Below are 60,948 nucleotides of genomic sequence, written 5' to 3' on the forward strand. Positions count from 1 at the left end.
GCCGATTGAAGGATTTGGGCAAGCACGCCTCGGTTTCCGCGATGGCAGTCCCCATCCCGCAGCCCTTCCCCGCTCTAGCCATCCCCTCCCTGTCCACCGGGTGGCTCCCACACGGAAAGGCTGCCAGGTCAAAACATCCCTGGAAATACCCCACACGGCTCCAGCCCGGGATCGTAGCGAAAGGGAGAAGGTCACAGGCACAAGACAGGCTCAGAAAGAGCTTATTGGCTTGACTGAGCTAATCTCCCAGGGATCCCGGCTCAGCGGGGCTCTTGACGCCTGGGGCACGGATCTAGAGGGCTGATCCCTGACCCACTTGTATTATGGGACCCCCTGCATGGCGCCATCGCGTTCCAATGGTTATTTCGATTGCGGCCCTAAGGGGGCCCCACCAGGCTGGGTGCTGCACGGATGGTTAGCGAGCGACAGCCCTTGCCCGGAGGCGCTTAGTGTGTAAACTGAGGCACAGAGCTGGGAAGCGACGGGCACCCGGCCGAGCAGCAGAGGTGGGACTGGAACCCAGCTCTGCTGACCCCCAGCCTCGCTTTCCACCCACGGTGCCGCTCCTCATCCAAGGTAGCCAAGGGTCTGATCCTGAGGCCCTCGCTCAGACACCGTCAGCAGACATTTGGCGTCAGTAAACATGAACGGCCGGATCCTCCCCTGGAGTCAATTGCCAGCGCTCTACTAAGCTGGGAAGAGTGGGATCTGGCAGAATCCACTGCCCTAGCAACCCTCCCCTCCTCGCACAGTTGGGCCCAGGGGGCTGGGGACAGACGGAGACATGGGCTCATGCTGTGCGAGCAGGGACAGACCCCTCCTTCCCCCACCACACAGCTGGGAAGGGTGGGGCACTGGCCGGGCCCTGGACTGGTGTGGCTGGTGCTGGAAATCAACATGCCCCCAGCCCAGGATGAGCACGAGAGACGTGGTGTGATGGACGCAGGGAGAAGGCAAGCCCAGGAGCGGCCATCCCCTGGCTCGGTGGTGACCCCAAGGGAGCCGCAGCAGACGGAGTGGGCTTGGTTGCTAGCAGGGAGGTGTCTGCTCCGAAGACAATCCCTGCCCCACCAATAACCCACAGCATGGGCACAAAAGCCGGGGCAGATGTGTCCAGGGACATGGGGACCAGCTGGGGATTCCAGCTCTGTGGCCTGGCTCCCGGACGATCCGACATAGCCAGGGTGAACTCTGAGCCTTTTCCTATTGACTAAGCCTGGTGAAAACTCCCTCCTCTTCTGCTTCTTGGCTGTCCTGCAGCCCCCGCCGGCCTGCTCCCCTGGCGCATGTGAACGAGTGGCTCGAAAGGTTGGAGTCGGGGCGGGCAGATGGAGGGTATCTGTGTTGGGATGAGTTGGAACTCATCTGCCCTGCGATCCCAGGTGGGTGGCACACGTCTGCCCTTGTGCCTGTCATGCAGGAGGTCTATCTTCCATACACAGCTTCCCTGGGCGACCTGGCGGAAGTCAAGTCATTGCTCCGTGCCTCAGTTTCCCCTATCTGTACCAGGGAGGTACTAGTCCTGACCTCCCTTGCAGGGGTATCAGGAGGATAAGTTCATTGCAGTTTGTGCAACATCCAGGCGCTCCACCGATGGGAGCCATAGAGAATCTTAGCTCGGGAGTAGAGTGTAGCTAGTGGCTGAAGTTGGAGAACGTATAGCGGATGTAGGAACAGTTGCAGGGAGACAATACACTGCAAGCGGCGCAGGACGTAGAGAGCTCACTTCAGCCAGCAGCACCTCTGGCCTGAGCTCCTTTTTCATCACTGTGACGCTGCCTGACTTCACTAGAAAAAGGGACCCAGACTGGCCGCAGCATCACTCCACCTGTCCTGGAGAAGTCCATGAACCAACCCCCGCAACCAGCATAGAGCAGCATCGCTCCAATGGGCCGGACCCCCAGCTGGCATAAATAGGCCGTAGCTCTTTTGAAGTCAACGGGATGAGCTCCCTGAGTCGGTGCAATTTGGCGTAGCGCTGAAGTCAGTGGAGCAATGCCAACGTTCACCAGCTGAGACTCTAGAGGTGTTTGTTTTCCCTGGGTTTTACAGTGAGTTCTGCAGAAAGATGCAGCAAGATAAAAATCTTTACAGGCCGACAACAGGAGCTCGTCACAGGCCAATCATCAAATTACAGCTCCCCGCACAGAGAAGCCTATAAAACAGAACACACTGTCTGCTCCACTGGTATTTGCTGGGTTTATGGAGGCACGTGTCTTGTTTCAGAGGAACTCCAGGGATCCTCCGGAAAAGTCACGGCAGATCAGTAAGTTGTGGGAAAGGCGTTTCAAACCGTGTACAGTCAGTACGAAATTCCTCCCCAAACCCATTGTCACCTGCAGGTCTCACCCTTTGGGCATCTCAGCGAGGTCTCAGCATTTCAACTGGTTGGAAAACCTTCCACTGGAACCTTTTTTGGGTGGAAAATTCGGGGTTGGGAGAAACATGGTTTGGCGGGAAGCACCCGCCTTCCTGGAAACGGCTCGATTTCTGGTCCGAAACTCCCCAAACCTGAAAAATCTCTACATTTTCAGCCAAAAATGGAAATGGAAAATTTGGGGTGGGGGGGTGGGGGGGTTGATGAAATGTCAAAATATTCTATAGGAAAAAAACAACCCCATTTTCCAACCTGTTCTACCTGGATTTCCTCAGAGCATGGTCACGATTCCCATGGCAACCCTGGGCTAGCGAGATCAGAAAGCAATTCTAGGTCCGCTGCATGGTGCCCGTCGTTCTCCCAGAGCAAGGGGGGGATTCTCCTCTCCCAGCGCTGTCAGCCCGAGGAGCTCCCGCCTGGTTTACAGCCGTGCAAGAGAAGAGTCAGAGCATTCAATCAGCATGTTCCTCCCTCTCCTGGTCCACGCTCCAGCTCCAGCTCCCAGTATCCCCATGACTTCAGGGCCTGAGCCAACCTCTTACTCCTGGAGGGTACTGAGGGCATTTCCCTAACTGTGGTGTTTCTTGCGCCTTCCTCTGAAGCAGCTGGCGTTGGCCTGTCAGAGACAGGATGCTGAGTTGCTCTGGTCACCACCATTAGCCTCCAACACACTGCTCCACCAGTCCCCCCCCAACCCCCCCGTGGGGATTGTCAACAATGGGGCTAAGAACTGAGGACCCCAACCCCTGGGCCTCCATTGCCTGAGCTACAAGCTGCGTGACCTCCCCAGGCACCTGGCTTGATTTTCCATGTGTATTTTGGGTCTCTTGCAAAATCCTTGGTGAGCCTATCACACCCTCACCCCACCACTGTGTGCCTGCGGCTGAAGGCAGAGTTAGCCCAGCCAGACCAGGGAGGAACGCAGCAGTAACTCAGGCCGGTGGAAATCAGGGCTGAGGTGAGAAGATCCCACGTTTGCTCTGGGAACGCATCACCTTGCGCGAACGAGCTGGGACCACCGACAGCCTCAGGGGCCGTTATCCTTCCACTGGGGAATACTGCCCGCAGCCACCCCAGGTGTGGAGCTCTGCCTGGCGTCAGTGGGTCATCTTCCCCAGCCCCTTGGAACGGGGCCCTTAGAATAGGGCCAGACTCTCAGCTGATGCAAGCGCAGGCAGCTCCATTGCAATCCAGGTAAGGAGCCGGCCCTTTAGGTCACGTGGTGGTTTCGGGTGCAGCCCAAGGAGCTGGAGCTGTGCCCATCCCTCCCTCAGCGGAGGAGCCTCCCTTTTGCCTTTGCAGAGTCCCCTCCAGCCGACTTTGCTGGGGCCTTTCAGCAGCCCTCTCCCCATGGCGTGATCCCCCAGCCCGCTCGGCAGCGTTTCCCTGCTGCTGACCAGCGTCGCGCCTCCAGGCCGCACCAGCATGAGCGGGGATCAAACCGGCCACTTTCAGCACAGGCCCCACCCACTCGAGCTAGGGGAGTCGCTCCTTCCGCTGTGCGTCAGTAGCAGGCTGTTGCACTCACCGGGGCTGACCACTAGGGGCAGCCGTGCTCCCATGCACTGAGCCAGCCCGTTATAACTGCCACCCACTAGACTCAGGGCCAGGGTGAGCAGCGCCCTCCCCCGCTGACTCCTGACCTGTCTCCTCCTTGCTGGGGGGGGGGTCCCCGCATGCTGCCCCCTTGCTCCTGGCCCTTCTCCATCCCCCGCTCACACTGCCCCCTACGCACCCCCCCCCACAGGACCCGGAGCAGCAGGTCTAACCCAGGGAGCTGCATTTGGAGTCAGGCACCGCGCTATTAATCGCAAACGCAGCAAGAAGCACAAACCGCGTGGGGCAGAGAGAGCCACTTAGGGCCGTGTTTACTCTGGCACTGGGGGCGGCCTTGGCACGGCCTAGCACCTGGAGTGGCCAAATCCCCAGGGAGCCAGAGGAAAATGCAGAGAAGCCACCTTGGCAGCGGGGAGAGGAGCAGCACAGGGCTGGGATTTAAAGGGGCCGCGGCTCGTTCTAAGGCACCGCTCCCAGCTCCCTCCGCTGGCTGCAGCTCTGTCTGCTCCGACGGGCCCCGCGCTGGTGCCAATGCGCTGGTGCTGCTGAAGCCTTTGAGAGCGGGCGCTAGTGCCCCCTCCGGCTAGGGCACCGGGGCGACCCCCTTCGTTTGGGCACAGGCCCCGTGGTGTAAACTTTCTCTTCCTAAGGGGACAGGGGGTTCCAGAGGGTGAACCCTCACCAGGGTGGCATCAGCTGGTGCCCAGGCCTCCTGCAGTGACAGGGGAAAATCCTACAGGCTGGTGACTCACCTGGCAGAGGCCCCGCTCAGCTCCCTTGCCAAGCATGAGGGGGGGGCCACGGGGCACGCCAGGCTGGACCCCCCCACCTCTGTGCCCCCCGGGTCCGGAGTGGGGAGGAGGGGCCTTGCATTCCAAGGCTGGCATGTGCTTCCCATGGCGTCAGCCGCCCCGGCGTTCAGCAGAGCCTGGGTCCAGGACGGGGTGACCGAGCCGCCTTCTCCAAACAAACCCGGGGAAAGGCTCCGAAATTCCCTCCCGTGTCACCACCAGCAGGGCAGCCGGCACCTCCCTGGGCACCCCCCGCAGCACCCCCAGCCCTCCAACCCACACACAGCCCCCCCCCCCCCGGCCACCCACACCCGCTGCTGATGGGGCCGTAGGCACGTCCCCTGACCCACAGCGCTGAGCGTGCAGCCAGCTGTGGCTGTATATTGCTCCACACACAAACACACGCACCCTTTCTCCTCTATATCCATCCGCTAGGGGGCTGTGTCGACCTCCCCCCATGCCCACGGGTAGCTCCCTGTCGATAGAGCCCCCACACTCACCACGTGGTGCTGCATACACCCCCAACACACACACACACCCCTCCAAACTATAGACACCGCCCCATAGCCAGAACACACCCCAGAGTGTATACACCCCTACCCTATATCCCCCCATACTGTCTGTACAATGACACATCGCCTATGGCACGGGCATATGGGTCCGCACCCATGCGTCCATCACAGCTACAGCTGCGCACTGTCCTCCACAATTCCACACACACGCATCGCATGCACCACTTACACCCCTTCCAGGTCCGCACGCACTCCCACAACAGCCAGAGAGCTCCCTGCGCCCCACTCCAGTCTCCCCACCAGCTCCGCTGACGTGTAGTCGTTTGTCAGCACATCTAGACGTCCCTGTGCCGTCCCGCATTCCCCCCGCACTTACACATAAACACCTGCACACGCCACACCTGCGCATACCGGCGTCCCCGACACACGTCTGCCGAGGGACGCAGCCCAGGCCAGGCATGAAGTGTTGTTTAAGGTTCCGCAGGCGGTGTTCTTCCCTCTTGAGTTGGTACCAGACCCATTGCCCACTATGGTGCAGCAGACAGTGCCAGAGATCTGCAATTCCCTTGGCATTCTCTGTAAGAGCTGGGGTGCTAGCCCCAGTGTCCCATCCCCGTCCCAACTCCGGGCATGCCATTCTGCTTCCCTATCCCCCCTCTGCGTGTTCCTGGTCACCCTTCCGCTGTGAGGCTGCTGTGTTGCTGGCAAAGATCAGCGTCCGCGTTCCACCCCAGAGGCAGCTGCCTTTCAGCGGTGACCCAATGGCCCTGTGCATCCAACCCTGGTTTTGCAAACCTGGGTGCCTCTGAGTGGCTGTGAACCCCTGAGCTCCTTCTCCGGGAGTCTGCAGAGGCTGGGGCAGGGTTGCTTAGCGCCATGGTGTTCCGGCCATGCTTGTTTTGGCAGGGCTGTGATTTCACCGTGAGAAGCTTAGCAATTATTTATTCTTATTACTCACTGGATACTTTCTGCTAAGAGACGTGGATTTCGATGGGCTTTTTGGAGATAGCCCCTGAATCCCCACCTCGCTGAGTTTCAAGGGAGCAAGGAGCGGGTTGGATCGAAATCCAGCTGGGACTGAGAAATCGCAGAGGGCCTGGTCTCCAGTTCAGCTTCTCATGCAGCTGAAATCTTCTGAGAACAGATGTTCCCGTGAGATGTTGGCCCATTGTGGTGGTGGGGATCATCCTGGGATCAGCTGAGTTCACCAGATTTTGACCCAAGAGGGGAGAAGTGACTGGGAGCAGGTAGTGATGTTTCTCCTGGATACGGCGCTGGTGAGACTGGTACTGGAATAACGGCCTCCCATTCTGGAAAAAGGTTGTGGAAAAAACAGAGATGGGGCAGAAAAGACCCAGCAAAATGATTCGAGGGCTGGAGAAAATGCCCGAGAGTGAGAGACTTCGAGAGCTCGGTGTGTTTAGAAGATCAAGAGGGGATGTGATGACAGCGTCTCAGCACCGTCACGAGGAGAAAATAGCGGGCGCTAAATCTAGGGCTCATTGAGCTAGTGGCAAAAGGCAGAACAAGAAGAAATGGCTGGAGGCAGAAGCCAGAACAATTCAAACGGGAAATAAGGCCCTGACGATTAACCACTGGAACAAGCTCCCAAGAGACGTGGTAGATTCTCCACCTTGGGATGTCTTCAGATCAAGGCTGGAGCCCTACCTGGAAGAGATGCATTAGTCAGACACAAGCGACTGGGCTCACTACTGAGGGAACCGGGGTAAATTCTGTCCTGGGATATACAAGGGGGTCGGGAGAGATGACCTGGGGGTCCCTTCTGGCCTCCTGAGATCAGTTGATTTTACCAGATTTTGGCCCGCAATGGTGGACACCTCCTGGGATCAGCGGGTTTTAGAAGAATCCGCCAAAATCTCCCGCAAGCAGCTCCTGAGATTTTGGTACAATCCAACCCCAAGCCTGATCCCCCGGCTCTGGTTCAGCTGGAACCTAAACTGAGCTGGGGTCTGAACCGCTGCCCTGTCTCAAGAGTGACCGTGTCCTTTTAGCCTGTCCCGGCCCTTTAAGCAGGGATGGGTCTCGGCCCTACCCATGGCACACTTCACTCACCTCCCCAGGTGGGGCAAGGGGGTCAGGTGACTCAAGCAGGCCTGGGAGAAATAAGAGGCAGTGAGCAAAACTTCCAGGAGAGGCTGGAGGCTGCTGAGATCAGCAAAGCTCCTGCAGGAGGTGCTGAGAAAGCAGCAGAGGAGTTTGCAGGCTGAGCTCTCGGAGCTGGAGGGAAGAGAGTCTCCCCCCCACCTTGGGTGAGTTTTGGGGAAGAAAGTGCAGAGAACCAGAAAAAACTGGCCCTCAGGTAGGAGGAACCGGCCTTAGCTGGGGACTGGGTGGAAGGTGGCTATTAGCCAAGCTGTGCAGGGACATGTCCCCAGGCTCTGGGTGTCCCTAAATCTCTGGCAGGCAGAGCCTGGGGGCTGGATGACAGGGGCTGGATCACTTGATGATTCCCTGTTCTGCTCACTCCCTCTGGGGCACCTGGCATTGGCTACTGTCAGAAGACAGGACACTGGGCTAGATGGACCTTTGGGCGACCCAGTGTGGCTGTTCTTATGAGCCTTTCTTGGAGTCCATTTTGGACTCGGGCACCGTGGAAGGGGTGGAGTTTTAGTTACTGACTGAGCTGGAGGATGGTGGCAGCCAAAGCTCTTGCGAGGCCCCGAGAAGGGGAAACTGAGGCAGGGGGCTGCAGGGCCACGAGGGGGCGCTCAAGAGGAGGTGACCCGGTTACACACCCTAATGTCCCGTTGGCCCTAGCCTGGGAGGAGCTGTCCCTGCCTCTCCCCATCCCGCACTGGCAGGGGGCTCTCTCTGGCCACGCTGGGGCCGCACTGGCTGCTGCTTTCTCCAGAAGCCCTTCTAGGGGGCTGTACCCGTCATGCTCTGCAGGTGCGAGGGTAGGGATGGGGGCGGTTAGAGACCCAGCTGTCCATCTCGAAGCTAATTCCTCTCTCATCCTTGCTTTCCCCTTCCCTCCTGCCCTGGCTCCGATGGGCCCATCCCTGAGGCCCCACTGAGGCGCAGGATAACCCTGCAGTCCCCCCAGCCCGTACCCGGTGCTAGGGGCTGCCACGCCCCTTGGTATCCAGCCCTTTGCATCACAGCTCGGCCTCCTGCTCCCACCGTCTGGGCTCCGTGCACGGCCTGGGGCCCCAAGGAGGGGACGCGTGGTCGGCCGGCCAGCAGGAAGATTCAAGAGGGAGGAGGGACCCCATCCTATGCCCCCACCTTGTGTCTGATTTTCTCTCTCTCTCACCCACACTCCTCCCTCCTCACCATCTCTCTCAGGCTCTGGTAACTCTGTACCGAGGACCCCATTCCCCCTCTGTGGAAGCTGGACCAGAGGCCACGCCAAATCGCTGGATCCCAGCCCACCCCCAATCCCCAGCTTTGGGGCTCCAGCCCTTCTCTGGGGCTCACCCCCTGGCAACCGTGGGGCTGGGGGAGGGGGGACTCTGAGTCCCCCTCTCCAAATGACCCCACCATGGGGGCCGGAGGGCAGAAGGTGCCCTGCCAGATTGCAGTGGGCACCAGAGGGTCACAGAGAGTGGGAGGGACCCCCAGCCATTGCACTGGTGCCCGGCAGAGGGCATGGGGGGGAGCAGAGTTCCCCATGCAGTAGCCAGGCTCTGGGAAGCCAGGGCATCCCCTCGCCTACCTGGGCATTTGGGTTTTGGGAGGGTTAGCCGGCCGGCAGCAGCACCGTGCATAGAGGGCAGTGCCCCCTGCCCGAGGCCTGTAACCCAGCACGGGAGAGAGCCACTGACTGGCCTGTTCTGAGCCCCCTCACCGGACACATGTCAGTGATGGGGGGCAGAGCCGGACACAGGGTCACACCAGGATCCAGAGTGATTTTACAGCCACTGAGTAGGGGGGAAAGGGGAGTAATGGGGCCAGAGTGGGGGGCTGACTCCACTCCTCTGCCCCACACTGGGAAGGACTGCCTCTGCCCCCTCATACACACACACACCCCGGTGCCTCCTCTCGTTTGGGATCTCCGTTCCGTCGTTGCCAATGCCAAGAATAACCTGCAAACCCCGTCAAACGGAGCTGTCCAGGGAGGGACCCCCACGCCCGCCCCGGCCTTTGCCAAGCCGAGGGGGAGATTCTGCACTGGGGCAGACAGGCCTCTAAGCCAAGTTTCTGCCACCTGGATTCAGAGCGTCTGTGAGGCCAGCGTGTAAATTAGAGCACCCCTGGGGTTGCTCTAACAGCAGCTGCTGGGGTGTAGCTGAAGCGCCCCATCAGGCCGAGCGCTATGGGTCTGTCCCAGCCCAGGGGCGGAGGGGGACAGCAGAAGGCTGCTTGTCCTGGCTCTATGCTGCGCCTTCAGTGGGGGAATCCTCCCCCACCGTGCATGGCCTGGTGCTGACCCCTGTGCATGGTCCGAGCGGCATGCCTCGGGGTCCGAAATTGGCCCTTTATTGAAGTCAACTGGGTTGGCCCAGTGAGAGGGGAATCCAGGCCCAAACCCCCTTTCCCTAAGCACCCCATCCCCTAGCCCCCGAGCCGTCCATAAGGGGGACCCCCGCCCACACAGGCCCCTTAAAAAGTGACGCCCCGTACACTGAGCATGGAGGGTTTGCTATTAATTAAAATGGTGGGAGGGGGCAAAGGCTCGGAAGAATAATTAAAATCCCCATTCCCTATAAGTAGGGCAACATACGTCCTGCTTTGGCCGGGATAGTCCCTTTTTTAAAGCCCTGTCCCGGCTAGTCCGACGTATTTTGGCAAAAGTGGGCAGTTGGCAGGAGCAAACGGGACAGCTGCCTGCATTTGTCCCAAAGATGGGGTGCGGAGGACTGTTGGGGTGGGGGGGGGAGAAGCCAACCCCGTGCAGGGGGGAAGCAGGGCTGGGGCGCAGGGCAGGCAGGGCTTGGGTGAGCAGTGACGCCAGCCCCGGCCGGGGAGAAGTGACCAGGGCTCGGGCGAGCGGCGCGGGCCAGCCACACACAGTGTCCCGTTTTCCCTTCGGACCCGCCCTATAAATAACCCAGGGCCGGGCTCTGGAAGGCCTGGGGCCGCTCGCCTTCGCCCCCCACCCCACCCCACCCCTAGCTCTGGATCCCCCCGGCTCCGACGGAGAGGCAGAGAGCCCAGCTCCCCTTAGCGAGGGGCCCCGCGGGGTGGGGGGAGGCGGCGGAGGGGACGTTACACGTTTTCCCGTTAACTCCAGCCTGTCAGGAAGGGGCAGAGAAGGGAGCTCTTGGGGGCGGGGTGGGGGACGCTGGGGGATTTGCTTTCACCCTCCCCCCCCCTCTTCTTTCTCCTTCTCTCCATCCTCTGCCCTGCGTTTGGTTTTTTTCTTTTCTCTCTCTCTCTCCTCCCTTCCACCCCCCACTGAAATACTTAATGCTCCTCCCAGCTGGATCTGTGGGTCTCTCCCCTCCCGCCTCTCCTCTCTCTGCCTAGGCCCTTCTCTCTCCTTGCCCCCCATTCGCTCGCCCCCCAGGGAATTCCCCTCTCTCCCAGTCTCTCCTTTCCCCCTGCCCCCTCTCCCATCCTCCGTCTCTCCCTTCCCTGCCCCGAGTCGCTTTCCCCAGCTTTTCACTTTCCTCAGGCTCCATCTCCTGGCGCGGCAGAGCCCTGGGCCGGCCAGCCCCAGCCCACAGGCCTTTGACGTGGTTCCCCCCGCACGTGCCAAAGCAAACAGGCAAGACGCTCTGGCCCATCTGGAGGCCGGAGATGGAGTCACTGGGGCTGTGGGTCCCTGGCTCCCACAAGAATAATCCTGATACCTGGGGGGCGTGATGCTCCTATGGTTCCTTTCATTTCAGGGGGCCTCCACATTGCAGCTGCACGGGGGCAGCGCCACTTACTGAAGTGCAGCCACCTCTGGGGTGGAACACGTCAGCTCCCTAACAGCCTGCAGCATCCCAGGGAAGGGAGGAGGTGAAGGTTTCCGTAGTGCAGGTCAGGGCTGGGTGGTGGGGGCGGGGGACCTGGGGAGTATTTGGAGACTGGACTTACAAGAGGGGAGGTTCCCTCTTTGGGGGCTTTCGGCAGAGCAGTGATGGGGGGATCCATTAGGGCTGGCTGGCTAGTGAGCCGTGGAAGGAAGGTTCCTCTAGCGGGATTGGGCACCCTGTTGCCCCAGCACAAATGACCCCTAGTGGTCCCTGGGGGGGCTAGGAAGGCTGGTCTTGTGGCGGGGGCACTGGGCTGGCACGCAGGAGACCTGCGTCTCCCAGCTCTGCCGGTTCTCCTAGGCAGCACTTTCTCAAAGGGGAGCCGAGTTCTTTGAAAAAATTTGGCCCATAACCTCTCTGGGCTTCAGTTCCCCATTGGTCAACCAGGATGACATCAGGCTCCTTCCCCGCTCCGTCTTGTCTAGCTGGATAGGGGCAGCCCCTCACTGCACACACGGACAGCACCTTGCACGCTGGAACCCCATTCCCAGCTGGGACCTGCAGCTGCTCCTGCTACTGACCAATTCCCCTTTTCCCCCCCCCCCTCCGCCCAGGAGCGGGTGGCCCACCCAGCGTGAACCTGGAAGCAAACAAGAAGCCCTCAGCTTTGCCGTGTGTCCAGAGGAACCGGCCTCGAGCCCCGGCCGGCATTAAAGCGGCGTTTAAACCTTTAACTACAGAGTGGAGCGGGCAGCTGTCAGTGGCTCCCCCCCTTTCAAATCCCCCATCATTAAAGCGCAGCTTGCTTCTCATTGTTGTTCAGTTCCTGAACCAGCGCAGATTCCAGGCTGAGTCACCCAAACATCTGGAATCACTGAGGCACCGCGCCAGACCCCAAAGCCTCCCCGCATTCTTGCCTGCGTTCCTATTGGAGAGGCCCACGGGCCCCATCTCCCCGCACTGCACCCCCTCCCATCTGCATCATCCCACCCCATCCCTGGTTTGGTGTGATGGGTCCCTGGCTCCTCCCCTTTGGGGCCGCGGCTTCGGCATTTCATTGGCCAGAGAGGCAGCCCCGCCTCCCCCCACACACCCGCCCTGCACCACCACCACCAATGGCAAAAGAGCAGCAACGTAAGGCTAAAAACCATATATGGGCAAATGAAGGAAAGGTACCGGAGCCAGGCCTCTGCCAAGTGGCATCTTGGAGGCAAGTCTAGAACAGTTCTAGCAGGGTCCACTAGGATCCCACCGGGAATGGAGGAGGGTGAGTCACCCTTGATTTGGGAGCCTCTGGGAGCTCCCAAAAACCAGCCTTGATCTGGATCAAAACCATCTGCCCCGTTTTTTTTGGCTCAAACCCCCTCGGGATGGGAGGAGGGGGAGACTGTCCCCTTCCCCAAGGGAGCTGCGGCCGGGCATTTCTTTGCAAAGGAACCTCAGTTTTGCAGCTTGCTTCGATGCGCAAGAGCCCCGGATTTAGGGGGACCAGATTTCCTCCAGGGCAGATTGGCAGAGGCCCTGGGGGCGTTTCGCCTTCCTCTGCAGCGTGGGGCACGGGTCACTTGCTGGAAGATTCTCTGCACCTTGAAGTCTTTAAACCACGATTTGAGGACTTCAATGGCTCAGACACAGGTTTGATACAGGAGTGGGTGGGTGAGATTCTGTGGCCTGCGTTGTGCAGGAGGTCAGACTAGATGATCATCATGGTCCCTGCTGACCTTAAAGTCTATGATTCTATGTCCGGATTTTATAGGGACAGTCCTGATTTTGGGGTCTTTTTCTTATATAGGCTCCTATTACTCCCCACCCCCATCCCGATTTTTTTCATATTTGCTGTCTGGTCACCCTAGCCCCGGTCTGGGAGCCCTCCGGATGCTCGGCAAGGCCCACTGGCTCCCTGAGGCTCTGGAGGCGGCTGTACTGACAGCAATCCCCTTGGAGCTACTTGGAGATTTGAAATAAACCCATCAGTAAAATCAACCCTGCAAAAAGGCAAATGGAAAAACTAACGGCCCGCCCGGCCTCCCCTCCCCTCCCTGGCATAAGCGTGTGCAGCTCCATGGTGGTGATACGTTTATACCACGCTCACCGGGCCGGGCCAAGAAACGTATGAGAGAAAACGTTAGCCCAGGTTGATTTAGCTGCATAACAGCGAGTGCTGGCAATTTACCCTGGCCGCGATTCCACCTGAGCACACGTCAAGGGCAGAGATGTAAAGGATCCTTTGCAGCATGTCGTGCTGCAGCAGTAGGGAGGGAAAAGCACCCCTCTTTTGGAAACTCGAGAGATCAGGGGAGTTTTCCCACATCCCGGGGGGGGGTCACTGACCCTCCCCAGGCCACCCCTTGACCCAGAGGATCGTTTTGGATGAAATGTTTAGGGGGCATCTCGCCCTCCACCCTGAAACAAAACTGAAAAGAGGAGGGGACAGAAAGGAGGGTGAGGGATCTGAGGAGAGCAGTTTGTTCTTAGGGACCGGACAGGTGACTGGCACAGAACGGCCACTTCCAGCGGCCCCTGTTGTGATTAGCGAGGACGAGGAGGTGAGGCGGGCGGTGGGTGGAATCCAAGGCTGGAGGAGCTGGCGGGAGCTAGAAAAATCTGACAAAGCATCGGAAAACAGAAACTGGAATGAAAGAGGCCGCAGCGCTGCTGGGCCAGGAGCCATCTCGCCCTGCGACTCCTCGCGCGTGAAAAGAGGGAGCCAGGTGGCTATAGATAGGAGGTGGAAATGGCCCCCGGTGCTACCCTGGAGGGGAAGGTGCTGGGAGTTTAGAGAAGCGGGCGGAGGGGGCAGAGAATCCATCTGAAGCTTGGAGTGACTAAAGGAAAATCAGAGCGGTGATCGCTAGAGGAGAGGGCTGGGGTTTCCAGCCTGGAATCGCTCTCACTGCCACATCAGCAGGGAGGGAGCCCAGCTCACAAAAATCACAGCAGGGCGAGAGGAGCCAAGGCCCCCGCAGCTGGGAGCCAGATGATGTGGAAAAAAAACCCTGAAAAAGTCCAAAAGAAGAATTTGATTTGTTGGGTTGCGGGGGGAGGGGGGTTCTCCCCTTCTGGTGGCACATTTTCCCCTGGCCGTGGCGAGAGGCGCCCAGCGCGATGGGGCTGGAGCTGGCGCTTCCCCGTCATCGCTGGGCAGAGGCAAATTCACCGGCATGTTGGCCCGGTTGTTCCGTCTTGGGCTCCCGCCGTGCTCTGTCACCCAACGCGAGCCCCCTCCCCAGCCCTGCCTGGGCCTCGCGCTCTGCCTGGCTGCGAGAAGGGGCTCAGCATCCCCCGGTCCCGTCCGTCAATGCGCCGCTCACCTGCCCCGGACGCATCACCCGCTCCTGGGCTCAGAGAGGAATGTGGGTTCTTCCATCATTCCCTGCCCTGGAAGCACCCCCTGTTCCTCAGCCCAGAGGCGCCGTGGTCGCTGAATCTGGGCCTTCCCAGCTCCATCCGTGTGCCAACCCCCTGCCCTGGGCTTGCAGAGGAAAGTCCGGCTCCACCGCCTTGCCCCCTGTGCCCCCTTTCCCCCCTTGCTCAGTGGGTCTCTCTCGTGCCCGTTGCCCCTCACCCCAGCACCTCCTGCCGGATTAACGACACGCAGGGCTGATGCATTGAAGGGGTGCCCCCCCTGGGGAGCAGCTTGGATCTGCTCCTGGAGTGAAACTTCCCACCCAGCCCAAGGCCTGGGCACCACTGAAGGGCGACGTAGGCCTGTGGGACATCAGTGGCAGCCGCCCTTGTCCGGACCTTCTGCACAGGAGCGGGTCCTTGGGCTGTGTTCCCAGCTGGGGGGCAAGTCTCTTCCCCTCTCATCCTACGTGTGTCTTGTCCATCTGCAGGGCAGGGAGCGTCCCGGGGGGGTGGCTAAATTCCCTAGTCTGTGAGGCGCTCGGATGCGACAGTGAGAGAAAGCAGGAGTCCTGATGCCCACGTGTGACCAGCTTGCACGGGGAGTTTCCTCTGCACGCAGAAAGACCCTGGGGTTGATTTAAGGCCATAATCCCTCCCCTGGGACTTTCCCCAGAGAGGCCCAGCTGCAAGGCGGCCCGCGCAATAGGACTGCGGACACTGGGCTAGCTGACGGCTGGCCCTCTCCTGCCCTGGTCGACTCATCCCACCAGCAGAGGGGAGCCCAGGTCTCTTCTCCGCCCCGTGTTCTGCGCCATTTGGAAGCGGGGCAGAAGGGTTCCTGGTGTGAGGCACGGAGAGGGGGAAAGCGGCTGACCCAAGGGCGCAGAGGAAGGACTAGACCCCAAGGCCGTGTCAGCAGTAGGGCAGCAGTCTGGCAGCTGCGCCGTTCAAGCTCTGCTGGAGATCGCTCCCGTGGGAATCTTTCACTCAGGTCCAGGCATACTCCAGACAAGCCCGAGGCCTGGTTCGGAGCCAGCACGACGAGAGCCGCGGGATCAGAACTCCCCCAAGCTGGGGGCTGCTGGGAGCTTTGGACCCCTGCCTGTTTCCAGGTGGAAAGTGGTGATGTTCAGGACCCGTCTGCAGGGTTTCAATGAACCCCATCCAGAGCCGGGTTTAGGGGCAGGCGAGCCTAGCACGCGAATGTAGCGTCTTCTAGGACAGGGCTAAATCATGCAGGCAAATCGAGCCTCAAAGTCACAACATGGCTACAAATGCAGTAAAAACTCAGGCATTTACCAATGGAGGCAGGGGCTGAATGTGCTCCTGGCCTGGGGTGCCATTTGGCTTAGGACCAGCCCTGACTCCATCAAGGGGGGCTGACCCCAAACTGGGTCCCTAGTTGCTGCTCAGTGTCCCCCAGCTCAGGGCTGTGTAGAATCACAGGGTTGGAAGGGAGCTTAGGAGATCATCTAGTCCAACCCCTGCTCAAAGCAGGGCCAATCCCCCATTAAATCATCCAACCCATTTTTGCCCCATATCCCTAAATGTCCCTTGCAAGGATTGAACTCACAACCCAGGGTTTAGCAGGCCAATGCTCAAACCACTGAGCTATCCCTCCCCCTGGGAAAAGAAGAGGAGACCCCCACACGCCTGCCTGCTGGAGACACCGTAAGGTCCTGCTGTCAGGATGTCATAATTAGCTGGGCAGCAAAGCCGCTGCTATTTCAAGGCACAAAAGTTCCCTGGGACAGGACAGGTGGGTTGTGAGGGATTCGTTCCTTTATCTGCCTCAAACAATTGCCGGGCCTGCCCCAGCCAGGCAGCCGCAAACCGGTTGTGGCCTTTTCCCTGAGGTGCTGATCACCGGAAAGCACTCGTCAGCAGCAGCTGGTTCATGGTACGCAGGGCTGGCTGCGAAGCTCGGAGCTGGGTTCCAGACACCCCGCGTTTCAGGGGAGTGGCTGAGCCTGGGGGGATCGGTGCCGGCTGAGATTTGGTATCATTTGAGTTATGGTCCAGGAGTGTCTAAAAGCCCTTCCCCAGTGGCAGGCGCTATGTGCACCCCTAGAAAGGGGCGGGCCCACCCAAAAGGGGTCAGGGCGTGAATAGGCAGGAGGCGGGAAGGGTCATACGGCCGGACCGGAGCTCTCCTGACGGCCAGGCCAGGATCACTCGAGGATTCGGCTTGCCTGGCACCCTCGTCCGTTCAGCGGGCTACTTGAGAGCTGACCAGCCCCCGCCCCGGGCTCCACAGAGCGAGGCAGGGTGCAGGATTCGTGCCCCCCCCCTCGGGGGATTGGGAACCAGGCAGATGGGTTGGGAAGTGGTATCATGGGGCCATGACCCCCCTGCTTGTCCCATGTTGCCGAGTGGGAGGGGTTCTTGGCCAGGTGGGAGGAGGGTCCCGCGAAGAGTAGCGGGAACAGGGCCGGATTAACCTTTTGTGGCCCTTGGAGTGGGGTGGTCGCCCCGCTCATGCCCTGAAGGGCTGGGCTGGGGCTGGGCTGATTGGGGGAAGCAGCCACAGGTGGGGCCACGCCCCAGTCAGGCCATGTTTGGCCCTATAAGAGGGCTGAGGGCCAGCGACTGGAAGACACACTCTCTCTCTAGCTTTTTGGAGCGAGAAGGGCCTGGCTGCCGAGGCGGGTACCTAGGGTGGAGCAGGGCTGGGGAAGGGCAGAGGGAGCTGGGGAGCTCCGGGCTAGCAAAGGCCCAGGCTGCAGGCCGAGTTAAAGGCCTACAAAAGGGCAGAGGGGCAGCCCAGAGAGAGGCAGAGGCAGCAGGTCCTAACCCCCTTGCCGATGACGAGTGATTTACAGGCTGCAGTTGGCTCCGGGCGGGTTAGAGGACGACTGGCAGCAGCCACTGAGGCAAGGTGGGTTTAGAGGGTTGGGGGTTCCCCTGGGAGGGGAAACCCAGAGATGGTGGGTTGCTGCTGGGGGCAAAACCCTGAAGTAAACGGGCACCGGGGTCCAGGAGGAACACGGGGGCCAGCGGCAGGCGAGACACCGGCCTGCAGAGGGCGCGCGGGGCTGGAAAGAGCTAATTCCCGAGGTGACCAGCAGGAGGCACCGCAGCAGTGAGTCTTCACCCCGCCACAGCCCCCCTGGAGGCAATGGAGCATGGCGGGGGGAGGTCAGTCCCCAGCGTGAGGGGCCGGCCAGGGTGGGGCATGGCAGGGGCGGCCCCGCTCCACCCAGCCCAGTGCGAGGGCACTAGTTACACACCAGCAGCTGCCTGCCCGGCCCTGTGCTGCCAGCCTGTCCCTTCCCCTCGGGGGTGGGCCCACGTCGCACCACACACCACCACCCCCCGCCCAACACAAACACCCCTGGGCCCCCTATGCTCAGCACCTACCCCGACCCCCTCCATAAATGCACAGCGCCCTGCACACCACCACCCCTGCCCAGCGCTCCCTGCCCACAGCCCCACCCCACACACCCCCACTCCCTAGTGCCCCAACACAGAGATCTTCCCTGCCCCCTTACAGCCCAGCACCCCCCCCAAACCCTCCAGAGACCCACTCCCCCACACCTGCCTCCTGGCCGCACTCACCGGCCCTCTGGGAGGCGACTGTCTGACGGGCTGAGCAGCCAGTGCAGTCAGGGCTGGTCCCGGGGTGGAAAATTGCTCCGGCCACTCGGGAGTGGTGCCATCAGCCAGGCCAGGGCCTGCCCCAGGCAGGCTCCCTGAGGACCCACTTGCCTGGAGGGGCCCAGCCAAGCCCCTCTCACTATTCCACCCCTGCAGTCCCAGGCGGCTCAGCTCCCGGGAGACAGGTGGGGCCCCGCAGGTGGTGGGAAGCAGAAATGGCCCAGAGCCAGAGGTGCACTGGGGTCCGGCCAGGGGGCAGAGAGGAGCTGGCAGGTGGGGCCAGGGGGGTCTGGCCGGGGGGCAGAGAGGAGCAGAGGGGTGGGGCCAGGGGGTGGAGAGGAGCCCCCGGCCGGCGGTTGGGCAGGCCGAGAGGAGCAGGTGATATGCCAGGGGGCAGCGGGCTGGTGGGGTCCCAGGGTGCAGTGCAAGCGGACCAGGCCAGGGCCCCGTTCTGAGCATGGGCCCGGCTCCATGGCGCCCTTGCAAACCCGGCACTGCCCGGGATCACCCCTGCAGCCCAGCCCAGGGGCCTCTCCTGGCCCATCTCTGGTTCCTGCAGCATGCGGGGCGGGGGGGGGGGGCAGCTCCTAAAGAGGGGAGCTGCTGCCCACCTGCCCTGCCCACCACCCGCCCTTTTTGGGACCTGGGCGAGCTGGGTGGTTTTCGCGGCTCCCTGCTCCCCCTGCAGCCTCCCTGGGACAGCGGCAGGCAGCAGCCCGGACTAGGGCTGAGAAAAAACCCTTTGGAGACTCCAGGGAAACACGGGGCAGCAAATGCTTCCTGCTCCAAGAGGGGCGGGCGAGAGTCGCTGGGGGATCCTGGCTCAGGGGCCCAGCCGCACCTCCTGGGGGTCAGCGCCAGGCCCGGCCTCGGCGCTAGCGGGGGTGAAGGCGCTTACCTTAGTGATGGGCGGGACTTGAAAGGCTGAAAGGTGAGCGGCCGTAATGGGCCATGCTTCTGTTCTTGGCTCAGCCACCGGCCTGCCGGGTGACCTTGGGCAAGTCACTTCCCCGACCCGTGCCTCAGTTTCCCCAGTGTAACAGGGGGCTTGTGATACTAACCGCCCGTGTCGAGCACACGGAGATCTGCAGATGTCAAGTGCCGCATAAGAGCAGAGCGATTTTAGCCACAGCTTAGATGCCGGGCTCCGAGTCCTCTCCTTTGAGGCTCTGTAGGAACCACCCCAGCCTGCACCTCTGGTCCCCCTCCCTCCTGGCGCACCTCGCAATCGCTCCCACGTCGCGGTTTCGTTACTATTTGCAGGAGAGTAGCTCCTCGGAGGCCCAAGTGAGATGTGCGCCCCACGGGGCTGGACACCCCCGCTGGGAGAGCCGGACCCGCCCTGCAGAGAATAGCCACCAGAAGGACAAGGGAGGCAACAGATGAATCAGTAGCTCTATTTTACAGGTGAGAAATAGGGATGTGCCCAAGGCCAGGCAAGGAGACGGTAGCAGAGCCAACAATGGGCCCAGCTGCTGAGTCCCAGGCGGGTCCCTTGACCCCCAGGCTGACAGAGGTGATAGCAATGGCTGTATGAATTATCAGCTGGAGCTGTGGGCCTGCCCCACACAGACCTGCCCCAGGCCCACTGAATCAATTTGCAGGGGACCCGGGTGGGCCCAACAAAATCCTGTTTGGGTTTTGCCCCCTTCTTCCAAGTGGATTCATCCCAATTCTACCTGCCCCACATCCCCGCGGAGAGACAGGGAAATCCCGGACTGGACTTTGAGTCCCGCCAGGCACGGATTCCAAGAGGCGGGAGCCTCCTGGCGTGGCCGAGGGCGGAGTCGCTAAAGGGGAGGGAGAGGGAAAGGAGTGACCGTGGGCCGTGCCAAACTGGGATGTACCAGCCTAGGCACAACCTCTCCCCCTCCTCCTGCCGGCCCCTCCCCCCAAAAAGCGCTGTGCTTCCTCCATGGGAGTGGGAGGGGGAAGACCTGTATTCGAATCCTGGCCCTGCCACTCACCCGTTTCATCACCTTGAGCACCAAGTTCCCTGAAGGTGGCATTAAAGGATACCCATTCCCCACGCCCCACAAGGGTGATCTCCTCGGGGCTGGCTTTCTGCTCAGCGTTTGTACAGCACCTTGCATGCTGGGAGGACCGGGCCGTGACTGGAGCTCCTAGGGGCTACCACAAGGCACCTAACGACAAGGAACCGAAGGGAGCATCAGCCCGAGCCAGCAGGACTGCTGAGCGGCTCTTACGCGGGTCTGCCCCGCTGGGAGGCTCTCCCGCGGCCGGTGAAGCTTTAGGGTGCGACTGTGCTGCACGTCGAGACGTGATGGCAATAGGGGTGCTACCCGGGCCAGCTCCAGGACCCCTAGCCAGGGTGCCCGGCATGCTGCTGCGCTTCGCCGCTGCGGAGTGAGTGAGTGAGATCAAAGCCGGCTCGGGTCTGTCTCCACCTGCTGCGCTTACCCCTCCCGTCGCAGCGCAGACAGACCCTCCGGGCAGGATCTGGAGCAGGCGAGAGGCCTGGGAACCAGTCGGTCTCCCGCTGTTTCCTGTCCGCCCGCGCCCTGAGAGAGACAGGCCAGGCTCGCTGCAGCTGGCCCGCAGCTTCCCACCAGGGCCGATTTTGGTTACGTAAAACGACGAAGTGTCTTTGTATGTTGCTGTTGTTTTGGATAAAGGGGGAAAAAACCTCAGAACCCGTCTGAGCTGCAGGAACCCCGGCTCCCGTTCCCAAAGGGAGGGTCCCAGCCTCTCGCCTGCATTGCTTATCTCACTAGCCAGGGACACCCAGCCACAGGGCACACGCGGGGTGCACTAAGGAGGCGGGGAGGAGGGGCTCTGTTGGCTCTGACAGAGACCACCCAAAACTCATTGTGCTGGTGAGCCGGGGGCCAGCTGAGCCCTCCTCTCCGCATACTCTCCGGGGCCCCTGGTTCGATTTGTGGGGCATTAGCCCAGCAGCAGAGAGAGGTCCCGAGCCTGCCCGGTGCTGCCAACCCAGGGCCTGATCCAAACCCACTAGTGACTGCGAGGCAGGTTTGGTGCAGGGAGCGGTCACTTTCGCTGCCCCGTGGAGGGGCTGTGGGGCCTGGGCCGGGCTCACATCAGGCTGGGGCTGCCCCACCTTGCACGCTTCCTTCAGTGCCCCCTATGGGGCTTTGCATGGGTGCAGAAAAGCCAGGGTGCAAGTCCACTCTGGCCATGCCCTCTTTCCCTTGTGCTACCCACACGGCCCCGGCTCCATCCCGGAACTGCCCAGCACCCAGGCCTGCTGGTACAGCCACCTGCCCTAGCACCCCTGGGTCCCAGCCTGGCGGGAGCAAAGGGGGCGCTGGGCAGTGAGGATCCGGCCTCTTTGCTGGGAGCAGAAAACGCTTGGCTTCCCCCCAGGATCGGGCCCCTGGCGACGCAGTGGGAGAACTCGCTTTGCTTGGCAAACGGGCCGCGGGGCAGCGTCTCCAGGTGCGAGGGGCCCTGACCACGGCTCCGGCCCCTCAGGGGACGGGTGTTCATGTTCAGCCTCAGGGTATTCCCGTAGTGCCAGGAAATGACTTCTTTTCCCCGGTGCACGCGAAATCCCCGTTGAAACGTCCGACTGCGGGGGGAGCAAGCCGGCTGGAGGGCAGCGGGGGCTTCGCACCAAGAATGAGCCCTTCCCAGTCTCCGTGCATCCCTCGCCACAGGCCAAGTTCGGAGCGTTCAGCTGCCGGGCGTCAGTTCAGGCTCACTGGCAGGTTTCAGGGACGAAACTGGAACCCCGAGTTTCCCAAACCGGTGAGTCGGGCCCTGCCCCCGCTAAAAATCACGAGATTGGCTTTAAAATCACGAGATTTTTTTCGACAATGACCAATGTTGGGTTCTTTGTATTTGCTTCTGGGCTCTGGCCCTTTAGGGGCCGGCCACGTTTTTATGGCTTTTCTCCCCAGTCAGGAGGGCTAGAAACTTATTTTTCTATTTTAACGAACGCTGAGAGACGCGCGACTCCGGGAGCTGGGGCTTTCAGCGCCCCTCGTATCATGAGAGTCACCGACACCGTGTAACACGGGCAACGCGCGCTTCGTGCTTCTCTACTGGCTGGGCCTCTCGAGCAGGGGTGGGCAAACGTTTTGGCCCGAGGGCCACATCGGGGTTGTGAAACTGTATGGAGGGCCGGGGAGGGAAGGCTGTGCCCCCTCCCACTTCCCACCCCCTGACTGCCCCCCTCAGAACCCCTGACCCATCCAACCTCCCCTGTTCCTTGTCCCCTGACTGGCCTCCCAGGACCCCATCCCCATCCAGCCCCCCTGCCCCCTTACCATGCTGCTCAGAGCCGCCGCACTGCCCAGGAGGAGCAGCAGGCCAGAGCGCTGGCAGAGCGGCAAGAGAAGGCTGCGGGGGGGACACCAGGGGAGGGGCCGGGAGCTCTGGGGCCAGGCAGGACCATCCCGTGGGCCGTAGTTTGCCCACCTCTGCTTTAGAGGATAACAGCCTATTGCTGCTGCACGCTGAGGGAGGTGCCCTTTTAGGCGCACGTGGTAGAGCTTGAAGTTGTGGTGCTGGAAATCCCGGGTTCTAATCCCGCTGCTGCTGACCCTTGCCAGAGTTATTAGAAGAAGGTCGTCTAGTGTCACCCCTTCAAACAGCCCCGACCCCACGGGCCTGGCCAGGGCAATACAGATCATTCACGAGGAGCCGCCTGTGAGCGCCGGACGGGCTCTTAGGTGGGGCTTCGTTAGAACTTCAGTCTTGGATTAAAAAGGGGGAAATTGGCCACATTTCCGCTATCCCCATCTGCCCAATGGGGGTAAGGAGCCCGCCCGCCTTTGGCGAAACGCTGCAGGAGAACCGGGGATTTGTTCCTTGATTCATTCTCCCCCCTGGCTTTCTACCTGCTGGGCTCAGTGCCCTTCAGCGTCATCTTCCCACCATCCTCTGCCCCCCACGACTCCTCACCCCCCAGGGGCCGGGCGGCGAGTGCCCGAGTGGCGAGCTGCACCAGAGGCGCGTTGTGATCCGAACACAGAACACGACCAGGCCCGGAGCACCAACGCCCCCGGTGACTGACCAGCCGCCCAGCCACCGTGGACAGGGCCCGGGGTGCAGATGGGGAGCTGGGCTGGCAGGATACAAGGGCGGATCCTGAGCGGGCTGCCTGGGGGGGGATGGCAGGGCGCCTAATCCCCCTACTCTTGGGAGTTTCCTTCCAGCCACCACCCAAATAATAGGACAGCGGGAGCCCCCCAGCCAGCCTGGGGGTGGGTAAGGGAGCGGGGCCCGGAGCACCAGCCTCAGCTGACGTTCTGGAGACCCCCGCCCCAGCCCCCGACTGAGGGCAGTCCCCACGCAGCGCGCAGGCTCCTCCGTCCCCGCCCGGCGCATTCCGATCAGCTGAGCGATGGAACAGGAGAGTCACAGGCCCATAAATCAGGGGGGGCTGCTGGCCAAGGGAATGTGCCGGCTTCCTCCCCGGCCCCCTTCGCGCACACCCCTCTCCCCCCTTCCTCGCTCGTTCAGCTTCCCTTCTTTTCCTGCCTCTCTCTCTCCGTCCCTCCTCCCCTCCCTTTCTGTGCCTGTCTCTTTCTCTCTATCTAGGCATTTTCCCTATCTTCTTTCCTTCCTTTTTTTCATTCCTCTCTCCTTGCTGTTTCCCCCCCCCTCTCTCCCCCCACCCAGAGAACCCCCAGCGGAGCCCCGTCCCTTCCCCCTCCGCTGACGTCCCTTTGGAATCCGGGCTGAGTGGCGGATTCCCACAGAGCACAAAAAAAAAAACCTAAGGCCACCACTAAGGAATCAGCTGCAAAAGCCATCAGCCACCGACCGCTGAGCCAGCCCCAGCGTTCGTTCACGTGGCAGTCGCAAATAATGATGTATAAGTAGGACTGTTGCCAGCAGATCGAGGGAGGTGATCGGTCCCCTCATTGGTGAGGCCTCATCTGGAGTACGGTGGCCAGTTTTGGGCCACACACTACAAGAAGAATGTGGAAAAATTGGAGAGAGTCCAGCGGAGGGCAACAAAAATGATTAGGGGGCTGGAGCACATGGCTTATGAGGAGAGGCTGAGGGAACTGGGATTGTTTAGTCTGCAGAAGAGAAGAATGAGGGGGGATTTGATAGCTGCTTTCAACTACCTGAAGGAGGTTCCAAAGAGGATGGATCTAGACTGTTCTCAGTGGTAGCAGATGACAGAACAAGGAGTAATGGTCTCACGTTGCAGTGAGGGAGGTTTAGGTTGGATATTAGGATACACTGTTTCACTAGGAGGGTGGTGAAGCACTGGAATGGGTTCCCTAGGGCGGTGGTGGAATCTCCTTCCTTAGAGGTTTTTAAGGCCCAGCTTGACAAAGCCCTGGCTGGGATAATTTAGTTGGGATTGGTCCTGCTTTGAGCAGGGGGTTGGACTAGATACCTCCTGAGGTCCCCTCCAACCCTGAGATTCTATTATTTGATTCTATGATGTCTGCTAATGACAAGGTCAACAGTGATTTGAGGATCTGCAGGATTTCAGGGAAGGGATATATTACTCAGCATGGGGTTAAGTGACGCAGAATGTGATTTTTTTTTCACTTTCACCCAAAGACAGAAAGAAATGATAGGTGCTCATCGAAAACAAAAGGGAAAATTTCCTCTTAATGAGTCAGACATTGGCTGCGGCTGAAAACGGTATGAGGCGTTGAGCTTTTTCCTAACTGCAGAAATATTTTTGGTCCAGTATTTTGAAAAACACTGAAAATACATAGCAGAAGCTGTGCCACTTCTGCATTTTCTCCACATGCTACCAGAGGGCGACTCATCCAGCAAAACCAAAGAGCTGGTTGGAGATTGGTGAGGGGTTTTTTCCCCCAAAAGAAGAAAATTTGAAAATGTTTTCATGCGAAAATAGGTGGTCCAAATTTTGAATTTTGCAGAAAATTTCAACCAGTTCTAATGCCCGAAGGGTGGCTTGGGGGGCCCACCAGGGGAAGGGGGGGTCACAGTGACCTAAAATGGGACCCACCGCTAGACACAATTTGAAAATTGAAACAAAAGTTTTGCACCAAAAAATCATGAAAAGGTTGCTTCATTTTTTCCATTGAAATTCAAAAGGTTCACCAAAAATGTCATCCGAATTTCAAATTTTGCCATTTTTTTAACAAAGCTTGAAAAACTAAACCCAGTGTTTGCCAAAAAAAAAAAATCTGAGGGATTTGATCGACATTCAAAATTTCAGCAAAAAAATGTCATGGAACCTGTGAAATTTTCCAACTCGATCTGCTCCCAACTCCCCTCTGTCTATAACTTCCAACTGCAAACAGAGCTATTCTTCCGAGGGCTCACATTGCTGGTGATTTCTGGGCACTGAGCGACAAAGACACAAATCTGAGCCAAAATTATCACTAGGCCGTTTAGACTTGATTTTCTTTGTTGAAGAATGCGTGTTTATCTAGTGGGATCCCGCACTGGCTAGGCCTGTGTCTTTCATTAATGACTTGGATAACGGAGTGGAGAGGATGCTTATAAAATGTGCAGATGCCACCACATTGAGAGGGGGCACTTGCACTTTGGAGGGCAGGATTCGAATGCAAAAGCCACCTGGACAAATGTGAGCATTTGGTCTGAAAACAAGAAGATGCAAGTCAATGAAGACAAGTGCAAAGTACTTCGTTTACAAAGGAAAAATCAAATGCACAACTACGAAATGGGGAATGTTTAGCTCTGTGTAGCGCTGCTGAAAAGGATCAGGGGGTTATAGTGGAGCACAAATTGAATATGTGTTACCAATGTGCTGCAGTTGTGCAAAAGGCGAATATCATTCCGGGCTGTATTAACAGCAGTGTCGTATGTAAGCCAGGGGAAATAATTGTCCTGCTCTCCTCGGCACTGGTGAGGTCTCCGCTGGAGTATTGTGTCCAGTTCTGGGTACCGCACTGTAGGAAAGATGTGGACAAACTGGAGACAGGTGCAACAAAAATGCTCGAAGGTTTAGAAAACGTGACCTGTGAGGAAAGGTTAAAAAAATGGGGCACATTTAGTCTTGAGAAAAAAAGACTGACCGGGGACCTGCTCTGTCTTCACGTATGTTACGAAGAGAACTGTGACCGATTTATCTTGCTGTGCACTGGGATATTAGCAAAACCTTTCTAACACTCAGGGGAGCTGAGCTCCGGGACTGGTGGTTTTTAAGAACAGGCTGGACACCCCCTCTCGGGGATGCTCTGGGATTATTTGGTCTGGCTGGACAACGTCCTTTGCAGCGCTGCGGTTCTGATTCTGCGCCGGGCCAGGCATTGACGAGCGAGTTCCCATACCAGCAGCAAACAGCTCCCCCCTGGGAGCACTGGGTGAAAACGGGGGCAGGTGAAAAAAAATCTTCACTAGAAGAGATTTCCATTGAAAGATGCCATTGTGTGGAAACCAAAACAGTTCACGGGGATGTGTCAATTTCCATGGAAATGTCCACGGGACAGTGTCTCCAAATGGTTTGACTTTATCAAGTTGATCAACGCTGGTTTCGACGTTGGCAGCCCGTTCCAATGGGAATGTGACGGGGATTATCTCACGTGCTGGGCTGGCTGTAACATGCCAGCTTCGCGCCTGAGAGAGAACCGGCCAAAGGAAAGGAATTGAAGTGCTCGGTCGAAGTGACACTTGTCGATGGTCCTGGATCAAAACTTTTCAGAATTTTTGTTTCGTGGGAAATTTTGGCTTTTTGTTCCAATGGGGAATTAATTTCTTTTCTTCGAGACGTTGGAATTTCCCAGGGCGAGGAGTTCCGCTTCCCGACCAGCTCTGGCGAAGACGAACATTTCAGAGCTTCAGCCGTGACTCATAAAGCATTTATGGACATGCTCAACTTTCAACCCGGGGCCAGCCTGGCAGGAGGTGGCCCTGCTTCAGATTGCAGGATCGCGGCCTGTAAGCACTGCTTGGGACAGCTTAGTCCCCAGAGGGCACTGCCATGTCTGGTGTTACTAAATCGCCCACTCCCACACCACCCTGAGTCAGAAGCGTGTGGGGCACTGGGGACCCAGCCCCAGGTGTAAGGAGAGCTGAGGAGATCTGCATGCGGCCCCAGCACACGCACCCACCCCTTGTGGTGCTGCACCCACTGGAGCTTGTGGGAGCTGTGCCTCTGCTCGAGCAGGTCAGACCATTCGAGGGGGGCCCGGACCTGCTGCCCCTTCGGATGCCACGTGGTTTTCCTTCGCAATCTGGTTTCCCTCCTTGCCGGACCAGACGCTCCCTGGAGCCCTTCTGGCATCTCCCGCCCACGCTTCCAGCTTCCCTGCCAGCCCAGGCTGGGGGCTGCAGCCAAAGTAGCAGCGTGAGCTTCCCCTCAGCAGTGCCCAGCCTGGGCTCCAGCAGCATGAGCTTCTCCCAGCTCCGACCCAGGAGTTCCCCCTCCCCACATCCTAGGCAGCCCCCAATAGGGAGATGCCGAGATCCTGAGGCCTGTGCGGGGAGCCCACTCCATGCACCCAGGCTGCCAGGCCACCTCCAGCCCACGCCCCGGCCCCTGCCACCCAGCTAATACGCGGGCGTCTGGAGATGCTCCAATGTCCCTGCCTCTAGGGGGCACCACCAGGAGGGGCAGAGCAAAGTACAGGGGGGGGAACCTTGGCATTTAAGGAGCAGCTGTGGGGGGCTAGGCCCAGGCCCCCCATCTACCATGATCTTGTGGCATTTCCGGCCCAGCCAGAGGCACCGGGAATCTCGCCTCGGGAGGGAGCAGGTCCCTGGGAGATCTGCAGAGCCCAGCGGGGCCTGCAGAGTTGTGGCAGCTCTGTCGTCTCCAATTGTGATACCGGGGGTGTGGGGGGGTGACCCACTGCTCTCTAGACTCCTGCTTCAGCCAGGACAGTGCGGGATGGGCCCCGGCGGCGGTTATCCCGGCCACGGAGATCTCAAGGTGTCGCTCCACAGCGGGGCCAGGCCCGGGGAGAGGTGTTTTCACTCGGGCACCTAACGGACGAGGCAACACCCGCCCAGGAGGGGCCGGCTGCATGCAGGGCCTGGTGGAAGCGGGCACAGCAGAGGCTGGGCTGACGGCGCCACTGGTTCTTGGGTCTCCAGGGCCCCTTGGGAACCGAGCTGAGACCCCTGCCTGGCTCTCGCAGGGATCAGCGGGTGAAAGAAACGGCGGCTCCCCCCACCCCCACACCCCCACACCGTGCGTGCGCAGCGAACTCCAGCTCCCTTGAGAGCAAAGGGCTGAGGACACCCACAACCCTCTTCCACCACCTGCCAGTCCAGCCGTGGGATCTCAGTCCAGCCCCACAGCCCCCCGCTATCCCAGTCCTGGGGGGGTCACACACACTGATCTCTGCCGATGCCCCTCAGTCCGGCCCCACAGCCCCCCGATATCCCAGTCCTGGGGGCTCACACACACTGATCTCTGCCGATGCCCCTCAGTTCAGCCCCGCAGCCCCCCGATATCCCAGTCCTGGGGGCTCACTCCCACCCTTCAGACCCCCTGCTGTCACTCTCTCCTGCCCAGACACTGCCCCCCGCCCCCCGCTTGTGGATCCTTTCCCCCTTAGGGAGCCCTGCTGGACAGGCAGCCTGGGCCAGGCTAGGTCACGGGATCCCTGTATCGCTTTGGTCCTGAAGCTTTTCTCCCCTTCAGAGCCCGGGGGCCCCCCAAAGTTCTGGCTCTGACTCCTGCAGGGGCAGCCCAGGGATCCCACTCACACCCCGGAATCAAGGCTTCCCAGCTGCACCTGGCCCCGACCCAGGCACCAGCTCGGCTCAGGCTTCAGGGGAGTCCAGCTCCTTTGCCCTGAGGGTGAACCCCCCGCCCGTCCCAGCGTGGGCACAGAGACCCTGCCAGCCCTGCCTCCCACTGCCAGGCCAACGCTGACACCTTGTGGGGAGCCCCTGGAACTGCCACACATCTAGGGTCAGAGCTCAGCCGGCGGCACTGCTGGGGTGTTCCCAGCACCTACAGGAGCCAGGGCTGGCTCTGCTCACGGACCCTGCTGGGGGCGGGGGGTCGCTGACCCTTGGCTTGAACCCGAGCACTCAGCTTGGCTTGCACAGGAACCCCCCGGCATCCTTTCTGCTGCCCAGAGCCCCCCACTCCGGATCCCCCACTCCGGATCCACGGTGAGAACAAACCGGGCTGGCGGAGGAAGCCGAGAGGCCGCACACTGGGGCAACCAAAGGGACCAGGGAGATAGACCCTGCAAGGAAGCGGCCCCGTGCGCGTCTGGCGGAGCAAGATCAGCAGCCGGCTCACGCTGAAGGCCCCCACACGCTCTGCCAAAGCTCCTCAGTCCTGCCACGGACAGAGCCCCCGCCGGCGAAGAGGGCAGCTCTGCCCCCAAGACCCATCAGGCCTCGGCTGAGCCCACCTGAGAGGAGCTGCTTGCTCCTTGTGGCGCAGCGGCTGTTTGTTTTCCTTCGCTGCCATTCCTCCCCGCTGCCGAGATGCCACGGGGAGTTTGGGAGCCGGGCCAGGCTGGGAGCCTTGCGAAATGTGTTCGTGTAAACACAGATGGTCGGTCCGGGCTGTTTAATAACAAGGGCTCAGTGAGTAGTGGTGGGGCTGGGGGGATAAGGCACCGGGCCAGGACTCAGGAGAACCGTAGTCCCTTCCTTGCTCCGCCACAGACTTGCTGTGTGACCTTGGTCAAGTCACTTACTTTCAATGGCGATTTGGGTTTTGCTGCGCTCTTTGGCAAGCTCCGCCTTGATCTCCCCCAATCCTTTCATTTGTATTACTAGAGCCCCCAGGAGTCCCCATCCTGGCCCAGGCCTCCGTGGTGTTAGGTGCTGTACAAATGCAACACAAAAAGATGATCCCTGCTCTATCGTAAGGTCTTTAGGCTCGTGGTTGGCTCCAGCTCCATTTATGGCCCCTGGTGCACCAGGGCCCTGGACTCTAGGTGCAGGCGCTCACCAGGGATGATTCACTGTGTCTCCCAGAACGTCCACCCAGTGCCCCGCGCGACGGAGCCCGGCTCTCACCCAGGCCTGCTAGGTGCTGCCGGCAGAGAAATGGGGACACTGAGGCTGAGCCTGCTGATGGGGTGGGGGCGGGGACAGCTTGAGAGCAGGCGATGGGCAGAGACGCTGCCCGAGGCCTTTGCTAGGACGTAGTGACCCCAACCCTCCTGCTGCCCCCACAGCCAGGGGCCTGGAAGGCTCTTGGGTCACTCCCAGCCCCCTCCCAGGGCCAGATTCTCTGCTGGTGGAAATGACGCCGCTTCATGGACATCAGTGGAGTTGCTCCTATTTACATCTGCAAGGAATTTGTCCCATTCGCATCACGTGAGAGATTTTTTTCATCACCCGTCTAAAAAATACCCCCCCAGGTGTCCCCAGCGCTGGAGACTCCGTTACCCAGCCCTCGCCTGTCCCCCAGGCCAGCCCAGTTTGCCCAGTCCCTGGGTTACTGTGGCTTTAAGAGTATTGCTCTGCACCCAGGCACGGCGGGGGGGGGGGTAGCAAACCCTGCCCGGCTGACGCATTGCCAGGGCCCTGGCAGCTTTGCTGGGTGTTGAGTGAAGTGGGGATTCGACCCATCCCCAGAGCAAAGGTTGCAGAGGAGCGAACGCAGCAGCTGTGCCTGAGCGGGCTGGGCCCGCCCGCCTCACTGTGGGGAGGATGCCCCCGCCCCGGAGACCCCCGGCCCACCTGCTCCTGGTTTGCCTCTTTGCCAGCTTCCAGCAGGTAGGAGGGCGGCGGGGGTGGCTGGCGAGAGATCGCAGCATGGGGTATCCTGCTCGCTTCTGCACCTGAGACTGGGGCATCTCCGGACGCAGCCTGGGGCCCGGGGGTTTGGTGCCTTCTTCACCCCAGCTTTGTTATAGCCTTGAGAAGGAGTGTGGTCTAGCGGTTAGAGCGAGGGGGATTATGGGCATCAGGACTCCTGGGTTCTATTTCCAGCTCTGGGGAGGATGTAGGGTGGGGGTGGGGGGCAGGGGGGAGCTGGACTCCTAGGTTCTATGTCCCGCTCCAGTGAGGATGTAGTGTGGTGATTGGGGTGGGGGACAAGGGGAATCAGGGCTCTACTCTCGGTTCTGCCCCTGATTTGTTCTGGGACGTAGATCTGGTGACAGTTTCTCTGTGGCGCTGTTTCCTCCCCAGTGGTTAGCAGCCCCCAAACTGCGCAGGGCTTCCCCGATGCAGCCGGGCCCCGGAGATCTCCCTGCCCGGGGCCTGCTGGGAGCAGCCTCTGCCTGGTTTCGATTCTGTCTCACAGTGCGGCGCATGGTCAGAGAGATGATGGCTGAGCTGTCGCCACCTCCCCCATCTCTGCCCCCCAAGAGCCGCCCGCTCGCCAGCGCTGCCAGCTCCTCGCTCACTGAGCCCTGGCACCGCTGAGCCTGCTCCAGTCCCCGCAGGGGCGAAATCCTTCCGCTGGGGAACTCAGAGCGGCCCGGGGGAAAGCCCGGAGCAGCCACTGCAGCGTAGCTCTGCCGCCACGGCTACTCCACGCTAGATCCCTAAGGGGGCGCTCTTGTGCGTCTACATTGCCTCCGGGGCTGGGAAGGGCAATGGGTGCAGACGGGGCCGCGCTAGCTGGGCTCAGCGAGCTCGCTACAGCCTGGTCCACACCAGAGTTAGGTCCTCGCTCGCCGCCTTAATAACACCATCACCCCCCCGGTAGCGAGGTCACTGCAGTGTCAGTGGAGACGCTGCATTACTGACCCCCCCTACGGTCACTGGCTGTCACGAGCTGCCCCACGCTGACAGCACAATCGGTGAGGACGCGGCCCGCCACCCACAGAGCAAAGCGTGGCCGCGAACACATGCTAGCAGGGGCCTGCTCCTTGGGCGACCGACATCAGCACGAGCAGGGCTTTGCCAGTCCAGCTGCTAACCCAACGGCGCTGATCTGGGCCCTGTCAGGGGGTTCACAGCATACAATGCAGTCAGCCTCCCAGCCAGTGCACTTAGCCCCATTGTACATGAGGGGAAACTGAGGCACAGAGAGACGGAGTGACTTGCCCAAGGTCACCCAGGATAGCTGTGGCAGAGCCTAGCTAATGCCCTAACCCCGGGCTACCCTCCCTCTGCCCAGGCATTTCCAGCACTTGGCAACTGAGCAGATGTGGCCTCAGTGAGGGGGATGCAACAGGGCCCCTTCAGCCCCTGATCTCTGGGGGGAGCCCTCCCCCACTACAGGTTAGCAGTAGGAGGTCTGCAGCTGGTTCGTCGCCAGCCCATGTGCAGAGCGAATATCCTGCACCCTGTAGTGTCTCAGGCTCTGGGGCATGGGTAGCTTGAAGTCCATGGCTTGAGTCATCCTCCAGTCCAACCCCTGACGCTCCCTGCTAATGCCTGGCCTGGGTCTGTTCCCAGTCTCCAGCCTCGGCCCGCGGAGAGGCTAGGTGTCCGTCACGGGATCCCCACAGCACAGCGCCCTGTGGTATGTGATGGGGGTGGGGGGGAATAAACCCTGCCACTCACCACCAGTCAAAGTGCCAGGACTCAGTCTGGGCTAGTGACTCATTTACGATACATCACGTCCTTCCGGGTCAGCGCTCATGCCCTGATGGCGAAGCCCAGGGGCCATTTCAGCCCGCGAGCGCTCTCATCCCAGGACGGGCAGGGTCTCGGCAGAGAGGGGGCTGTGCTTTTTGCATCTGCTCCATCAGAAGGGTTCCAGCGTGATGCACAAACCCTGTATCTGGGGAGCGCTCCCAGCACTGAAATGCAGCCACCTCTGGGCCGGATCGCAGCAGCACTTTAACAACCTGCCGCTACACAGTTAAGGCCGGAAAGGCAAGGAGGACTTAGAGGCGCTAGAAGGGAATTACCCATGTTGGCATTTGGCCAAGACACCCGGGTTTGTGCTGGAGAGCTGTAATGGCCAGCAGCACTACAACCGTCACGGTACGGCTCATCTCAAAGAAGTCAGATCACATCAGGGTTGTGGGGGGGGCAAATGGTAAAATTGGCTCCAAAATTAATAATAACCAAATAATCCAGCCTCGGTCTTAACTTGGCCTCCTCCTCTGAGGCCCTCAAAGCGTTTTCCAAGCGGAGGGGGGGGGCCTCACTGCCATTGCACAAATGGGGAAACTGAGGCACAGAGGGCCTGCCTGGCCTGCTCTCACTGACGCTTTCTCTCCCTCTGCAGGTCTCGCCAGGCACTTTGCTCCTCTGCGGGATCTCCTTGTAAGTTCTGTGTGTCCCGCTCGGCCCCCGTTCCCGCCGGCTGGCACTGCCCCACCTCACTACTGCCCCCGCCTACGGGGCATTATCCTTCCCAGGCAGTATCACTGTGCCCAGCTGTCACAACACCTGCCGTTCCCCCCACCCCAGCCACCACGCCACCATCCCAGCCCTGCCCCTGTGGGGCTTCCAGAGCTGTTAGCCATAGCCCGGGTGGCTAGCAATCCGGGGTGCTGAGTCCCCATTCTCCTGGGGCCCCCTTCACACCACTCTGATGGCGGGAAATGAAAGGGATTTCCCCCTCCCAGGCGCATGGTGCTGTTACCCGCACAAAATTCCCTGTTACTCACACACTAGCGACACCCACCCTTCCCCTGTTCCTAGGGCTCAGGGCGTAACCTCGGCAGCGTAGGCACCATCACCCCTTCCTGGCTCCTAGAGCTCTGGGTGAGAGACACCTGCGTTTACCCACGTCCTAGGGCTCGGGGCGTACTCTTCTGCGGGTTTGCGGGGTCTTTGAGCAGCGAAAGAGCCTTACACAGCAATAGCCGACTTAACCTCTGTTGAGTAACAAGCACCAAAACCAGACTGCACACGCTGCACAGACAGGGCTCCCCACTCCCAGTAAGGCAGCTGGACTTTTCTTGCTGGCCAGTCAGGATCAGGTCCACCCGGAGGCCTCCAGTTTCTGCCCGGTGTCGCTGGCCGAGTGTTGGGATCTGGCAGCTCTGGTCTTGGAGTTTGTTCCCAAAGACCCCAGTTTATATAGTGAAACCTGAGTCCGACTTAACTCTACCTGAACCAATCCTTTTACTACCCAATCCTAACCAAATTCTCTACCCACTCCTACCCCACCCCGGGCCGGTGCAACCATTTCGGCGACCTAGGCGGTCGCCTAGGGCGCTAGGATTTGGGGGGGCGCCATTTTCTTCAGCAGCGACCGCGGCGGCCGGATCTTCGGCCACCCCGGTCGCCGCCAGCATTTAGGCGGAGACCGGTTAGGGTAGGGGGGCTCACCCCTGCCCCGCCTCCTCCCTGAGCACACCATCGCCGCTTCATTTCTCCCGCCTCCCAGGCTTGAGGCGCCAATCAGCTTAGGCGCCACAAGCCTGGGAAGCGGGAGAAGTGAAACGGCGATGGCATGCTCGGGGAGGAGGCGGGGCAGGGCGGGTGCCGCAGGGCGGAGGGTGGGGAGCTGTCCCGGGGCTGCTCTAAGTTACACCCGGGACTGGGCCGCACCCTGCTCGGCCCTAGAATAGGGAGAATGCAGAGTGGCCATAAAGCTAGCGCTTCCTCTGGCGCTGCCACTGGGAATCAGCCTCGGCTCCCTCTCTCTGCTAGGTGTTCGGGAGAGCGCTGCTGCGATGGTCAGTGCTGTAGCCTACACCCAGGAGTCCGGGAGGAGACGAACCCGTTCGGGTAAGAGTTAGAGGAGTTCATGTCCCTTGATCCGCATCGACTCCGGGCCCCCCAGCCCCAGGAACAGCAGGTGCGCGGGGTAAGGGACGCTACCCCGCACAGGGGTGCTGTGAGCAGAGATCAGGCTGGATGGCCCGGGGGAGGGCAGGGGCTGCTGGGTCACTTGGGCCTGGCGCTGTGTCCAAGCGGGGCAGGAGGGGTGACTCTGTCCTCCAAAGAGGGGCGGGTTAGGGGCCAGAACCAAAGCCCCTGGGTGCTAGTGACATCAGTGGCCATGGAAACGCCGAGGGAGAGCCTGGTCCGCATGGCAGCGGAGGCCCAGCTGGGCGGGAAGCTGGGTGCCCTTTGTGGGCACCTCCGGGCAGGAGGAAGGCTGTTGCTATGGCAACGTAGCGATGATGGCAGTGCCCGGTGGCCCTGATGAAGAGAAAGACCCTGAAGAATGGGGGGGGGGATGTTGTGGGGCACGACTAGGGACATGAGGTGGGGTACACGGCGCTTGGTGACGGCGGCGGCCGATGGGCCGGGATTCTGGAGCAACCAGCTCCCTCCGGGCGCCAGTGTCCATCTCGGCCCCCCACCGTCCCCCCGCAGCCCGTGATCGCACCTGGCCCTGCCCTCTGCAGCCACGTGTCTCTCTCCCCGCAGACTCATCTTCATCCTCACTGGCATGATAATGGGGTTCGTGTGCCTCTTCGCCGCCTGCAAGTGCCTCAAGGCCCGTGCCGCGCTGCACGAGACGGAGGGCGTCCAACCGGCGCAGCCCCAGGTCCCGCCTGCCCCCAGGACGACCCCTCCCGGGCCCCCCTCCCAGCAGCCCCAGGAGGATCCTCCGCCCTACAGCGAGGTGGGTTCCGTCTGTCTGCCCGTGGAGCAGCCGGCACAGTTGCTACAGCCGTTGCCAGCCCCCCGCCAGCTGGTGCAGAACTGAGTCCCCTAGGGCTCCGCCCGCCGTGCCCCGGCTCCTCCTGGATCTCTACGGCTCGGAGCCCATCAGTGCCCGCTGGCCGGTGGGGGTGTGAGCCCGGATTAGCATCATGGGAGGTGGGGGAGCAGGGCTCGGATGGCAGCGTTGGCCACTGGCTGGTGCATTGCTGGCTCCCCTGTGCAGCACCGAGCAAGCCGGCTTGATTGGCTCTGGCTCCAAATCAGTTCGTTCTCCTCTAGCACCTTCCCTCGCCAGATCCTGCTCTGCCCGGCCCCCTGCGCCGATCCCTGGCCCCAACTCCCCTTCCCGAACTGGGGATGGAATCCAGGGCTCCCAGTCACCTGCCCTGCTCTACCCACTAGACCACACTTCCTCCCCGGTGACCCCAAATGTCTCTCGGCTGCGGGCTCGGCGGGCGCCTGGCAGAGCTGCCTGACACCCTTCCATTCCTAGGTGGCGTCAAAGCCGTTCCTGTACCCGCTCCCTGACATCCCGCCGCCCTGTTACAGCAACATCATCATGGCAGACCCTCCGGCAACAGGCGTTAACCACCAGACCACGCTCTAGGGGGCACCACAGAGCTCGCCGCCTGCTGGTGTCACCTTGGGGCAGTGGCCATTAACACCCCCCCACACACACACCGCCAATCGCTCTCCAACGACTGCCATGATAAGCCACCCCCCTGCCATGGGGGCACCAGCCAGGAAGGGGCAAGGGCACCGTGGCAGGACATTCCCCCAGCAGGAACCACTCCCCATGGACTCCGCCCTGTGCTGCGGACCCCAGTAGGGTGGGGGTGAGGTTGGGGGCTGCCAGGGCTGGGCTGGGGGGGGGGTCCTTTGATGCAGTATTGCAGGGGACAGCGGTCAGGCTGCCCCCTCTGGTTGAAATACTCAAAGAGGACACTGGGCCTGCTTTGAGTGGCATCGTGACCCCGCGTGCCAGGGCCCAACACCATTCAAATATGGCCCGGCTGCCCCTCCGTCAGACACGCCCCTCAGATATGGCCCGTCCGCCTGTTTGATGCAGGGGCAGGCGGGCCCAATTTGAATGATGTTGCTGGAACCTGGCACATAGGGTGGCAACGCTGCTCAAATCTGAGCCCCGGTGCCTCTCTGACATGCACAGCCCATTGTTTTTAAAGCCAAGGTTGGCAACCCTAGTTCAACCCCACAGCTTGGCACCATCAATCATGTGTGGTTTGAGGGGGGGGAGGGCAGGGTGGGTGCTGTGAACTCACAAGTTCTTCTGAGCCCTCCGCAGTGGGTCTTTTGCATCATGAAAGGCCAGGGGCAGCAGAGCTCCGTGGCCAGTGCTGAATGCTTCAGAGGGCTGAATGCCACCCCCAGTGTATTGTGTTGTGCAGCAGGCAGGGAGATTCCTGCCTGACCCCCAGCAGGGGCTCAGCCCAGGCCTTGAAGCATGGGGATCACTGGGGCGGTTGCGCGTCACAAGATTATCACCTGGTGATTCAAATGAGGCACCCAAAAATGGCCATCAGCATCTGCAACTTCAGCCAGGGAGAGGTCAGGGGTGAGGCAGGCGCTTCCCCAGGACTCCCTCCTGCGGGGGTCTTGCATCTTCCTCAGATGGTCCTGCACCCCCCACCCCCTCGCCCCCATGGCCAGAGACAGGGGCCCGAGCCCACCTTACCTTGGCACTGGCTGACTTTTTTTTGCATGGCCCGCTTGACTCACCAGGCGATAATCTTGATACTCAAGCCGTGGGGTTGAACCTCATCATCTTTCACAAATGTGGTCTGTGCATGATAGAGGGGCACCAGGGCCAGACATGAGCCACGCCGCAACCCTGCGTGCCGGGTGTAACATCCTTCAGATTGGGCCTGGCTGCATCAAAAGGGCAGCGGGGCCAAACTGGAGGGGTGCTGGAGCCTGGCCTGGGGGGAGGGGTCCGAACCCCACTCACCTCAGGCCCCTCCCTGTATGTGAAATGGGCCGTTAGCCCTGGCGGCTGCTGCCTCAGGCTGTTTGCTTGTTCACCTGCTTGCCCTGTGTCATTAGCCAACGGGCCAAACCGAGCTGCTTTTATTTATACGTCCAAAACCTGACTGCGTCTTGTTTGCTGTGTACGTGCGAGGGCCTGGTCGCACGAGGACCCAAATCAGTCCAAGTGAACTGCTGGCCTGCGTGGAATCTGCAGGGGGCGCCAGCGAGCTGAGGCTCGGTTCCCCCATTGGAGTAGGGGGGTGACCTGTGAAGGGGCAATGTTGTGGGGCGGGGGTATAACTGGTCTTATTGGAAACCCAGGGCCACTTCTAAAGGCCCCTCCCCCAGCCTAGCGGGAGGGACCACTGGACCCAGGGACCAAATGAGCACGGGGGACAACAAATGAGAAAAACAGGACTTGAGGTGAAGGTCATAGCTTCAGAACGAGGGTAGCGGCTGGGGACACCGAGCAGAGACCCCGCCCCAGACATCGCCCACTGCTCCTCAAAGGCATCAAGGGAGCCAGCGGACGCTGCCCAGTGGAGCTCTGCCCGGATGCGTGAAACTGGGGAGGAAGGGAAATAGGCCCCAGTCGCAGAGCCCCCTCGTCCATCCTCCTCCTCCTGGTAGTGTAGATGGAGCGTTTGGCCAGGGCCGGGAGGAGATTGACCAGGAGGTCACGCGACTTCGTGGGGCCACGGATGGGGTGTGCAAAAAGGAACAGGTGCGGGGAAAAGTGCAGCCAGACCCTCAACCAGAGGTTCTGGAGGAGCCGGAATAGGGGCTGCAACCTGGCGCATTCAGGATGGGCGTGCGCCAGGTTCTCCCTCACGCCGCAAAAGGGGCAGGCCTCGGGCACGGGTGCGAGCCGCGCCAGCTACACGCCCGTGCTCACGGCTCAACCAATGTCCCCGGCGGGCTGTGGGACCAAGGTGGAATGAAGGCTGGCCCACCGGGGCTCCTCACCCTCTGGAGGTGGAAGAGAGTCCTGCCATTTGGTGTCGGGGCGGGACGCGAGGGTGAGTGGGGCTGAACCTTCCCATAGGGGAGCTGGGCGATGGAGGGGTGGGGAGTGGAAGGCAGCAGAGCTGGGGGCTGGAGGACAGGTCAGAGGCTCGGGTGGGGGGGGGTGAAGCTGGAGGAGAGAGCTCCCGGCTGAGCTGGCAGGGTGGGGTCAGTGGGGCAGGGAGCAGGGTGGGGACACAGGGAGGGGACAGGCGCCCACTGCGCCAATAGGAGACAAGGTGTCCAGGGGGTGCCGCTGTCCTTTGGCCCCAGCATTTGCCCCACCCTGGTCCCGTCCAGAGAGCAGGCAGCTGCTGCAGCGCCCGGCTCCTCACAGGGGGCAATAAAAGCGGCTCCCGCCCCAGGCAATCACGTGGCGAGTTGCTACACTCTGGACTTTGCTAAGTTCCACGGGCCGAGCCCCTGAGCATCCGCTGGCCCTGCGGGGGGGGGGGCGGGGGGGGGCAGGTCCCAGCCTGGCACATGGGGCAGGGACAAGGACAGAGGTGGCTTTAAATCTCCTTTGCTGTCTCCACACTGTGGGACCGGCCAGACACTCCCCTTATCTCCCTGGAAGCTGGTGCTGCAGGCCAGGCCAGCGTCAGCGCAAACAACTCTCTAGCGTCCCACCTGCCCGCCAGGCACTGTCCCGTGGGATGCTCTGGCGCCAGCCAAAAAGGTTCCAGGGACCTTCTCAGTGCAACCTCGTCTCCTTCGGGGCCAGACTCAGAGCTCTTCAGAGCATTAACCCTGGCGGCGTTTCAAGTGGGGGCTCGTCCAGGATTTCAACTGGGAAGTCTCTGAAGGTCGGGATGGGCTTCCTCAGCTAGGGCAAGTATGTAACCCACACACCCCCTGGGTGTGGTGTTGTGGCACCAAGACCACGTAGAGAGATTCATGAGTTTGCCGTACAGCAGGGGGTGGCAGCCTTTCAGAAGTGCGGTGCCGAGTCTTCATTTATTCACTCTCATTTAAGGTTTCACGTGCCAGTGATACATTTTAACATTTTTAGAAGGTCTCTTTCTATAAGTCTATAATATAGAACTAAACTATTGTCGTATGTAAATTAAATAAGGTTTTTAAAATGTTTAAGACCCTTCATTAAAAATTCAATTAAAATGCAGAGCCCCCTGGACCGGTGGCCAGGACCTGGGCAGTGTGAGTGCCACTGAAAATCAGCTCACATGCCGCCTTCAGCGCCCGTGCCATAGGTTACCTACCGCTGCCCTACAGCCTTAGCTAACAGCCAGGTGGCTTTTAGTTCATGCACTAAGCTCCAGAGGCCCCCGGTTCGATCCTGCCTGCGGACAACCAGGATCGGTCGGTGTTACACATGCGCCCAGCATTTTCTCGTGTGAGCTCTGCTCCCCCCTGTGATCCCCAAAGTGCCAGCTGAGCCCGCGTCCTTGCTGAGCAGAACATTTCGTGCCTTACTGCCGAGAAATGTGGAGCGTCAGGAAATAAGCCAGCAGCCAGCAGGGCAGGAAGGGAGATCCAGGACCAGACAGTGCCAAGGTACACATGACAGAGCGGATGGGGAGTAACCCAGCTGGGACCAGCAGCAGACAACTGGAGGGAGCTGTGGCAAGGGTGCTGGTATCTCTTCCACTTGTACCCACCCGACGGTGCTGGCACCACCCTCAGCTTCACCCCCTTGGTTTTTCAGCCGCCACAAGCTCATACTGGGCAGCTGGTGCTTGGTTAGCCACAGAGGGGATGGTGAGTCAGAGCTGCAGCTTGCAGGTCGGGCATCTGGACTGGCACCAATCTGCACTCTCTGGGCAGCCATAGTGGTACCACAGCTGCAGGACTGGATATGCAGACAGGCACCGCCGCCTCCGATTCAGGCATCAAACCAAGCGTTACAACCTCCGGACCAACCGCCCGGCCCAGACAGGGCCGGCTTTAGGCCTATTCCACCAATTCACCGAAATCGGGCCCCGCGCCCAGTGAGAATCCCTTCCCTGGCTAGAGGAGCCTTTTTAATTTTTACTCACCTGGCGGCGCTTTGGGTCTTCAGCGACACTTCGGCAGCGGGTCATTCAGTGTTGCTGAAGACCTGGAGCCAGTAAAGGACTCACCGCCGAAGTGCTGCCAAAGACACAGAGCACCGCACAGTGAGTACAACGCCAGGTATTTTTTTTACGTTTTCTTTTTAAGTCATCCCTGCCAGAGGCCCGTCGAAACTGTTTGAATTGGGCTCCGAACTTCCTAAAGCAAGCTCTGTACTTAGAAACCCTAAGCCTAGGGTGGGAAGCCCTACCCATAGGAACCCTAAACCGAGCTCAGAGTGCCCTACCTATAGAAACCCTAACCCTAGCTCCAAGTACCCTACCCACAGGAACCCTGACCCTAGCTCCAAATGCCCTACACTTAAGAACCCTAACCCTAGAGCAGGAAGCCCTACCCACAGGAACCCTGACCCTAGCTCCAAGTGCCCTACCCAGAGGAACCTTAACCCTAGAGCAGGAAGCCCTACCCTTAGGAACCCTAACCCTAGCTCCACGTCCCCTATTCATAGGAACCCTTACCCTAGGGAGGGGCACCCTTCCCATAGGAACCCTAACACTAGCTCCAAGTGCCCTACCCTTAGGAACCCTAACCCTAGGGCAGGAAGCCCTACCCACAGGAACCCTGACCCTAGCTCCACGTGCCCTACCCAGAGGAACCTTAACCCTAGTGCAGGAAGCCCTACACATAGGAACCGTTATCCTAGCTCCAAGCTCCCTACCCATAGAAACCCAAACCCTAGCTCCAAGTTCCCTACCCTTCGGAAACCTAACCATAGGGCGGGAATCCCTATCCATAGGAACCGTTATCCTATCCTCGAGTTCCCTAACCACAGGAACCCTAAACCTAGAGCGGGGTGCCCTATGCATAGGAACCCTCATCCTAGCTCCAAGTGCCCTACCAATAGGAACCCTAACCCTAGCTCCACGTCACCTACTCTTAGGAACCCTAACCCTAGCTCCAAGTGCCCTACCCTTAAGAATCCTAACCCTTTCATTGAGAAGCCCTAACCATAGGAACCCTAACCCTAGCTCCATGTGCCGTACTCATACGAACCCTTACCCTAGCTCCAAGTGCCCTACCTATAGGAACACTAAACCTAGGGCTGGAAGCACTACCCATAGGAATCCTAACCGTAGCTCCAAGTGCCCTACCCATAGGAACCCTAACCCTAGCTCCAAGTGCCCTTCCCATAGGAACCCTAACCCTAGCTCCAAGGGCCCCACCCTTAGAAAACCTAAGCCTAGAGCGGGAAGCACTACCCATAGGAACCGTAACCCTAGCTCCAAGTTCCCTACACATAGGAACCCTTAACCTTGGGTGGGACACCATACCCATATGAACCCTAACCCTAGCTCGAAGTGCCCTACCCTTAGGAACCCTAATCCCATAGCAGGAAGCCCTACCCACAGGAACCCTGACCCTAGCTCCAAGTGTCCTCCCCTTAAGAATCCTAACCCTTTGGTTGAGAAGCCCTAACCATAGGAACACTAACCCTAGCTCCAAGTGCCCTACCCATAGGAACCCTTATCCTAGCTCCAAGTGCCCTACCCATAGGAACCCTAACCCTAGCCTCAAGGGCCTTACTCATAGGAACCCTTACCCTTGGGTGGGGCACCATACCCATACGAACCCTAATCCTAACTTCAAGTTCCCTATCCTTAGGAACCCTAACCTTACGGAGGGAATCCCTGTCCATAGGAACCGTAATCCTATCCTCGAGTTCCCTAACCATAGGAAACCTAAAACTAGAGCGGGGTGCCCTATGCATAGGAACCCTCATCCTAGCTCCAAGTGCCCTACCCTTAGGAACCCTAACCCTAGGGTGGGAAGCCCTACCCATAGGAACCCTAACCCTCGGGAGGGGAACCCAACCCATAGGAACCTTCATCTTAGCTCCAAGTGCCCTACCCTTAGGAACCCTAACCCTAGCTCCAAGCTCCCTACCCATAGGAACCCTAACCCTAGCTCCAAGCTCCCTACCCATAGGAACCCTAACCTTAGCCTCAAGTGCTCTACACATAGGAACCCTAACGCTAGCTCCAAGTGCCCAACCCTTAGGAACCCTAACCCTTGGGCTGGAAGCCCTACCCATAGGAACCCTAACCCTAGCTCCAAGTGCCCTACCCTTAAGAATCCTAACCCTTTGGTTGAGAATCCCTAACCATAGGAACACTAACCCTAGCTGCAAGTGCCCTACCCATAGGAACCCTAACCCTACCTCCAAGTGTCCTACTCATAGGAACCCTAACCCTAGCTCCAAGTGCCCTACCCATAGGAACCCTAACCCTAGCTCCAAGTGTCCTACTCATAGGAACCCTAACCCTAGGTCCAAGGGCCCTACACTTAGGAATCCTAACCCTAGCTCCAAATTCCCTACCCATAGGAACCTTAACCTTAGGGCTGGAAGCCCTACCCATAAGAACCCTAACCCTAGCTCCAAGTGCCCTACATATAGGAACCCTAACCCTAGCTCCAAGTGCCCTACCCTTAGGAACCCTAACCCTAGGGCTGGAAGCCCTACACGTAGGAACCCCAACCCTAGCTCCAAGTGCCCTACCCATAGGAACCCTGACCCTAGCTCCAAGTTCCCTCCCCTTAAGAATCCTAACCCTTTGGTTGAGAAGCCCTAACCATAGTAACCCTAACCCTAGCTCCCAGTGCCCTACCCATAGGAACCCTAACCCTAGCCCCTAGTGCCCTACCCAGAGGAACCTTAAACCTGTGCAGGAAGCCCTACCCATAGGAACACTAACCCTAGCTCGAAGTGCCCTACCCATAGGAACCCTTATCCTATCTACAAGTGCCCTACCCATAGGCACCCTAACCCTAGCTCCAAGAGCCCTAACTTTAGGAACCCTAACCCTAGCTCCAAACTCCCTACCCACAGGAACCCTAACCATAGGGCGGGGCACCCTACCCATAGGAACCCTAACCCTAGCTCCAGGTGCACTACCCTTAGGAACCCTAAACCTAGGGCGGGACGCCCTACCCTTGGGAACCCTAACCCTAGCTCCAAGTGCCCTACCCATAGGAACCCTAACCCTAGCTCCAAGCTCCCTACCCATAGGAACCCAAATCCTAGCTCCAAGTGCCCTACCCTTAAGAATCCTAACCCTTTGGTTGAGAAGCCCTAACTATAGGAACACTAACCCTAGCTCCAAGTGCCCTGCCCATAGGAACCCTAACCCTAGCTCCAAGTGCCCTATCCTTAGGAACCCTAACCCTAGGGCTGGAAGCCCTACACGTAGGAACCCGAACCCTAGCTCCAAGTGCCCTACCCATAGGAACCCTAACCTTAGAGCTGGAAGCCCTACCCATAGGAACCCTAACCCTAGCTCCAAGTGCCCTACACATAGGAACCCTAACCCTAGCTCCAAGTGCCCTATCCTTAGGAACCCTAACCCTAGGGCTGGAAGCCCTACACGTAGGAACCCGAACCCTAGCTCCAAGTGCCCTCCCCTTAAGAATTCTAACCCTTTGGTTGAGAAGCCCTAACCATAGTAACCCTAATCCTAGCTCCAAGTGCCCTACCCATAGGAACCCTAACCCTAGCCCCAAGTGCCCTACTCAGAGGAACCTTAATCCTAGTGCAGGAAGCCCTACCCATAGGAACCCTAACCCTAGCTCGAAGTGCCCTACCCATAGGAACCCTAACCTAGCTCCAAGCTCCCTACCCACAGGAACCCTAACCCTAGGGCAGGGCACCCTACCCATAGGAACCCTAACCCTAGCTCCAAGTGCCCCACCCATAGGAACCCTAACCCTAGCTCCAAGTGCCCTACCCATAGGAACCCTAACCCTAGCTCCAAGTTCCCTACCCACAGGAACCCTAACCCTAGGGCGGGGCACCCTACCCATAGGAACCCTAACCCTAGCTCCAAGTGCCCTACCCATAGGAACCCTAACCCTAGCTCCAAGTGCCCTACCCATAGGAACCCTAACCCTAGCTCCAAGCTCCCTACCCACAGGAACCCTAACGCTAGGGAGGGGAACCCAACCCATAGGAACCCTAACCCTAGTTCTAAGTGCCCTACCCTTAGGAACCCTAACCCTAGGGTGGGGCACCCTTCCTATAGGAACCCTAACCCTAGCTCTAAGTTCCCTACCCATAGGAACCCTAACTGTAGGGTGGGGCGCCCTTTCCGTAGGAACCTTAATCCTAGATCCAAGATCCCTACCCTTAGGCAGGGCCGGCTTTAGGCCTATTCCAACAATTCCCCGGAATTGGGCCCCGCGCCTAAGAGGGCCCCGCGCCCAGTGAGAATCCCTTCCCTGGCTAGAGGCACCTTTTTAATTTTTACTCACCTGGCGGCGCTTCGAGTCTTCAGCGGCACTTCAGCGGCGGGTCCTTCACTCTCTCCGGGTGTTCGACGGCACTTCAGCAGCGGGTCCTTCGCTTACTCTGGGTCTTCGGCGACACTTCGGCAGCGGGTCCTTCAGTGCCGCTGAAGACCTGGAGCGAGTGAAGGACCCGCCGCCAAAGTGCCGTCAAAGACTCGGAGCACCGCCCGGTGAGTACAACCCCACGAGTTTTTTTACATGTGGTTTTTTTTTTAAGTCATCCCTGCCAGAGCCCCGTCGAAACTGTTTGAATTGGGCCCCGCATTTCCTAAAGCCGTCCGTGGCCCTAGATGCAATGCTGCAGCCTGAGGTGGGTAACCCAGCTCAGCCCTCCGGCCCCTGGAATATTTCGGGTGCAGGAGGGAGGAAGGCATCACCCCATAGTCTATCCTGGCTGTGCAGCCCTGGCTCAGGGGCGCCATTCCCAGCTGGGGGCAGTGCGACCGAATGCAACCCCTGTATTCACACCCTACACACCATTGTCATAATCATTGTACACAATACGCCTTGTGCGGTATCCTCTGAAAACGAATCACTCGCTGGGCAGTAACATCCTGGTGAAAGGGGCGGAGCGACATTATCGGGACAGTGATGAACGGCAGCTGAAATCAGGACGGAGGCGTATTGACCAGCCAAGGCTGGGGAGGGGAGAAACCAGTTTCTCCAAGCTGACACCTCCAGCCAGGTGTCCTCAAAGCTAACGGGGGCGTGCAGGTAGCAGGTCGCCATTCTTTGGCAAGGAAGGGCAGGCAGCATGGAGCTTCTACCCTCAGCAGCTCGGAGAATGACCTTTATCTAGGGGTGACCCTCAGGCTGAACTATAAAAATGAGGGGCACACAGACCCCAGGGGATCGCTCCCCAGCCAGCCCTGGCCTGGTCTCTTGCACCGAAGACAGCAAAAGAAACAGCCTTTGGGAGCAGATCCTGGCCTGAGACTGGTCAGCAGTGTTACAGGGAACCTGGGGTGAGAATTTCCCCTTCAATCCAGCCCAGTTTCAATCTAGAACGCGGTTTAAGCTTTATTTCTCCTGTGACCATTTCTGACTTTAATGCCTTCTACTTGTACTCACTTCAGATCTAGCTCTTATCATTCAATACACGTATTGGATTCTTTAATCCAGACAAATCCAGCGTTGTGAACTGTTTGAAGGTAGCAAACTGTTGTATACTGAGCCACTCGGAGGGGCAGTGGACCAGATCTCTCTGGCCTGTCCAGGCGAGGGCTGGACAGTGCAGAACACACATTTGGGGGGGAAATCGGGGACTGGGAATGTGCTGAGGCCACCCGGCACGTGGTAACCGAGGCTGGTGGAGCCAGCGTGTGACCGGCGAGTGCTGGCAGGCTGCTGGCTCAGAGTTGCTGGACCAGGGCATTGGCTTTACTGAGACACTCAGGGTGGTGACTGCAATGCACCCGAGGCAGCAGGGCAAGGGTGGCGCAGCCCCTCCCCGGTCTGCGCCGTCATAGGCAGAAAGTCAGGCTGGGTTTTGTCTCCTCATTCCAGGGCAATGGCCCAGCAGTTGGAGACACAGATGTTCGGGCCTGGGCTGCCGCCTGAGCTCTGGGCCCCTCCCACGGCACAGGGTCCTAGGACCCAGGACCCAGTCCATGCCCAAATGTCCACACCGCAGTGAAGCAGCCCCTTGGCCCGAGCCCCATGAGCCTGGGTCAGCTGGCACGGGCCAGCCGCCGGTGTCTAACTGCCGTGTAGACCAATCCACAGAGCCAGCGGCCGGGGGGGAGGGGGGAATCCCAGACTGGGGATGGAGAAGCGGGTTTGGGGGTGAGAACGTGTGTGTAGACGAGGCTCTGACCTTCCTTCTCCGGCACGTTCCCGGCCCCAGGGAAAGCGCTGGGGCATGGCGAGGCTGAGCACCAAAGGCCGGAGGTGGGGCAGCTAGTCCATGGGTCATGTGAGCAGGGACGGGGTCCACCCCCTGGCCCCCCTAGGCTGCTTTCTTGCCACGCTCTCTCTTGAGCCTCTTCTTCAGGAGCAGCAGGTCCACGTAGAGGATGCGGTTGAGGACGGCGGAGGCGCAGATGAGGCCGCCGTGCAAGGCCCCGGCCAGGCCGCAGCTGAAGACGTCCTGCCCTGGGATGGAGACACAAGCCAGGGTGTCAGAGAGAGGAGCAGCCCCGCTGCCCCCGGGCCCTCCCGCCACCCGGACACCCCCCTCCACCCTCGCGCTCCTCGCTCAACCCAAGAGTAGGAGGTGGGACCTCGGCAGCTCTGGCTGGATTGCCAACCTGCCAGGCCCCCGCCAAGGCCCGCTGGGCCACCCCGATGCCTAGGCCGAGCGGGGTGAGCTCCACCGGCCGGGGCGGGGTGGGGACGGCACCGGGGCGGGAGGCTGCCCTTACCCGTCAGGTAGAGGTTCCGGACGGGCGTCTCCGCCCGCATGGTGGCCACGACGGCCGGCGCGAAGCGGCTCACGTGGTGCTCGGCCCCGTACATCTCCCCGCGGGGCGCCCCCAGGTAGTGCTGGTTGGTGAGAGGGGAGGCCGCCTCCAGGAACTCCACCTGCCCACGGGAAAGATGAGAAAATGCAGGCCAGGGAGTAACGTGGGGCTACAGAATCCCCCGCCACCAGCCCTTCCAGCCCCCCGCCCTGCCCCTCAACCCACCCCCCCAGCACGGACTCTAGGGCACAAGTCCTTCCCGGTCAGGGTCCTTGTCCCACTGCCCTTGGACCCCCACTCCACCCACTCGCTCTCAGGCCTTGGCTTCACTGGGAAGGTGTTAACACGTGAACATCCCAGGGCCGACACGGCAAGCTGTACTTCCCACGTGTGTTCGCTGCGGGAGGCGGGCCCTCGGCTCCCTGCTATGTACATACGTGTGCGTGCATGTACCTGCGTGTGTGCAGTGATCTCTTCACAAGCCGGGGGGCTTCGCCTGGATCCAATGGCTCCCCTGGAGCTATCAAAGGGGTCTCAGGTTGCTTTTCCGAACCGGGCTTTCGGGTCGGGGTTAAGCCTGGGCCCTGGACCGGCTAGTCCACGTTCAAGCGACAGCTCCCCTTGTCTAGCTTAGGGCTCTAACACGGGTTCCAGTGTGGACATGGCTTCTGGCCGCCACCCGTATCTGGGACACTCCTTGAACGGGCTTTAGCAACGTCCCCTCTGCGCCGGCTAATGGCGGTTATCACGAGGGGGCAGGACCTTCGCTCCCACAATCCCTTGCGGCTCTTCCCCCATCCCATCGAGCTGAGTGCGAACCCTCCACAGCAGTCCCAGGCCCAGAGGCCAAGAGGCAGATCTGAGAACCTGGACCTGCCCTCACCCGCTACGTGCAGGGCCCTGCCTATTTCAACTTGAGCTTTGGGTCCGCCTGGGACCTTCTAGCAGCTAACCCTTGGGCATAGAGCAATGGGGCTAATGGTTCCAGGGAGCACTGGTCACAGAGCTACTGTCCCTCCAGCGGAAGCCAGCACAGGCCAGCTGGAGGAGTCTACTGGGGCGTCACCTTGCCACGGAGCTGAGGGAACCTCTCCAAGGCCATGTCCAGCAGCCGCTGGGCGATCTCCATCTTGTAGGCGTCGTAGTCTTCCCCTCTGTTCTTCACGCTGGCCCCTGACCACTCTTCGAACCACTCGTAGCGAGCCATGGTCAGGATGGTCATGCAGGAGCGGCCTGGAGCACCGCCGCCAGGGAGAGGACAGAGGAAAGAGCTCTGGTCTCAAAGCTCTGGAGACCTTCCTGAACAGGCCCCTGCCCCTGCCAACGCGCCCCCGCTCTGTAATGCTGGGCCAGCCCCCCAAACGGGAGAAGGGCATCTGAAGCCCCCTGAAACATGCTCAGGGGTGGGAGGGGGAGGCTGGCCGTCCTAGCTGAGCACGTGTGGCCAGGGCGACGTATCGCTTGGAGTCCCTGCACTAGGACGGGGCGTTGGCCTGAAAGAGATGGGACCGGGTCTTCAGCCGGCGTGAACCAGGAGGACGCCTGGCCTGCTTTCTAGCTCAGCCACAAGCTACGGGGTTCCACCGCGTCACCTGCCCAGCAGGGAGCGGCACCTCCCTCCGGGGGAAGCTTCGCCCAGACGCGCGGCGGGCAGCATGACCCTGCCACGAGCCTCCCAGCCCGCGGAGCCAGACGTGCACAAGCCGGGCTCCTCTAGCGTCCTGAAAACGAGACAGGGGGGATGTTGTGGCTTGGGCTCTCCCGCCTAGGGAGTCTGGAGAGCGCCGGAGCCCGAGCACAACACCCTGTCTGGCATTTTCTCCAGCCCTCGAATGGCTTGGGTTTGTCCCCAGGACATTTCACCGTTGGCCAGGGGACGGCATGATCCTTAGATCCAGAGGGTGGCAGGGCTTTAAGGATGGGGCAACAGGTCTGTGTGAGAAGCGTGAGCCCGCTGGCTACTGGGCAGGGTGGCCAGCAGGTACAGAGACGGCCACTACTTAACCCCTGCAGGACCGGCTCAGTCTTGCAGGTCCTCGGCCAGGCGGCATCTCCTTGACCTTCCATGAACTGGAACCTCCTCAGTCCTCATTTCTACCCTGCTGTGTCCTACTGTGACGTTATGACTGTGATATAATATCTCATTGAAAGGGGAAAGGGCCAGAAAGAGTTAATTAACTCATAGACTGACCTGACCCATGGGTGAACCTTGAGGACGGTTAGGAAGATATGTAAATGACTAGAGCTTTGAAATGCAAGTCTGCATTGTTAGAGGTAGAAGGGGAAATGTTTGCTCAGGTCTTGTGATGCAAGCAAACAAGTCTTGTCTATTGCTATAGTTTTAATTCAAAGATCAAAAGAGGAATATTAACATTTATAATGATACTTGAGTGAAATAGTATTATTGTCTATGTGTCTCTTTGAAGGTTGTGCTAACCTGTATCTGAACTGTTTAATGGATAAATTACTCTGTGCTAATTGCCAGGATGTTTGGGAGAAGGAGTTAAGCCTATTGTTTTCTCAGGCCGAAAGGCTGCTGGAAATGTATAAGAACCTGGGACACGATCCTTCTTCATCTCAGATCTGCTTTGGGTTTCAAGAGGGGGAAACCTTAAGCCATAAGGATTGAGATCACCAGTCATTGACTGGAGCCACCCTGAATATGGAACTTGGACTATAACCTCTGGACTATTTCTAAAAGGACTTTTGGCAACTACAAGCTCATCTCTACTGTGTATCTGAACCTCAAGAATTGAATTCAAGACTGTCTGTAGATTAATCTTTTAACCAACACTCTCTATCTTTTCTTTTTTAATAAATTTTAGCTTAGTTAATAAGAATTGGCTATAGCGTGTATTTTGGGTAAGATCTAAGTTATAATTGGACCTGGGTATGTGGCTGATCCTTTGGGATTGGAAGAACCTTTTCTTTTATATGATGAAGTAAGATTCTTAGGAATCATCATCATATCTGACAGGTGTGTCTGGACGGAGGCCTGAGGCTGGGCACTTTAAGGGAACTGCGTGGTTTGGACTTCTAAGTGACCAGTGAGGTGCTGTAGAAGCTGTTTTGTGCTGGTTGGTAAATCTAAGTATTGGAATAACCACCAGCATTTGGGGTTTGTCTGCCCTGTTTGGTTTGCAGTTCACCCTAATTGAGTGACCTCAGCTGGCTCCCACGGGCAGCACCGTCACAGTGGCGTAGTCGTGCTAGGATCCACAGAATCAGGTCAATTAAGCTTTGGGTCAGAACCCCACGCTATCCAAATTGGAATTTTGGTATTGAGAGTTTGGTTGGTTAAGGAGCAGTTGCAATGGATGAGCAAAGAGCATATGAGGGTCTTGACAAAAAAGCCCTGGAAGATTTGTGTTCAGGAAAGGGGATAAGCTTTAGAAAGAAAGCTACAAATCAAGAAATGAGAGATCTGTTAACGGCCAGTGATCAGGAGGCAGGAGCACGGCCCTTACCTGATGCTACAGAAAATGCAGAAACAATTAGAATAAATAAGGCAGCAAATAAACTGCAACTGGAGCATGAACAGAAACTAGCAGATCTTCGATTGCTGGAAAGGCAAAAAATAGCTGAATTCGAAAGAGAAGCTGCTGAAAGAGAGAAAGAAGCTGCTGAAAGAGAGAAAGAAGCTGCTAAAAGAAAGAAGGAGGCTGATGAGAGAGAAGAAAGAGCTCGTAAGGGGCGTCTGGAGCTACTGGCTGCTGAGGAGAAAGCTCGACAGAGGCAACAGGAGCTGAAACAGGAGACCCAGAAGATGCAACAAGAAACTGCTAGACTCCAGCTCCAAGTCAAAAAAGCAAGGGAAGAACAGCAGAAACTGTATCCTCTTGAAAATCCAGTTTATAACTGTGTGGATATGTGGTATTACTCTGGGCAGTTTTCTGTGTTTAACCAGTTTTGCTATGGCTATGCAGAGGGGGATTCTAACCTGGTGGGAAATAGCTGTTTGTCTGTGAATGAAGTTTCTGAATGTCTGTCTAATGTCTCAGAAGTGAATCTGGAATTAGATCAGGAGCAGAAAAATCTCATGGGTGAGGAGAATATTTCTCAGAAGCAGATTAAAGTAGATGGTCAGGTGAAAGCCCTAACTGAGGAAGGAAAGGGTAGATCTGTGATGGGTGATGGATTGGTGGCTAGTACAGCTTGTAAAAGTGAACCTAAAATGGGTAACTGTGATTTGCTGGAAGTAGCTCAGTGTAGTGAAAAAAGCAGCAGCTTATCTGTTGGGAGAGGCAATGTGCCTGGTAGGAAAAGTTTGGAGGGGCCTAGGCAGCCTTGTGAGCTGATGGCTTTGTCTAATCAGCAGTTTGGGAAGGGAGGGATAGTGGAAGATGAGTGTCCCTGTCCCTTACCTGTTTCCTGTGTGGAGAAATGTGACAGTGGAGGGAATGTGCCTATGTCGGTCGGGGGTATTGACTTGCCTATGAAGGAAGCTACCCCAGTCTCCAAGCAGTTGTCTGTGAACAGCCCTGTGTGCTGGGACAAGGGAAGTGAAATCCCAAGCTGTGTGTCTGGTAAAGGAGAATGTGTCTCCGGCTCTTCTGTGTCTGTGAAGCAGACAGAAGGGGCCTTCCAGCCTGTGATGGTTGAGGGTGATTCAGTTGTCTCGGAGTCGGTTGTAGATACAGCTAAAGCCCAGGAAGGGAATGGTCCTGAGTTTGTGTCTGCTGGGGAGAATGGCACTGTAACTAGGTTGCATCCAGTTAGTGTCTTAGCAAAATCCCAGAGAACAGACAATTCTGGTGCTTGTAGTTTGCCAGTTGCTGATGTGTGGTTGGAAAAGGGTGTAGCAGCTCTGTCTGATCAGGGTAATACCCTAGCCAGGGCACAAGGAGAGCATGAAGGTGATTTAATGGTGTTACCTACTAACAGTTTAACAACTTATAGCAAGAAGGAAAAGATTCCTGAACTTGTTCATGGCCAAGGGAAGGAGAATGCTTCTAACCTGTTATCCAGAAAGTCTATAAGTTGGCCTGAAAGGGAATTGTGTAGAAATCTGCCTGATGGGCCAAAGGTGATCATAGATGTAAGTACAACCCAGAAAGAGTCTGTTGTGGCTCAGGAAAGTGTTCCTTTAGAGCAAGCCCTGGGTGAAAAGGGTAAGAGCAAAATTTCTGTGAAAGGTAAATTGTTGCTTAGAGAAGCTGCTAAGGAAAGAAATCCTCATGGTATTCTGTGCAAGCAGTTTACTGAGACTGAAGGGTGTGAAAGTGATTTAATTAAGAAAGTTTCAGTTCCTAACAGCCAGAAATTTTCTGTTGTGAATGGATCCACTGACTTTCCTTGTGAAAGATCCAGTGTGGGTAGCTTTAAAAAGGTCTCAGATGGAGTAAGAGCTGTTAAGAAAGTTGAGCAGCCCCATAACCAAGTGGCTGTATGTGGCCAGCGTGTTGTGAAGACAATGGTGTTGGAACAGGAATGTCTCCATGCTGATTCTGTGAGTGAGCAGTCTGTGCTTCAGGGGCTGAGGACAGATTTGGTTACTGGTGTGTCAGAGCGGATCCAATCCACTATTGTTCTAAGCGAGTTTTACCTTGAGTTCATAAAAATATTCAATCATGTTATTGAACATGAGCTGGGTAAACCATTTCTGTTATACAGTGACATGGCTTCTAACCCAATACAAGCTGTAATAAAACAAAACCCAGGATGGGGAGCTTTTGGGATGCAGTCAGTGATGTTTGTGTCATCCCTTCCTGCATCAATTTTGCGTTGGGGGTGTGACGTTATGACTGTGATATAATATCTCATTGAAAGGGGAAAGGGCCAGAAAGAGTTAATTAACTCATAGACTGACCTGACCCATGGGTGAACCTTGAGGACGGTTAGGAAGATATGTAAATGACTAGAGCTTTGAAATGCAAGTCTGCATTGTTAGAGGTAGAAGGGGAAATGTTTGCTCAGGTCTTGTGATGCAAGCAAACAAGTCTTGTCTATTGCTATAGTTTTAATTCAAAGATCAAAAGAGGAATATTAACATTTATAATGATACTTGAGTGAAATAGTATTATTGTCTATGTGTCTCTTTGAAGGTTGTGCTAACCTGTATCTGAACTGTTTAATGGATAAATTACTCTGTGCTAATTGCCAGGATGTTTGGGAGAAGGAGTTAAGCCTATTGTTTTCTCAGGCCGAAAGGCTGCTGGAAATGTATAAGAACCTGGGACACGATCCTTCTTCATCTCAGATCTGCTTTGGGTTTCAAGAGGGGGAAACCTTAAGCCATAAGGATTGAGATCACCAGTCATTGACTGGAGCCACCCTGAATATGGAACTTGGACTATAACCTCTGGACTATTTCTAAAAGGACTTTTGGCAACTACAAGCTCATCTCTACTGTGTATCTGAACCTCAAGAATTGAATTCAAGACTGTCTGTAGATTAATCTTTTAACCAACACTCTCTATCTTTTCTTTTTTAATAAATTTTAGCTTAGTTAATAAGAATTGGCTATAGCGTGTATTTTGGGTAAGATCTAAGTTATAATTGGACCTGGGTATGTGGCTGATCCTTTGGGATTGGAAGAACCTTTTCTTTTATATGATGAAGTAAGATTCTTAGGAATCATCATCATATCTGACAGGTGTGTCTGGACGGAGGCCTGAGGCTGGGCACTTTAAGGGAACTGCGTGGTTTGGACTTCTAAGTGACCAGTGAGGTGCTGTAGAAGCTGTTTTGTGCTGGTTGGTAAATCTAAGTATTGGAATAACCACCAGCATTTGGGGTTTGTCTGCCCTGTTCTGTTTGCAGTTCACCCTGATTGAGTGACCTCAGCTGGCTCCCACGGGCAGCACCGTCACACCTACCCCCTATGATCGGGGCATCTCAAGGTTGTGCCATCCCAGCATGGCCCCCCTCTCTCACCCTCACCCTGCATGCTGCCCCCTGCCCCACTTCCAAGGGCAGATATCCCCCCGCTCCACCCCCCCCCAATGGTTCCCAGCTCCGGGACACATTTGCCGGTCTCCGGGTGGGTACCTGGGTGCCTCTGCTGGTACGTGGGGTCCTTGGCTGACGGGAAGGTGATGAAGATCATGGGCACGTTCTCACTGACCTCCTCCCTGCGGAGGGCAGCATAGCGGGTCATCCTGAAAGGACCAGAAAGGGCACAAATGGCACCGCGGGATGCCAGACCTCTTGGGGAGGAGGGGAAGGGGTGGCTGCACCCCAGCCCTCTGCACCCATGAGCTGCCCTCCCCATCTACCCCCACCCCCTCCTGTGCATGGAGTAACAGCACTGCCCAGTGGGCGAACGTACAGCACCAAGCACCGCGGGGCCCTGATCTCAGCTGCGTTCTGTGTTCTGCCAGGGGGCAATTCCCATCACCTCCCCCTTAGAAGTGAAAAAGTCTGAACTCAACCGCCAACCGCTCCCCTGGGAGCTGCCCTCCAGGTCTGACCGCGACCCCCGGCATGCGAGCAGCTCTGGGTCACAGCACATGGTGAGGTGAGGGGCTGAGGTCACAGACTCCGGCTGAGCTGGGACACATCTAGCTCTCACCCTGTCCCTCCACCACCTCCATCTAGTACGGCCGACAAGTCCGCCCAAGCAGAGGGCTGGTCTGCCCGACGGAGTTAGGCCCTGTGCCTTGCCCTGGCCGGTGTAATTAATCCACCCCAATCCCCACGCCTAGGTCACCCTTCCCACCCCTCGGAGCCACCGCTTCTCCAGCAACAGAAGAACCCTTCCATCGCTGCGGCGCGTGTCTACACTACAGTGCCACAACTCTGCCACTGTCGCGTTTGCAGTGCGGCCATCCCCTGGTAGACGTCTCTACTGCAATCACACCCCACCACAACCGTGTAGACAGACCCTTCGAGCCAGAAGGGAAGCAGAATGCTTGAAAGCCAGCATGGTCTAGCAGGTAGGCTCTGCCACTGACCTGCCGGGTGACCTTGGGCTAGTTGCATCCCCGCCCTGTGCCTCAGTTTCCCCTCCCCCTCTTCATCTCTCATTTATTTATATCATAAACTCATTGGAGCCAAGACTGTCTCCTCTTACCAGGTGTCTGTACAGCACCTAGCACAATGGGGCCATTAGCTGCTATTCTAACATCAACAATAACCACTGGAACGTAGAGAGGACAAGGACTAGTAACTTTCACTTCAGTGGCTCCTTCCATCTGCCACACTAAAGTACAGACCCTGCCTATGTCATTCGGTCATTAACAGTACTCTGGTCAGTGTCGTCAGATGAACGTGGGCGTTTTTCATTTGCATCATGTTTTCCGTTACTACTTCGGTTTCCCGTTCACCTCCCCAAGGGTGCGGCAGGTAAGGGACGTGCAGGGATCCCGTCACTCGCCCTTGAAACGCACCCACCTCTGGGGAGGGACATAGCAGCTGTTTGCCAGCTCAGCAGTGCCGGGCAGGAAAGGAAGAAAAATCCCACCTGGGAGCCTAGGCGGGCGGCTTGAGGGTGGGCAGAACGGAATCAGCAGAGGTGTGTTTCCAAAGCTCCTCTGTTATTCTGTGCCCAGCTCTCGGCTGGGGTCCCTCAGCGCTACCATAACGCCAATTAAAGGCTAGACTGGGGCCGGGTCGCTGGGTCTACCATGAGCTGATCCCTTTTGGCCTTAAGATCTCTGATGCTCTATGGCTCTGAAGAGCAGCACAGGATCTGGACTGACCGAGGCCCGGGGCCGGGACCCGGGTGTCAGGGATGGGACAGACAGAGAAGCAGCCCTGGTCCCAGGGACCTTTGGCCTGTCACTTACATCTCATCCAGATCGTTGCGCAGGTAGATCCAGTAGTTGGTGGATTTGATGCCCAGCTCCTCGGCGGTCCCCTGGAGGCCCACGAAGACCAGGAAGGAGCCCATGCCGTGCTGTACCATGCCGAGCACAGACTGGATCCCTGTAAGAGAGAGCGAGGGGTCGTTAGCCATTGTACCCCAGGCTGGCTCTCCCGCCCCTGCTCATGTCTGGGCCACGGAGGGTTCTGCCCCTGTGGGATTGCTCCCAGTCTTTCGGCACAAGCAGGCGAGCCTCGTGCTTTGGGGTCTGGAGGCCTAGGCTTCAATTACACGGGGCCACCCTAGGACAGGGATCGGCAGCCTTTCAGAAGTGCTGTGCCGAGTCTTCATTTATTCACTCTCATTTAAGGTTTCCCGTGCCGGTCACACATTTTAACGTTTTTAGAAGGTCTCTTTCTATAAGTCTATAATATCGAACTAAACTATTGTTGTATGTAAAGTAAATGAGGTTTTTAAAATGTTTAAGAAGCTTCATTTAAAATTCAATTAAAATGCAGAGCCCCCCGGACTGGGGGCCAGGACCCGGGCAGTGTGAGTGCCACTGAAAATCAGCTCACGTGCCGCCTTCGGCACCCGTGCCATAGGTAGCCTACCCCTGCCCTAGGACAGCCCAGATGTGCCCAGGAGAGCAGGACAGGCCGACGCTGACAGCCACACCCATCCGTTCTCTCTGCCACTGCTCATCAGCAGGGACCGGTCCTCTGCAAGACTGGGCCCTTGCCTGGGCTCCTGGAGAGGAGTGGGGCAGACCCCACCTCTGCCGGGGTCCCAGGGGGCTGCTCCCCTTTACCTGCTTTGCTCCTGATCTCTGGGGGCAGCAGCGTCCCAAAGGTGTTGAATATCCCAGCGTCCGAGATCACAACGGGGGCGTAAACCTTCTCCTCCTGGCCCCGCTTCTGCACCGTCACTCCTGCCGGGAGACAAGGACACCAAACCCTAGGAAACGCACTTCCGCCATCTGGGGAGGGGGTAACCCAGGTGCCCCCGGGCACTCACCCACAGCCGCGCCGCCCTCGGACAGCAGGATCCTCCCCACGCGGGCTCTCACCAGCACAGCGCCTCCAGCCCGCTGGATCACCGGGACGGCGTGGAAGGCGATCTCGCTGGCGCCCCCTCGTGGATACCAGGCGCCGCGCTTGTAGTGGTGCACCATGAGGGCGTTGATGAGGAAGCTGGAGTCCCGGGGGGGAACGCCTGACGGGGAGAGAAAGTGTCACAAACAGTAACCACTCCCCCCACGGATTTCACTCCAACCCCAGAGGCCACGTCCTTGCCCTGGAATGACCCAGACATCGGCAAGGTCTGAACCTGGTGTTGCCCTGGCTGTGAAGGGGGTACGTACCCCAGAATGTAATCAAGCTAATTGCAACCATAGCAGTGAAGAGTTCATTTGGAGACAGGCTTTTAGAAGCAAAGTCATAACTGCTGGCAGAATGGGAGGAGGGGAGGAAAAGTAATGAAAGGAGATATGTGAATCTAGACAGCGCTGATAGTAAAACTTTCTTGAAAGTTCGCAAAGTGACGATTTGGCAGCGAGTCCTTCTGACCTATGCGTTTTGTAGAAGTTAGTTATAAAAAGTTTAGATGATCCGAGTGTATTTTGGGAGCAGTCCCGGGGAGCTATCCTGGGGGAGACAATTTCCTGACATCTTTACTCCCTGGCAGGGAGACGTTGGACCAGCACTAATCTGTCGTGGATTACTCAATACTGTCTCCAAATATTGGTAAATATCTGGGCTGTTCTAAACCTATTGCTTACGTCTGCGTGTGCTTAAATCGAATCAAATGCAGTGTTAGACAAGAGCACATTTAATCCTTGATCCGACAGAATCACTGAGTTCCTGTTGCTTTGTTCCTGGAGTGAAATAGTTAAATTGCCCCTGTTGGGGGTTCTGACAACCCCGGGTAACACTGGTACCCTCAACACACGCGCCTGCTCGCTGAGCTAAGGGAGTAACTCCACCAGCTGTAAGGCAGTGGCAGGCTGTTATATTGCACCATTGAGGGTATTATATATAACGACCCGTTCATTAATCATAACATCACACAACAGCTGAATAAGCAACTAAACTATAAAGTAAAATCATAACGAATGCTTATAATAAATGAATCATAAACTAAAATCATTGGCTACATACTCCAGGAAAACGGCTCTCGCCTCCCCCTACCCCACTCAGTTAGCGTATTACACAACCCCACTGACTTCCATGGAGCGGCACCACTATGGTCAAGACGTCCCCAGGGCCTGGAAAGCTCCTCTGCCATCCGGCGACCCCTGGCGTGGCTCAGCAGCCAATGGGCACCGCGGTTCCAAGCCTGCTGACCCGGGGCACCCTGCCTCTTTGGGGGGGGGACCCCGGGGGCAGGCGGCTGGGGCCCACCTCACCGTAGAAGAAGTAGCTGAGGACCACCTGCAGGTCCTTGTTGGCCGTCAGCCGCTCCATGACCTGGCTGTGGCTGGTGTCCGCCATCTTGAAGACGGGGGAGACCCAGTGAACGAGGCCCGTGCGGATCAGCAGCGTGGCCAGCCAGAGGGGAATCATCTTGAGCATGGCGATGAGGGGCACCCGTGTCGCTGCCACCTACGGGAAAGGCGAGAGTAACCCACGGTAACGGGCCTGGCAGAGCCTTCTGCCCCCCTGGGAAGGGAGGGAGAGGGCCCCAGCTGTCCCAGATCATGAGCAGGAGCCTCTCCAGCACAATGGCACCTGTGCATCACGAGGCAGCATGGCCCAGTGGTCAGAGCATCAGACTGGGCCTCAGGACTCCAGGGCTCTGCTCTGAGTGACCCTGGGAAAGTCACCTCCCCTCTCTGCGTCTCTGTTTTCCCCACCCAGACAAGGCCAGGTTCTGTCGCTGGGCGCACGTACAGCACCAAGCACCGCGGGGCCCCGATCTCAGCTGGGGCTGCTGCAGCCAGGGGACCGTTCCGCGACCTCAGCTCTCACCTTGGTCAGCCTCATGAACTCCCGGATGGCCTCCTTCTCCGCCGGGAACTGCTTCTCCAGCTCCTCCGCAAAGGTCCTTTTCCCCGAGCACAAGTGGTAGTCCCGGTCCCCTACCGTTATGCAGTCATAGGGGTCCTCCAGCCGTACCCACTCCAGCTGCCCGTCCGTGAGCTGGTCCAAAGCCACCCGCAGCATGCCCAGCGGGTGCATCTGACCCACGTAGTGGATGCCTGCCGGGCCAGGAGGGCAAGAAAAAGGGTTAGCCCCGGTGACATGGAGTGTGGGGTGGGGCTTGGAAGGCGAGATCTTTGGGGGTGGGGCTTGGAGAAAATGGGGAGATCCATAACCCACTGGGGCTAGCCAGAGGAAGCCAGAGGAAGCCTGCCCCAGTGCCGGTACACCACCCCCATGGCTGGCAGACGAGCCCCACCTACCCCGGTGCTGGTAGGCACCCGAGCAGCCTCCCATCCAATTACGGATGGGGCCCCATGCTGCTTAGCTTATGAGATCTGACATGAATCTGGCGGCCCACAGGGGTCAGAGCGGCAGATGCTAGGGAATTAAGTAAACTACTTAGCCGTCATCCTGCTCTTGGAGTCACCTTCAGAGAGGTGGAGCTGCGGGGGTTGGGGTTGGGTTTGACCTCATCTAACCTTGCACACTGCAGAGAGGGTGTGCCAGCACCGGGGGAGGGGAGGGGTGGATCTTCGCATGACCATTCCCTAGAGGAATCAGACCACCTTCCGGCCTGTTACCGATACTAACTAACTGCCTACCTGGGGGGGCAGGTCATTATCATGACCCCACCCCCCATTTTACAAATGGGGAAACTGAGGCACAGAGCGGGGACGGGACTTGTCCCCCGCCCCCAGGTCATACAGTGAGACCTCTCCCGCTTTCAGATCCCGCCTTCAAACTCTCCTTTGCTGGGACGCCCACAAAACCCCATGCCAGTGGTGAGGCAGGCGGTGCCCACTGTGCCAGCCAGTATGGCTCATCAATCCCTTCTGCTCCCCCGTCTGCTCGTCCCTGGCCAATTGGGGGGGGGGTCCCCAGAAAAACAGGCACCTGCACACTCCTGCTGGGGAGTGGGGGAAGCCCCCGCACCCTGACCCCATTTCCCCAGCAGGTGTGCTGGGCGGGGGGAGGGGGAGCTGCCCTCTGCCCAGGCAAAAAGTTGTGGGGGGTCCCACAGGCCGGGCCCGGCCCCAAGGAATCCAGCGTCTCCTTTGACGTCCTCGCCCGCGAGCATCAAGCAGGCTCCTCCCACCGCTTACCCACGTCGAACTCAAAGCCTTTCTCCTGGAAGGTGTGGCAGCACCCCCCGGCCTGGTCGTGCTGCTCCAGCACCAGGACCCGCTTGCCGGCCTTTGCCAAGGCAGCCGCCGCGGCCAGGCCCCCGATCCCACTGCCGATCACGATGGCGTCCAGGGCGGGCGGCACCTTCTCCAGGGCGAAACCTGGCAAGGGATGGCAAAGGGTTAACGCCAGAGCCCGCAGGATCCCGGGGGCGTTGGGCGGGGGACCCACGCCATGGCTCTATGCTGGGGTGGGACATGGGGCCGCTGCCACCCCGCCCGAAACCCTCTGTCTCATTCTTCTGGCCCCGCTGCGGCACCTCACCCACCCAGGACAATGGGACCCCGCCACAGTGGCTCTGGTGCCTCTTGCGAGGGGCTGTGATGAAGCCAAAGGGGGTTTCTTCACATGCAGGAAGACCCTGCGGTTCCCTCTGCTCACCAGAACGCCTGGCAGGGTCTCCCTGGCGCACACAGCTGGCTCCAGCCCAGCGGCACAGCCCCGAATGGCTGCAGGGGCCTCGGGGGCGAGGGAGAGGGATAGGTATGTCCATCTAGGGCCGAGCAACTCCACCTTGCACTGGAGTGGGGCAGGTACCCGCGTAACTTTCGCCAAGTCTCTCTCGCTGGGGTGTCTCCCTTGGGGCTGGCTGGAGCTAGGGTGAAAGGCTTGGCACAGACCCCCGGGATTAACCCTTGATCTCCCCGAAAGAGGGTCGGGGCTTCGGCAGGGACGGCGGAGCCCATCTGCTGACGCTGGGGCCCTCCAGCGGGTGTCACAAACGAGCTT

At 58.6% G+C, this 60,948-nt stretch overlaps 2 protein-coding genes across 2 annotated transcripts; one reads left to right on the top strand and one right to left on the bottom strand.

Moving 5' to 3' along the window:
* Nucleotides 1-30,574: 30,574 nt before the first annotated feature.
* TMEM92 (transmembrane protein 92) lies at nt 30,575-36,213 on the top strand. Its single transcript, XM_044999940.1, has 6 exons — nt 30,575-30,640; nt 31,058-31,183; nt 33,057-33,094; nt 34,433-34,510; nt 35,159-35,357; nt 35,892-36,213. The coding sequence occupies exons 1-6, from the start codon at nt 30,575-30,577 to the stop codon at nt 36,003-36,005; spliced, it is 621 nt and encodes a 206-aa protein (XP_044855875.1). The 3' UTR covers nt 36,006-36,213.
* A 9,720-nt stretch (nt 36,214-45,933) lies between these two features.
* LOC123356446 (all-trans-retinol 13,14-reductase-like) lies at nt 45,934-60,730 on the bottom strand. The gene is made up of 11 exons (XM_044999705.1): nt 60,601-60,730; nt 60,138-60,320; nt 58,861-59,090; nt 58,299-58,494; nt 56,909-57,106; nt 56,703-56,822; nt 55,875-56,013; nt 54,136-54,245; nt 48,212-48,378; nt 47,107-47,266; nt 45,934-46,837 (listed from the first exon to the last, which is right to left on the bottom strand). The coding sequence occupies exons 1-11, from the start codon at nt 60,710-60,712 to the stop codon at nt 46,692-46,694; spliced, it is 1,761 nt and encodes a 586-aa protein (XP_044855640.1). The 5' UTR covers nt 60,713-60,730; the 3' UTR covers nt 45,934-46,691.
* Between the last annotated feature and the right edge of the window lie 218 nt (nt 60,731-60,948).

The sequence above is a fragment of the Mauremys mutica genome, chromosome 25 (assembly GCF_020497125.1).
Source record: "Mauremys mutica isolate MM-2020 ecotype Southern chromosome 25, ASM2049712v1, whole genome shotgun sequence".
Classification (NCBI taxonomy): Eukaryota; Metazoa; Chordata; order Testudines; family Geoemydidae; genus Mauremys; species Mauremys mutica.

Coding starts and splice junctions, on each gene's coding strand:
- TMEM92 (XM_044999940.1), top strand. CDS start 30,575: ATGCCCCCGCCCCGGAGACCCCCGGCCCACCTGCTCCTGGTTTGCCTC. Junction 31,184..33,056: donor GTCTCACAGTGCGGCGCATG/GTCAGAGAGATG, acceptor CTCCCTCTGCAG/GTCTCGCCAGGCACTTTGCT. Junction 33,095..34,432: donor CTCCTCTGCGGGATCTCCTT/GTAAGTTCTGTG, acceptor TCTCTCTGCTAG/GTGTTCGGGAGAGCGCTGCT.
- LOC123356446 (XM_044999705.1), bottom strand. CDS start 60,712: ATGGACATACCTATCCCTCTCCCTCGCCCCCGAGGCCCCTGCAGCCAT. Junction 60,321..60,600: donor AGACCCTGCCAGGCGTTCTG/GTGAGCAGAGGG, acceptor ATCCCTTGCCAG/GTTTCGCCCTGGAGAAGGTG. Junction 47,267..48,211: donor TCCCTCAGCTCCGTGGCAAG/GTGACGCCCCAG, acceptor TCCCGTGGGCAG/GTGGAGTTCCTGGAGGCGGC.